Raw genomic sequence first — 72,089 nt, forward strand, 5'->3', positions numbered from 1 at the left:
TAATTGGAAGGTGCAACAAAGCAGCTACATCCTCTAAAGTAATAGTAAATTCTCCCCATCTGCATATGAACGTGTGAGTAAGAACACACCAACGGGCGAGCAAATCTACCATACCTGGTATATCATGATTGATGATCAAATCTCCAGCAGCTTGAATGGCTCGTGTCACCTGAGCACGATCCAACACGGTCCTCACACGGCTATGACCCAGCATGTGTCTTGCCCATCCAGAGAAATGCATCAGAGGTTTTCGTGAAATCTTAAACTCCACGTGAGAAGACGAAAAGTGTTTCCCTTGCAAACAAAACCGAATTAATGCTTGAGGAGATACCAACTTATTCTGAGTAGTGCTCCTGGGATTTATCAGCAACCGAAATGAGGAGCCTAAGGTACGCTTTTCAGGTCTATACAGATACACAAAGAATTTGTCCTCAGCAATTAGAATGTTCTTAGTCCTGGGTATCTCTGCTTTCTCCTTAGAAATCTCAGAATCATCATTTCTGGAGGAACCATCATCTCTGGAAGAAGCGTCTGTGGAAACATCCTCTCTAGAGGAAACATCATCTTCAGAAACGCTATGGGACTGAGTCATCTCTGCAAAGTTGTTGTGACATCCATACATGAATTTCATAAACACAATGGAATTAAAGCAATAAGACAATTATGATGCTCATATTGACGTCTACAAAAATGGTAATCCTCAATTCTTACCTATTTACGATTTCACGAACTTAGTGATATCAGCGTAAAACCCCAAAACTTGCTCGTTCTTTCAAACCTGCGAAATTGAGCATAAAACATATTATTCAAGAGTCAACACTGACTTTTCGAGAAACTATGAGTAATTCACATAACCCTCTATGTGAGCACTCGCTGATTTTTACGTGTACATACGCAATAAAATCACCGAATTCACACATATACGGTGAATTCACCAATTCATAAATTGTGTGTTTTCAAAACTCAATTTTTATCTAATAAGCATGAATAAGTCACGCACTTAAACAAAAAAAAATGTGAGTTAATAAACTCACGTGAATATAAAAAAAAAAACTTTTTGCCCAATCAAGCATTCACTTATGAAACGAGGGTCTTTTCTATTTTGTGAAGTCCAAATAAAATTTCGAGAGTTCTCAAACAAATTTTTATCATGAACTCCAGGCCTTTTCAAAAATTCCTTTAACTCTAAGGATTATTATTTATTACTTTACGAACAAACCTACGTTCTCAAAAGTATTTGAAAGGTTCATACTTTCAAAAACAAACTTGGGTTTTCATGAAACCTAGTAAACAAAACTTTTACTACTGCAACTAGACCATGTTTATTCAAAATTTTATGTGTCTCTTCCATATTAGGGATTTTTGCTCGTTCCTTCAACTAACGGACAAATGGGTATATACGCACGTTTTCTAAAAATCCTTCATAAATCCTACGCGTGCATGCAACCATGGGATTTTTGGTTTTGTGAACAACTCATGAATCATAAAACTTACAGCAAAAAAAAAAATCGCACGGACGTACCTGCCGGCGCCGGCCGGAATTCTACCGGACGGTGCTGCTGCTGAACTCGTGAGGGTGATGAAGAAAGCGAGTGTTGGTCGGTCAATAAAAAAAAATAGGGCTTCTTCCCTTTTATATCAAATTTATTTCAAAAACCTAATAAAACATGGGTTTCCTTTTTTGGGCTCGGGCCTGCAAATCCTAAACCGACTATAACTAAACTTCCAAACGCCCAAATCAGCAGTGCCTCATCTCTCCACGCTCAGATGACACTCCACCTCACTATCAGGATCCTCATCTGTGCATTTGCTCGTACATGACACCATTGGGGTAAATCGAGGATTCTGAAACTACCTTTGTAGACTGAGTTCAACCACTGATATCGTCGACTGAAAATCACCATTTAATGCATACTGCGGAACATGATTGTACCTCACTAAGCAGGGGACTTAATGTAGATGGTGGATTTTCAACAAAGGGCAAAACCGTAAAATCACGAGGCATGTTTTTGACACGTCTTTCAAGCATGCAACGATTCATACTTTACGAATCCATGACGAATATGTTTTCGAAAAGCCTCCACTAGCTGAGCGTTCGATTCCTGAAATTTCGTTGTGTCCTCTATGCAGAATAACGTTTTTGGGCGGTTCTCCGTAGATTGAGAACTTAACTCCTTCAGGACGTTGGTGATACTCACTGTTCCCTGACTGCAGGAGAGAGACCCACCTCCACATAGAAGAATAGTTGGGCGGCGGACGCCTTCAGGACGTCGGTGACACTCACCGTTCCCTGAGTATGTGGAGAGAGTGCATAGATTCAGGCGATTCTACGTAGATTGAGAACGCTAACGCCTTCAGGTCGTAAACAACGTCGTGACTCCCTGACTGTGCACCATTCAGAATGGATGTGACGCTTTAACTGGCTAATATCTTTTTTGAAATTGATTACTTCTGTCGTGACATTGACTACTGAATTCCAAGAATAATCTATCATTGCTCTTATTCCATGGTCGAACCCACGGCCTGATCCCATGGAATGGCAATAACATTGCTCCTATTCCATGGTCGAATCCACGCCTGATCCCATGGAATGTCAATAACTATTGCTCCGATTCCATGGTCGAATCCACGGCTTGATCTCATAGAATGGCAATAAAACACAACTGTGTTATCTCATTACTCCGATTTCATGATCGAATCCACTGATCTCATGAAATGGTAATGGATAATTTTAATTACTCCGATTCTATGGTCGAATCCACGATCCCATAGGGTGGTAATGCTCATTTTATTATTCTGAATTCGTAGTCGAATCCATAACTGATTCTATGAATTAATAATGAACAATTATTAATTTTTTATTAATCAGTTTCATGAACTATTCTCCACTGAATTTCATAAATTAGTAATAAATACTCACCAATCGGGCATTTGGACCATCACTGAGTAAGCCCCACAAAAATGGTGCGAGTGTACTCGACAATGATGCACGATTGAGCACCCGGATGCACGAACGAGCGTCCAAAAACATGAAATAATGAGGAATCCTACACACAAATAGGAGAGAGAAAATAATAATAAAATAATGGATAAGTGCCCACGGGCCGGGCCCACCGGCCGGCCGTGCCAGCCGTGGACGGTCCCATGCTTCCTCCATTATTTTTCCTTATTTTATTTTCATAAACTCATGAAGGTTTCTCCATCTTAGCAGAATTCCTTATTTTGTGCAAAACTTGTGAATTCTCCATGACATGGTGGATTCACCAAATAATATTATAAAATAAGGAAGGTGTGCGGGACCGGGAAACGTAGCCTGTCCATGCCCATGGCCGGTCCCACACCTCACAATGCTTTTTATAATTATTATTCCCAATCTCACGAAAACTCCTCTGTTTCAACAAAAACTCATGGATTCTCCATATCTTCAAGGATTCTCCATAACTTCAAATATTCACGAAAAAATAATATCATAAAATAGGGAAAGGTGTGCTGGACCGGGCAAAATGGCCGGCCGGCCATGCCCTAGCGTTGTTGGTTCCCCACCTTGCAATCCCTAATCTTTCATAATTATTATTTTTCCAAACTCGTGAAACTCCTGGGTTTGAGCAAAATTCATGATTTCTTCATATTTCCCCAAATATTGCTCGAATCACGAAAAACCAAAAGCCAACATGGTCACACGACTGGCTAGCCTCTCACGGAAATTTTAAATATTAAAACACTTTTATTTTAATATTTTCAAAATATTGATGAATTGAGCATACATACTCATTCCAAAAAAAATCGAGAATTCTCAGTCAAGATGAAACTCTTCCGAAAATTCACGATGTTGCTCGAACGCACATCAGAAAATACTGAAACTCTCAGTATGGAGACATGGACACCGTGGAAACACGTGCACGCATTCATGACCGTCCAGAGTCATTCCTAGGGCTTGCACAAATCCGGTCCCACATGTTTTCATAATTCTGACCTAATTTACTCAATTGCTCATACTGGGCCCAAACTTTCTCCAACCAACTGGGCATTCTCCAAATGACCAACAACTGGTCCCGTGACAACCAAGAGTCGGTCCCATGCCCCTTGGTCGGTCCCATCTTTCATACTTAGGTTTTACCACCTAATGATGAATCCATGAATATTTTCAGTAAATGGTGAAACCACCATTTAATCATCATTCTTTCACCAACTCTCAAACTGAGAACCCTGGTGCGTGCTCACTCGAGCGCTGGGCATCACATGGGCGTTCATCATCCCATGTGGTCGGTCCCTCTTCATTCATGAATAATTTTCAACAATTCGCCAATTGATGTAGGATTGATCGAAAATTAGGGTTTCGAATAAACGCTCTGTGAAACCATCATTCTGAGCAATTTCAAACACTAATAAATTTATGTTGATCTACCAATCAGCATAAAAATTAATTATACAATATTCGGTAAACTACCAATATTTTAATTAATATTTTATTGGGTCATGTCACCAGTAAATAATTCGCCGAATCAAGCAATACTTGCTCAATTGCTCGAATATTGATCAATATTCATCAACTCATCAGTAATTTGTCGAATTGAGCAATACTTTCTCAGTTGCACGACAGACTATCAAAAATCACTAATTTGGTGAATTGAGCAATGCTTGCTCAGTTGCTCATCAAATCCTCAATATTCAGTAATTCACAGAATTGAGTAATACTTGCTCAGTCGCTCGTCAATCATTCATCAGTGAATCAACAATACTGACATCCCTTCAGAGAACTACATGTTCGACCCGTGAATCGCTAAGCATTCATTATTCATGCTCGATTAAACGAAACTCAGACTCATCGTCAACAATTGAATAATCAAAAAATGTCTGCCCTGCAGACTCCACGACTTGTGAGACATCAATCACGTCAAAAATGGAGGGATATCACGTAGGGTTTTGGTCTGGCGGTCTACGGCACGTGGATTCATCCACAACGAGAAATGTGCGTAAATCGTGCATACGGTTGAAGGAGTTAGCAAAGTAGTGGGTGCACGATCAGAAGTCTCCACACTACATGGAACTGACTTTACCACGATCTCCCACTTTCCCACTCTTTCACTCAAGAAACCGTCACACTTACAGGGATCAAGGTGTTCACGACTCTGACAATATAAATAAGTCTCTGAAACCATGATCACAATCCTCGATCATCACTGATCCCACACAATTCTCAGCTTCCCTCCTACAGATCAACCCATCTCCCTCTTTGCGACCGAATTGACTCTAGAACGGCCATTGTCTTGGTTTAGGCCGGAGTCATACAGATTGATTTCCCGAATCTAAGCACCCCCTTTGCAGCGGTGCATCTGTGTGAGGATTAACATTTTTCCCGGCTGAGGAGTCTCGACAGCACACTCGATTCTCCACTTTCTCGAAAAAACCGGCGACCCGTTTTTCCCCATCCACACTCATGAATTTCTCACACGAAAATAAACTCAATTCTTCGAATTGAGATTGACAGGAAGAAGAAAGAAGAAGAACAAGAGAAGAAAAGAAAGAGAAGAAGAATAAGAAAGAAAGAGAGAAAATGAATTTCTCTTTGACACGTTGGTGATGATAAGGAAACCAAAATTATAAAGGCAGCCACTGAATTAAAAAGGGCAGCCAAACGGCAATCTTACAGATATCTTCTTCATCTTAATCGTATAACGCGTTCGAGTAGTCCATTTTATTTTTCGCATGACTTTTCGAGATCTATCTAATGATACTAGTTTCATGTCTAGTTCGTTTTTAAATTAGTTCCTAATAATTAACGTTCGTACTAAACTAATCGAGTCATTATCGACTAAATCAACACTTGATCAGTCTAATAGCGTTGACTAGCTTGAGGGTCTTTACATTCTCCCCACTTTATTTATTTTCGTCCTCGAAAATAAAACCATCCTTATGGCCTTCAAAAACTCCCCACCTTAAAGAATAATCTTATCTCTTATCTAAGCGCAAACAACAAGAAACAAAGCACAAACCTATATGGCTTTCTACTACTAAAATTTGTGGCTCTAGGTTCAACTACTCTGATTTAAATTCTATCAAATAAGGAAGGCTAAGTTTCCTACACTAACTTCTATCTTATGAAATACTTGTCTCTAATTACAAGGGAGATTCCTACAATTCTTTCTAATTGAATTTATAATTATCGGTCTCTAAAAGGTCTAAATTTTACTAAACGTCTATGATCGGCCACCTCTGAATGCAGTGGCCCTGTCAGAGTTGGCCAAACCCAACAATGCCTTCCTACGAACAGAGAAAACACAACCTTCACTATTCCCCAGTGCTGGATTAACTAAGTATTAATTTATTAAGATTAATTAGTTTTTAAACTTTATCGAATTGGTGTAAGTCTGATAAATTTACTTCGTAAATATATAAATAGTTTACTTAGTCATCTGAATACCAATAATAGTAATCCCAAGCCAATTTATACTATTTGATAAATTTAACCTTACTGTAATACCATATATAAAATTTCCAAATATTATCTATTATAATTTCCCACTAATTTAATTACTCGAATACTTTTATCAACTTGTTATTATTCTCATTATTCTTGAGTTGGTAGTCCAGTCGGTACACTAATCCTTGATCTTCTAAATATAACTCTACATTCACGTAAAGATTGAGATTTTATTTATTCATATTGAATCTGTATACTATATCTTGTTAAATATTGACGCTGGTAATTCAATATGATTTAAATTTGAGTATGCATAAAATTATACTATATCTTAATAGTCTTTTGATTCTGCTATTAATGTAAAGTATCATATCAATATACGAATTTATTTTCTTTTAATTCTACTATTAAACTAAACATCGAAATACTATTATTACTGCTTCATGTATATTTGTTTCGTTTTAAGGATTTACTGAATCATATATTAGACTAAAAATAATTTCGATATAAAATTTCTAACAAGTTGAATCTTTTTATTTTATACATTGTATCCTCACCTTCCTATGTCTGACGCCTAATAGGTATTATATTAACTATTTAGTTTAAACGCAAAGTATATATTTCTAATTTGTCATTAGTTTTAACTTTACAAAATTTAAAACTAATATTCTTATTAGCTTTGACGGTCGAACTACTATCCTAACTACTCTTACAAATATTATTGAGTCCCAAAAATATTATGAACATTTATGTAATTATAAACTGTTGATCCTACATACAAGTCAACGTACCCAACAAGTTTCTATGTGACTTTCAAGATTTATCAATAATACTAATCTCACTATTTTTCTAGTATTGGATTGTGTACGTGTTCATACCTTTTAGATTAGTTATTCTCAAATCCTTATTAACTAAAGCTGTTGGTGTACCCTACAATTTTTACTTCATTACAAAAACAAACAAACAACCAAACAAACAAATCAATCAATCAAACAAATCTTTTAATCATTTATAGCTTTTAGTGATTAAGATTTATATCACAACCCAACCCAGTTCCAAGCTAATCTATTTCACTAACTGGCACTGGCTATTCCTATATTTTCCCATGTAAGATCTAATAATGATCTCTGATAATAATTTCCATGATATTGTATATGTATGAAGGTATTTCTGTTATCTAAGCTAATACGTCGACAAACAACTTTACTTCAGGATACGAAAGTTTTTTCACATAACAGTTTTTAAATATGGCACAAGTTGATGAAAATTTGATCTCAAGAGACACTATTATAGTATTATTATGACTCTATATTCAATACCCAAAGTGACTCTATATTCAAAATCAACTGCAGCAATTGCAAAAGAAAATCACTCGATAACATAAACAAAAAATATTGAAGAAACAATACCTCTGTTTGACGTTTTCTTTTCTCTCCCAAAATCTCTAGGTTTTCTTTACATATAAAAAACTCTAGCAGTGATTTTCCCGGGTTTTTATAAAGTTCTCCAATGACTAAACCCTTTCTCTAAGTGGTGCATTTGTTTCCTTTTGGTTTTCCGGGTCTTCCTGCATGGTCGTGTCCCTCCAATTAATAGTTATCTTCTACCGATATTGTTTACCTTTCATAAAACCCGTTAGAGTTTTGTTAACTTATGCTAAGTTTAGTTTTTTCCACTTTTAGGCATACAACCCCGGCGTGGTTACAGTTAAGCGGAGCATGATTAGGTTAAGGTGAAGGTTAGAATATCTTTGTGGTGCCAGTGACGATACTATCTATATTAGTCTTTTTTCAGAATAATGATATCGTATATAATACTACTACAACTCTCTCCCTCAGTCCCCCTAGCTAGCTAGCCAGCGTAGATTGATGAGTGCCAAATATTGTATATATTTATCCCTTTTTGTTGGCATTTAACTCATCTTTTGCGCATTAATTCTACATTTTATCCCATATTCTGTATTTTCATTGTTTTCAAGAATAAATATTTTTTCTTACTTAATTTCGCATTTTTAGGTAATAAATAAAGTCTGGATGACTTGCGGAGCGGAAAAGAGCTGAAGAGTGGTGAAAAGCCGGAAGAAATTACGCAAGGAAGCCGCAAAGAATGGTGCGCACAAGTCCAAAAAGCTAGGAATGGGCTCAAGAAGGAAGAATTGTTCTTAAAGAAGATATGGGCTTGGCATACCCAAGGTCCAAAACCCTTACCCAAACCCATTTTCTATATCCATACCCGCCTCCATTCTCAGCCGTTAGATTGGATCCATCTCATCATCCAATGGTCGCTTCTTCATCGTGCATCAAAATCTGAAGTCCCTGCAAAACACCATAGTACCTAAATTCCAAGCCTTCAGATTAGATCACATTTAGATCCTACGGTCGCTTCTTTGCCTTCTCATCAAATCTCGATACTTCCGCTTAACACTACAGCACCTAACCTCGATCTTCGCCGTTAACTTTGTTGTATTTCACAATCCAACGGTTGAAGTGATTCATCTCTCATACCACCGTTAGATCTACCAACCATCTTCACATCCAACGCGTCTCCTCGCTAGACATCAAAGTTTGATGAACCCACTCAACACCTTAGCCATCGAACCCATCGACCTCAAGCCAAACACCCTCTTCTTCCCAAATCATTTTCTTTCTTTCTTCTTCTCCTCCACCCGACAGTTGCAGAGCTGCAACTGCAACACCATGTACGCCACCACCATCTCTTCCATCACCACCTCGAGCTTCACCATCATCCAGCTCCCTAGTATTTCCCTTTCTTGTTCTTAGCATCAACCCTAGGTGCTACAGATAAGAAAGAGAAAAGCTAGGGCATCAGTAGACGCAATTGGGAGCTGTGGAGCTGAGGAGGAGCAGAGGGAACATCAACAGGGCATGGGTCGAGCTTAATTCAGAAAATTGGTGAGAGAATTTGATTTTCCCCAAAATTTTAGGGTTTCGAATTAGGGTTTGTATTTTTTGTTGTAAACTATAAATAGGAACTGATGTGTAGAGAGAAAACTGTTCTTGGGTTATCCTAGTTCCCCCTAAGTGGGTTAATTTCACTGTTTAATTTTAATGTTAATGTCTACTGTTAGTACTTGTCCTGTTTAGTGATAGGTTAGTATCATGTTCTAATTTAGTTTCTGAGGCAGAGATGAAACCCCTGATGAATGAAATTCCCTTGTGTGTTTACTTTTCCTCAATGAAAGTTTAATGATAAGCATGCCTTAATTTCTGAATTTTGCCAATTTGCTTTCACCTTGTATGTCAAGCATCCTAGGTAGTTTGGTTAACTCTTTGTCAAAATTCAAAGCTCTGTGTAAACTGTTATAGCTCAATCTGTGATTACTTGTGCTTTAGACAGACAAGTAATGCTAGGGAATTGACATGTTAGCTGAAATTGAGTCATCACAGTGGTTAGTGATTGTTTCACACATTCAAAGTGGTTTGAGGCTAGAACCTCTATAGCCATTTGATGAAAAAGAGGATAAGTTTATCAAACTAGGGAATTAGATGCATCTAGGTGGTGGAATTGAAGCCTTAGTTTCTGTCACTCATCCACAACTGTCCATTGTTTCTTTTGTTGTATTGTTTTTGTTTACTATCTTTGCTTCTTTACTTCTTTACTGTTTTCATGATCAATTCACTCCATTTTGTTGTTTCCTTAACTTATGTTGCTCCTTCACTCACTGTTTAGTAGTGCTCAAAACACCACAAACAACTCTCACAGCCCACTGTTCACTTTCACAACCTCAGTCCATAACCCACAAATCATCTCATCCATTGTCCAAGATCCCACAGCTCATTATTTTTATGTCCATTAAGACCACTGCTACTTACAAACCCAACAAAGCCCAGTTAGCTAGCAAGATTAAGAAAAAAATAGCAAATTTGCCCACCTTGTCCCTGCGGATCGACCCGTATTTGCACCACACTACTTTCCGACACCGTGCACTTGCGGTTATTTCCGTGACTCTTTTAGAGAGCCACCATAGATATAGATAGATATACATGTAAGATGCATCAATATATAGTGGTGTATCCATATACACCCTCATGTTTGTATAACCATTTGATTTTGTGTTGCCATGAAGTAGCCATGACTGAAAAGTACGTCAAGCTTTGATATTAAGTAGCTACCCAAATTTACAACCAATATGTGTGATTGAGTATAATCGCTCACAACTTGTTTGTGTTCTTGGTATAACCATTCACGAAGGCCTGACTTATGTATTAGTATGATCTTTATTAGTGAAACCGATCTTAAGTAATCACCTGAGATGGTTGATCGGGTTTATGATTTTATGATTGACCAAATATGGGAAAGGGGAACCGATCCTAGTAAGAGGTGCAGTACATCACAAAGGGGAACCGATCCTTATATGAGGTGTAACAAGGTTTACAGCAGAAAGGGGAACCGATCCTATGAACATGTGCACCACGTTTTTAGGCAAAGGGGAACCGATCCTATGGACATGTGCAACAGATATAAGTTAGATACCATATATATGTGGGGAACCGATCCTAGTACCTAGTCAACCGAATTTTGGATAGCTAGTGTGACTATGCACAGTACTCACATGGAAAGTAGAACCAATACTTGTTTTGGTAGAACCGTTAAACCCATCATTGTGATTGAACGTTATTTGATCAATCGCATAGTTCTTGAAAGTCGGATGAACCAATTCTAAACTTGTTTGGAAGTGTGGAAATCGGTTTCAAGGTTGTAAATGTGAAAGAAAACTTACAAAGTAAATATGTCGACATACTTTGGACACGAGCAGCAAAATTTATTTCTTTAATTGTTCAAAGTTATTCCTTAATAGCCAAGGAAAGAAAATCTCAGGATGGAAACATAAATTAATAATCTTTTAATTAAGGTTATTAATTTCATTTTGCACGAAAATATAAGGATTAGTTATTAATTTCATTTTAACGTTAAGTAGCTATCCAGATTTACAAAGTTCAACTATTATGTCTTTTTTCTCTTTTCAGATAAAAAGTTTTTACTTATTGCAAAAGGAAAAAGAAAAAGGGCGACAAAAAAATTTTGAGCCCATAAAGCCCAACCCGGTAAACTAAGCTACTTACATCCCTAGTTACATTCTAAAACCTTTAAAGATCAAAATGCTGAATGATGTAGAAGAAAACCAATTTGGAATTGCAATCAACATCAAAATGCTGCCGAATTAAGTGCTGAACGATCCAAGTGCCACTCAATTGAAGATCAAGGTGCCGAAGTGAACAAGCAGCCAAATTTTCCTCCAATCTGCAAGGTGCCTCCTTCACTTAAATTTTATAATTCCACTGCAGGCCACGTTGTGATATGAAGTACTCCCATACCTGTTTGGAGAAGTAACAGTACGGCAACAGATGATCTACTTCTTTCTCTGAAGTAACACTACGGCAACAGATGACCTACTTCTTCCTCTAACACGTTGCACATACTACACCTGGTTGCACAAACTATTGAGTTAGTGTTTATGAAATTAGATGAACTAGATTTGGAGTACAATAATATCAATCGTGTAAAATTTGGACAAATGGAGATTACTGGGAATCTCCAGGTTAACTTTGCAATAATCATATTTCCAGAAGAAAAAATAACTGCAGTGATCATTTAACATACACGTTTTAAGTATTACTCACTCAAGATCAGGCGGAATTTGGTTCCACATGAGGCCAGTTTGCTTCTTAGTTGTCAAGCTAGAAATGATGATCATCCTTATTGTTGCCTTGGCCATGTATCACCCTAAGTTAAAACTGAGAAATGAAGAGAAAAAACAGCAGTCTTCAGATGTATCTCGGCCTTTCTTCCCCTGGCATTCAAAACTGAGAAATGAAGAGAAAAAAGAGGTATTCTAATAGCTCTAGTCCGACATATATATACAAAAATAAAAAGTAAAACAAGATGAGAAGTTGAAAATGTAGAGTTCAACTGATATGTCGACATCATGATTAGGTACAGCTAGTTATGTATAAGCAAACCATTGGATAAGGGTTGAGATGGATAGATTAATATCCGTCCCAACGGTCCCCCCAAAGTCCAAACATGATGGGGAGGGTAAGAAGACTATTGGGAAAATAAGTTACCTCCTCCTCTGGCTCTAATGTGTATGCTGACGTGCTACTAATGTGGTGAGACGGTCGAGTGACATTGATACTACCCAGATGTAACGTGACATAGATACTACCCTTGACGATACCTGAGATGCACATCACACGGCAACATAATCCAACGAAACCCACCAACATGTCCTTTCTGGAAACCTTCACCAGCATCCTAAAAGAAAAGAAAAGCCTCGGCAATGTCAAAATGTGAAAAGTGGTAAAAGAATTCATTATTGTGCCAATCAACATGCAAATATTCAGATTCTGTGTAAAAAGAGACTCACTTTTCCGGGAAGTTTCAATACTGTTGCAACCCAAATATATGCAAATATGCAATCCATCTTCCGGAAACTCTCTAGGAAGTTCATAACTCTGCTCTGCAGGTTAAAATGTATTAATCAGTTGAAAATTTTGCAGCTACAAAATACTAAAAAGCACATATTAATCAGTTATACTTTAGTATCCTCAGAGCCTTGCAGGATATCTGGGAAAAAGAAACTGATGATGCATGTTATGGTGTTGTAGCATGAATGCATCATACGTAAGTATTTTCCTTCAGTTGTGTGGAAAAGAGGGGGATTTGAGCTCATCCGCAATTTAATGTACAAAGCGTGACGTCACCCACCACTGAAAACACTCTTGTTAGACTTGGTATTTGAGTCTGAACCCTGGAGCAAGCCGTCCGGCTAGGATGTGGTCGGGCCACATCATTCAAGTATGTGGCCCATCTTTAAATAGTGACACATAGATTTTTTTTCTCCAAAACAGTTTCGTTACCTAACTTTTTGTCTTAACTTCCTACTTTTCCTCAAAATGGGAAACAATTACGGAGATTTAGAGGGGACATGTTTTTAATTTAAATACGTCTCAAAATATTAAGAGGGCCACATATAAAATATATGTGGCCCGACCACATCATAATCCGAGCATTGGCAACAAGGTTGAGATTTGAATTGGAACCAGCTCAGCTCCATCGCTGAATACCGAGGTTTTCCACCTAATTTGCCTGCTGCTTGATGCCTAGACATCTATATGAATTAGCTGGGAATCTCATTTCACGGGGAAAAAGTAAACTACACATGGACACAATTCAAAAATATGAAATCAGGTCACAAAAGATCCCTAAACAGTTCATGCGATCTATAATTTTAGAAGCAAGGTGGAACAGTGCAAGAGTGAATTAAATCATTGTACTCTACAGATAAGTGCAGGGAAGGAATAAGGTAAAGCCGAAACAATATGCTGACCGACAATCCAGAGACGAAGAGGAGAGTTGTCAAACATTGAGGAGTAGTTGCCATGGACTAGAGGTGGGACTCAGAGAGTTTTCCTAAGCGAAAGAAGGAAGACACTGTGGCAAACGTATCATACTTAAAGTTACAATTCTAAAGTAGAACAAGTAACATTGTAACTCAGCTCAGTTTCTTAGAAACTAATCAATGACAATCACTGTGATGTGTAAAAATGAAAGAGGAGAGTTCTGCGTGCTTGTTTAAATGAGTTGTTAGAATTGCACGGTGGAAGTATAATTTTTAACATGTAGACCTTATGGTCCATACTAATGAAAACCAATCATGCCGCCCTAATGAAACATTCTTGAATCAACGACATTACAAGCTGCCATTGAAATTGAAATAAACCAAAACAAAAGTAATGATTGGAACCTACACAGATTACAGAGACATAACAAAAAATGTTTAGTTTCTAACTAAATACCAGTGAATTTCTTTACCTGTCCGTTGTAGTTGAATATTCATGCTGAACAGAATCCACGGGCATTGCTGGAAGATGGACTACTGATAAACCAATAGTGGGATTAGTCGTGGGATTAGTCTTCAGAAGAAACGAACCCAATCAAGAACTTGCATCTGATCTGATCAAATGAAAGTAATGAAAGTCTCTCTATATATAATATGAATGAGAAAATAAAACAGCACAAAGGTTTGTGTACCAGCCAAATTTAGTAACCACTCATTAGCTCTAAAAGACCTGCGGAACCACATCCTGAATAGGAAATACAGACAAAATCCATAACAACTAGAGGAAAAAGAACAGATCTTGAATAGATGATGCCGCGATTGAACTCATCCATATACATACATCGTTTATAGTAAGTCTTCTTTCGAAGATTTTCACGAATTAATCTTAAGGAAACACCACATGCAACATATACAGTCACCGCCTTCAATTGTAAAAAGGTTACTGTATTCGACTTCACTGGTCAAGAAAAAAATAACCAAGAAAGTCTGACTTCGCATGGATTGGAAAAACAAGATAGTACGTACTCGAACTCCGGAAGCATTACTCCATGTTAAAAAGTTCTGGAAGTTCCGCCCGCAAGGTATCCTTCTGATCTTGCCAGATTTGAAGCTGTTATAGTAACCACTCATCTATGTAATGCAGGGTCATCCCAAAGTTCTGCGGTGCTTTAATCCAGAACCTTCAGTATTCTGCAAATGATGGGGAACATGAAAGATCAAAACTGGAGATCAAAAAGACCCTCAACCATGTATAGAAATAAAAGAAGCAGAGAAGTAGACGCGACCTTCCTGGTGTACTTTGCATCATATACAGGTAGTTGGCTCGTAGAATCTCATAACTATAGGCCAGGGATCTGTGACCACCTTGTGCGTTATGCAATTAGGACTTTCAGAATCCCAACTACAAAAAAAAATGAAAACCAGAAAACTGGTAGACAACAGAAAGGACCGAATCAACTAAGAATATTCAAGATCCACAAACAATAACCTCAAACTGATCTTTAGTCTTTTGAATGATGGCAAGTTGGACATACTTCTTGAAGATTTATTGAAACACATCCTTCAACTCTTAACAGAAAAAACCTGGAAAGCGGAGGATCAGTCTCACAAGAGGAATCTACCAGGACACTTGTGGGGAAAAAAAAACAACACACAATAAACATCTTCGGAGAAGCAGGTGGCATTGCCATTGTACCTTCTTGCTGTTCATACCCAGATTCATCCTTCTGTAACATATTCTCATTAAACAATTTATCCCAACAGCGAATCACCCACTTCTACTCTAAAGGAGACAAAAAACAGCTTACCATTTAGTAAGTCGGCTTAGCCTGCTAACCGTGAACATTTACAGATAGTAGCAGAAAATTAAAAACTATACTCCTATTACGGCATATAACTAAACTCCTGCAAATCTCTTTTGTATAGACAAAAATCCAGCTTACGATCAAGTATTTAGTCAACAAAATAGCAGTAGATTGCAGATTTTCAGAGGATGGTTTCCATCCATTACATGACTAGCAACAATGGAATTTGCTATTCCTACATTTCAGTCCTTGGAAGATTACAATGTTATATTTAATAGTTTCAATTATGAATCTAGTAGCAGCTTTTCTCTTCTTCTTCTTTCTTTCTTCTTCCTGATGTTTTCCATCTTTTTTATTATTTTTCGAAGCTTTCAGCTTCCCTGAAGCAAACTCAGCATCACCAGCACCAGATTTTCTCTTATTCTTCTTCTTCTCCTTGTTTCTCTCTCTGTCTTCTTCTCCTTCTTGATTTGCAGCATGTTCTTCAACATTATATTCCTCTTGTTCACTTTCACCATCATCATCATCATCTGTTCCTTGCTCGATAGAGTCATCCTCCACCCCAACTGTTTCACTACCTTCACCATCACTCCCCCATATCATCTTTGACCAGTCATAGCATTCCTTGAGATGGGCTTTTCCGAACTACAACACCTTCCCCGCCTTCTCTTCCTTTTCATTCTTTTTGTATCTGTCTTTTGAATGTCTGACTCTAGTCTGGATTTGTTTCAAACTATAGTCCTTACTAAAGGAAGGCTTCATAGATTCTTAAAAATCTACAGCACAAGGGTTTTTACCTCTTTTAACTCGGACCGCCATAGCTTTCAGCAGAAGAATCTCATCTCCATCAGTCCAAACTCTCCAAACTCTACCGCCATCCTTCTTTCGCAATCGAGGTGCCTTTCGAGAACCCATTGTACCGTAAGTAAGAAATTAACAAGTTTAAATTGAGAACTGGAGACGGAGAGGGATTTTCTGTTATAGGGTTTCTGAGATTGAGATGAACATTTCCTCTAAAAGAGAAGCCCCGTCAAAAAGCGGGGTGGACACTTGTCCAAAAGAAGACGGGGGAAACGATGACGTGTTGTTTCTAAACTAAAAAGACCGCCCTACGTTGACACTTGACATCCCAAATTATCGGGTAAAAAGATCCGGAGGCTGAGAAGGGAATGTTTGTGGGTACAAAAAGCGTGGGTCCTCTTCCCGTTTTTTCGGGACGTAAATCTTCCGTTTTTAAAACCTTACATTTTTTGGTTTGATAAACTAACCTAGTTTTGAATTAGGGCAAAAAAAGTGTCCCTGTTTTTTTGCACTTTTTTAAACTGCTCCGTTTTTCATAAATAACGTTTTCCATTCCATTAAATGTAAGGTGGCAGTTATCTTACCTGTTAAAAAGTCATTTTTGCCTCTGAACTATGTCGTGAAATATGAACCCTACCCATGAACCATGAACCCTAAACCCCTAACCCGGAACTATATCGTGAACCATGAACCCTGAACCATGAACAATGAAGCCTGAACTATGAACCCTAAACCCCTAACCCTGAACCCTGAACCCTGAACTATATCATGAACCATGAACTTTGAACCTTGAACCCTGAACCTTAAACCCCTAACCCTGAACCCCGAACCCTAAATCCATGAACCGAGCTCGACGAACCTGAAAAAATGAAGTAGAAGATAAATGTGACAAGTAAAGGGTAAATAAGTAAAAATGGATGGAAAAGTTAATAGTGGGGGCAGTTTTGAAAAGTTGAAAAAAACAGGGACAATTTATTAAACCGAAATTGAGAGTGGGGCAGTTGATAGTCAATATTCCCTACATTTTTCAAGGATGATGCTGACTTGCTTCAGAGTGCTTCTTGATTTAATTTAGGGAGTTACTTAAGGAGGATTGTGGTTTTATACATAGAGGTAGGGTTGCGGTTCTATAATCAGCCAAACATACACTCGTTAGAGAAGTGTGGACAGATTTAGACTCCTTGCTTTAGGATCAGGACAACTAGAGCTGCACAAGACCCACCCACATTACCCATACCCGTCCGTACCCGCTAAATCCGTGGATTTTTAGTCAAAACCCGTCTGTTATGGGTGCGGGGTTGGTTATGAAAGAAAATACCCGCTGTTTGTGGGTGCGAGGTTGGTTTTAGCTAATACCCGCCCATACCCGTCCGAAAAACCCGCAAAATATATGCCTTTAGATAAAACTAATCCTATCCGTCCCATCCATTATGAAACTCTAATACTAGTAGACCCTCATTCACTTTCAGACATTCGACACTCTTCTCTCTGTTCAGCCTCTCCCCTTCTTCCTCCTCAGTTCTTCTTCTTCACCTAAGATTCGCTACGAAGGACAACAATTATTTGTCTATTTCTTCATCAACGGTCCAACAACAACTAGCCTTGAAATTATTAGGAAGTTCAATTTGATTTTTTTACATGTAATGTTTTATTCTTGTCATTGGAATCCTTTATTTTAGTTTTGTCATCTTCTTAAAATTGGGTTGTTAGGTGATGTATATATTCCCCTTGGATAATGTGAATCTTAACACTTTCCTGTTCACTAATGAATTGTTTGGAGATTAATGGGAAGATGTTACTCTAACGAGAAGTTGTTTGGAGATTAACGGAAAAATGAATTGTCATTTTGTCATGTTCAACTGTGCTAGGTCTTGTATTACGATCTTTAGTGGTGAATGTGTAACCACATGGTCATTGTACTTACCAATCGTTGTTCACAGTCTTAATATCATCACTGATAATTTCGATTGATTCTCCAGCATTTGTATATCTAGTGTTTAAGCAGGTTTTTAAACCCATACCCGTCCAACCCGTAGCGGACGGATATTAAAACCCTTAATGACCTCAATCCACCACGCCATTTTGCAAGGTATCTCAAAGTCATATAGTTCGTATATAGGGGTACATTTCTAGAACGCCGAAGAAGAAACTAATCCATCGGGAGAGAAAAAAGTCCTAGCTGCAGGTGGTCACCCTAATATGACTGTTATCACCATCAACATTAATCAAATCCTCTTCCCTAGTTTTAGAAAGCGGTAGAATTGTGATTGATTTTATTTTGTAACGATGCTTTGTGTTTTTTCAAGGGCCTGAAGAATTGTATTGTTAATAAAGATGCTAGTAGTGGTTTTGGTAATTTTATTTTTCATAGATTAGACATTGCTATTCAAAGAGGTGTTGGAGCCCAGCTTGTTGCTAGGTTACCAACCGAAGGCTTTGTATAAGTTATGTATCTTTTCTACATTAATAATTATTATTGGAAATTGGAATATTTTTTTTTTGAAATTGAACCCTACCCATGAACCATGAACCCTAAACCCCTAACCCGAAACTATATCGTGAACCATGAACCTGAACCATGAACAATGAAGCCTGAACTATGAACCCTAAATCCCTAACCCTGAACCCTGAACTATATCATGAACCATGAACCCAGAACCATGAACTTTGAACCTTGAACCCTGAACCTTAAACCCTGAACCCCGAACCCTAAATCCATGAACCGAGCTCGACGGACCTGAAAAAATGAAGTAGAAGATAAATGTGACAAGTAAAGGGTAAATAAGTAAAAAATTGGATGGAAAACTAAATTAGATGGAAAAGTTAATAGTGGGGGCAGTTTTGAAAAGTTGAAAAAAAACAGGGGCAATTTATTAAACCGAAATTGAGAGTGGGGCAGTTGATAGTCAATATTCCCTACATTTTTCAAGGGCGATGCTGACTTGCTTCAGAGTGCTTCTTGATTTAATTTAGGGAGTTACTTAAGGAGGATTGTGGTTTTATACATGGAGGTAGGGTTGCGGTTCTATAATCAGCCAAATATACACTCGTTAGAGAAGTGTGGACAGATTTAGACTCCTTGCTATCAGGACAACTAGAGCTGCACAAGACCCACCCACGTTACCCATACCCGTCCGTACCCGCTAAATCCGTGGATTTTTAGTCAAAACCCGTCCGTTGTGGGTGCGGGGTTGGTTATGAAAGAAAATATCTGTTGTTTGTGGGTGCGAGGTTGGTTTTAGCTAATACCCGCCCATACCCGTCCGAAAAACCCGCAAAATATATACCTTTAGATAAAACTAATCCTATCTGTCCCATCCATTATGAAACTCTAATACTAGTAGACCCTCATTCACTTTCAGACATTCGACACTCTTCTCTATGTTCAGCCTCTCCCCTTCTTCCTCCTTAGTTCTTCTTCTTCACCTACGATTCGCTACGAAGGACAACAATTACTTGTATATTTCTTCATCAACGGTCCAACAACAACTAGCCTTGAAATTATTAGGAAGTTCAATTCGATGTTTTTACATGTAATGTTTTATTCTTGTCATTGGAATCCTTTCTTCTAGTTTTGTCATCTTCTTAAGATTAGGCTGTTAGGTGATGTATATATTCTCCTTGGATAATGTGAATCTTAACACTTTCATGTTCACTAATGAATTGTTTGGAGATTAATGGGAAGATGTTACTCTAACGAGAAGTTGTTTGGAGATTAACGGGAAAATGAATTGTCATTTTATCATGTTCAACTGTGCTAGGTCCTGTATTACGATCTTTAGTGGTGAAAGTGTAACCAGATGGTCATTGTACTTACCAATCATTGTTCACAGTCTTAATATCATCACTGATAATTTCGATTGATTCTCCATCATTTGTATATCTAGTGTTTAAGCAGGTTTAAACCCATATCCGTCCAACCCGTAACGGACGGATATTAAAACCCTTAATGACCTCAATCCACTAGGCCATTTTGCAAGGTATCTCAAAGTCATATAGTTCGCATATAGGGGTACATTTCTAGAACGCCGAAGAAGAAACTAATCCATGGGGGGAGAAAAAAGTCCTGGCTGCAGGTGGTCACCCTAATACGACTGTTATCACCATCAACATTAATCAAATCCTCTTCCCTAGTTTTAGAAAGCGGTAGAATTGTGATTGATTTTATTTTATAACGATACTTTGTGTTTTTTCATGGACCTGAAGAATTGTATTGTTAATAACGATGCTAGTAGTGGTTTTGGTGATTTTATTTTTCATAGATTAGACATTGCTATTCAAAGAGATGTTGGAGTCCAGCTTGTTCCTAGGTTACCAACCGAAGGCTTTGTATAAGTTATGTATCTTTTCTACATTAATAATTATTATTGGAAATTGGAATATTATTTTTTTGAAATTGAATCCATTGAAACTAACAAATTAGTTTCAAATTTGCTTTAGGCTGGGTTTGAAACAATTCCTGGAAAGTGTTTCCATGAAATTAGTATCATGTGGGGGAAGGCATGGAAAGTGTTTTCATGGCATTGAGTTTAAAATATACTTTAGGCCATGCCTTTTTTACAATTCCATGAATTTTCTGACCAAACCATGGAAAACAAGATATCTGCATGGAAAGTGGCTACTTCCATGGAATTAAATCCTATCAAACACAACCTTGGAGAAAAGCAAGTAAAATTAAATATGAAAATATGAAAATGAAAAATGAGATGTAGTTTTTATTTTTAATTTTGTACCCAGAGATACGTATACTTTCCAGGAATAATGACGATCAAAATGATTAGCCCTGAAAGTCCCAGCACCACACTCAGAATTAGGGCACTCCATCAACCTCAGAAAACTTTGTAAAACTGCAACTGCTTGTGCTTGATCTTCTTTGGTTTGGTGTAGGTCTTCTTCTTCCTTTCTTAGCACCACATATCACACGTAAAACTAAATGAAGAAGTGTTGATTCTTTCTGAATATTGTAACCAGCTAGAGGGTGACCTCTTCACACCATACCTAAAGAAGAAGAAAGGCGAATGCTACCACAGAAAAATTCTTGAGCTCAGGCACCCCAGAGGCACCCAACAGCTAAATGCATAACTGAGTGGGTACAGTAAATGAAACACTAAAGACAGACATTTGGAGATATTACCAGATATTGTGGCTCGCAAAACGTAAGTGAATTACAAACAATCTTACCCTGGTAAAATTAATATTGGCCCCATGCGGCAGTCAGGTTAGGACATTAAAAGTCACCTGCTGTTGACTCAGATATAGAGCCTTTTGAATTGGCGGCATTAGCTCTCAAGCCGCTGTTGACTCAGACATAGAGCCTTTTGAATTGGCAGCATGGCAAAAAGCTCTTAGTGGGCAACTGCAAACGTTCAGGAAATGATCATCACCTCCAACACAACACTCCCCTCAAAAAAAAGAAGCATGGGAAAACTCGGTACCCATTGGAAGTAAAAGCTAAATTTCAAATAATAACCTCCAAAAACAATAACAAATATTAAAGTGTTTCTAAGGACAAATATGCTTCAGCCCCTTAGATGTTCAAGTTCTGCGGTCATCTCCGCAATCATTACAGGTCTATGTGTAATCATCATCAGCATCACAGTCCCGAAACTAAATTTACCCAACCACTTTTCAAGAATCAAAAGACCAACCACAAAAGAGAGTTTCCAAAATGTTGAAGTTTACAAAAACTTTCTCAAAACAAAACAACTTGAAAATGAAAAGAAGAGAATAATTAGAGCAACAACATAATTTTGTGTCAACAGAACCATAATATGAAGCCAAATGATATGTAAAAACAAACATCATCATTAAAATGATCTGTAAAAACAAACATCATCACGGGATTCCAGTTCAAACTGAAACAGCATCTGACAGAAATTTCAAGAGCAATGTGAGCATAACTCACAAATCCTACCAAAAAATCAATATGGAAATGATGTGGAGAAAATGATTGTTGATAAGTCAATAGATTGCATGAAACTCAACTGCCCACCTTCACCAAAAATCAATTTTGCAGAGAATTCTTTCCGATGAAAGGCATTTGAAGCACAATTCGGATACACACATATCTCTGCATTTTAAAATACCTCCAAAACTATCAACAAAATAAAAGTACACACAACCTAATAAAACTCAACTGCACAACTTCAACAAAACTCAGTTTCACAGATAACTCCAATACACAAACATCTCTGCATAATAAATTCGTTAACTCTAAAATTATAATCAACAATACTAAATAAATAAATAATCTTCTCCTAATAGCAATTTGTCCAAATAGGACATTTGGGGCAAGATGCTTGATTTACCAAAAAGACCCAAGATTTTCCCACTGCAACAGAATTAATAGCCTAGATTTTACATTGAAAATGACGTGTTCACAGATATGAAGCAATAGCTAGCATTAATAGTGAACTACATATAATTATAATCTTCATAATGTTCGTCTTTCTACGAAGGATCCAAATGTAAAAGTTTACAAAAAACCTAGCACAAGAGGATAGAAACAGAATGACTAGAAAGATTTTGCACAACTTTTGAGCTTATCAGGTCTTTATGATAAATGTCACCTGTAAGCCTTCGAATGTGCTATCCGGGAAAACAAAACAGCTTGTAGATTTACATGAGAAAAAAGAAGGAACAGATTTTTCATGGAAAACTTAAATGTACTAAACTGTGTGCTTTTGCTTATCATAAACAAACACAAAAACTTTATGTAAAATAATCAAATAAGATAATTCTCACAAAAACAACAATCTAGAACGCAACAAGGCTTCAGTGTGTGTAACATTCAGATCATTGATAAAATCACATGGGCAACCTTTATCATCATTAGCCCTATTTAATCTGGATTACTTGTACTTGTGCATTTGTATAGAAAATATCAGAAAAAATCAAGTTGAAACAAAAAACTGAAACAAAAAACAAAAGTACTTATCATCATCAACACACTTGTAATTTTACCTCAATTGCTGGATTTGAAGATCAATTGGGATAAAATGAAGACAGTTGAGATTGATTAAATAGTACTATAGAAGGAAATGAATAGCAAAGAGAAGTGTCTCAGACATCCAAGGAAGGAAAAAAGCAGCATTAACTCTCAGGCGAAAGGCGAAAGCTCTTAGTAGTCGGCAACTGCGAATTTTCTTGAGAAACAAGCCTTAGATTTATCATCATAAACAACAAACCTGAATTTTGGACAAAAGAAAACATCATACAAAAAATTATGTGGTAAAATATATGTTTCCGACGAGAAAAATGGATGGATCAGAGTACTGGCTTGGAAAACCTCTTCTGTTGAGAAAGAGATTTAAACAAAACGCACATTATAATCTTGGTCGATCAGCTGGGGAAAGGATCATCACCTCCGTCATAACATTTCCCCCCCAAAAAAATAGATAGGGCATGACTAGAAACAAGTATAGATACAAGGCTAGGGACAAAAATATTTTGAAGTGAATAGAACAATAAAAAGAAAATCCCAAATGCAATAATTGAGCAGACAATTTAAAGATTAACTAGAGCAACAAAATAATTTTGCTTCAAGGGAAGCAGTCATGGAGAACTAATATCAACAATGACCAGATAATGAAGCCAAATGAGATGGAAAGAGAGAGTTGTTTAGTGAAGGGAACAGCAGCAGAATGCAAAACACCACTACAATGCAAAAGACCAAAAAAATAATATATTTTTATGTAAAAGATGTAATCAACTATTTCAAACTGGAAAAAGTATTATCTTTATTCCAGTACAGCTTATTACTAAGAACAATTGAAATATACATATCGCTTCATGGAACGAGTCAACCAGGAACCATAAACAATCCTGCTGACCAGATTAAGAAGCCTACAAAAATTACCTTATTCTATCTGGATTGTAATCCAACAACAGTAACAACATAAAACTACAATGAAACTTCCTTTACCAAAATGATTAAAATAACCTTACATGTAAGGTTTGCAGACCAATCAATTTATCTATCTTATTATAATGTATCAGCTCCATTGTTCAACAAAAGGGAGCCCATTCTTTACAATCCAGACGTAAAAAGAACAATTTGAGTCACTTCACTTCATATACAGAGAGTTACCAACAAAAAACAGAAAATATTACTTGGCCATACTTATCACTCTTTGAAATTCTTAGAAATATCCTTCACTTGTTCCGTGAGTTCTTGTTTCTTCTTTGCAGCTAGATTTTGTACAGTTTCAATTCTCTTTGATGTCCTAACAGCAAACCTCTGGAATGCAACACTGTTAAGACAAACAGTATAGTGGCATATCAGAATCCATTCTTACAAACACATCTTTGAAAAACAATTTTCACTATATAAACAATTTGTTTTGTTGTCTGCTCAGAATAATGAAATGTCTTCTCATAGATCTTGTTTCCAAAACCTCTGAAGTCTGACATGTGAAAATTTCATAAATCATCCTTGCAGAACTATTACAAAATTCTATTAACCAGACAAAGAAATGTAGTTACCCAACGTCCAAATGCAACATAGCAAGAAGCACCGGATAGCGAGGGCAACAAATTTTTATCGCTTCACCACAAAAATATGCCACTAGAATTGATTAACCTAGCTACAACAATGTTCATAGAACAGATGAAGCTAAAAACACAAAATCAAACAAATCAACTCAATATGCCTCAGCCCCTTAGTATAATTCATCTCCGCTATCATAACAAATTCTACTTGATCATCATCGGCAACCAATCAAAAATTTGATTAAAAGTAATACATCAAAAGATCTATTGTTTGAATATTTATGCTCTAAACGTTTTCTCAATCGCAACAATTGAGCGACCGAGATTAATAAAAGATATCTAGTGCAACAAATTAATATCGCTTCAAGGGAACGAGTCAATCAGGTACTGAAGAAATCCTGTCGACCAGATTAAAGAAGCCTATGACAAAACTAAAAAACGGAAATATGCGTTTAATCAGAGATTATACCTGTTTGCTAAGCCATTAACGACTAATTCATTAACAACATAAGACATAACTCTACCAATGAAATTTCCTCCTCCAGCCATGATTTTTGAGTTACAAATCGAAACCCCTAATTTGATATTAATATTAAGCTTTTCTGGAACTCTATGGGAAGTTTCGAGAAACCCTAATAAGAGAGAGAGAGATATGAGATTCAGGGGAACTTGGGTTGTGAATATATAGATAGGGGAGAGATGTGGTTTGACGGATGAGATTGTTTTCCTTGTTCAGAAAGACAAACCCTAAAATGAATGGCGAGTACTGTTATTACTAAACTACCCTCATTCACTTATTGGGCTTTGGCTTACTTTGGAATGTTGTTTCAGCCCAGTCATGATCGGTTACTTTGAAATTTTTGAGGGGCCATTATGTGTAGGGGTGAGCATGGGCCGGTATGGACCGGTCTTCGCCTCATCCGCATCCAATTCATTGCACTACGGATTTTAAATTTGGCATCCGCATCCAATCCATATCCAACGGATTTGGCATCCAATGGATGCACGAATGGACGGATTGGATGCGGATAATCCAATGGATTTGTTTTAGTTAAAATTTATAGTAAAGAAAATAAGCCGACACAAATGACTCCTTATAAAACCCACATATCCTATATATGTATACAAATATAAATATGTCATGTACAACACTCCAAGCAAAAATCTTAAAAATTCCTAAATGATCCATAGTATTTTCTAGAACTATCCCTTAATTTAACGGATATGGATGTCCAACGGATTTCAAGGTTGCATCCGACCTGATCCGTTGTCCGTTGGATTTCAAAATTTTCATCCGCATCCAACTCATTAACAAACGGTCCGGGAATCCATCCGTAAGTGAACGGTTTGTCCCGGTTAAATCCGTGAATTACGGTCCAAATGCTCACCCCTAATTATGTGTCTAGGCCATCCATCCTACAAAACCAAGGGGTGTCCGAATTTTAGTAGTGTCCCTTTTTACTATTTTATGGAAATTTCTCAGTTTTTCGCAATCGGTTTGTTTTTGGCAAATTTCCAAGTTCCAGTACGTATATGTGTATGTTTTACGGATTTTCTTAGCACCAGTGTCAGAATCATGGAAGATCGATAACTAAAAAGAAACCATCTTTCGTTCAAAAGTCATGGATCATAAATAAGAAGATAATTTGCAAGAGAAAGGAAGCAACCGAATAACAGTGTCAAAACTACCAATCTATGCATGAAATTTGTTAAAGATGTATGGTTAAGCGAGTTGGAGAATCGCAATCTCGTATTCCTTTTGTTCTCGATGGACACTGCTCTTGGGTTACTAGTTTCTTGAGCAACTAGTGAAACCTTAAAACAATTGTTAAGGTTTCTCAATTGTGAAAGTCTATGCAATCTAAATTCTACTCATCGGCATGTTGCGCAAAACAGGAGCTAGAACTAGAAGTCCTAAACTTTCTTTTGCTGGTGGTATCTTAAACCTTCATTCCAAGAGGTTGCTCGTGCAATTTACAAAGTGGAAGCCGAAACCGTGGATTCCATAAATAAGGTGTGTAAAGCTACAAATCCATGTATTTTTTCGTTTGTTTTATAATTTTTTTTTGTTTTGTCGTTTCTGACGATATAATAAATGTATATAACTTGGATAGAGTGAAGAAGTGTTGAAGAAGGTGAACTCATGGGCGAAAAAGGAAACTAATGGATTAATTCATTATCTCCTGCCTGATGACGTAGTCGATGAAAATACTGGTGAATAAACTTTATTTCGAAGGATCTTGGAACCGATATGAATTTCAACCTTCACTAACGAGATCTCAAAGTTGAAAAAGCGGGGTACAACAACCACACCCAACAATTCGTTTGGAAATCTGAATAAACAAACTCCAATATACTTTCAAGAGAACCAATTAGACAGTTATACTCAATCTAGAGAAAAGTATATCAAAGAGTTTTGTATCTCTCTTTCTCCATTCAATCTGCAATCAGCAAATAAGAATTTGCGAGCCCGACTGAATATAAGAGAATTAACTTGAACGGTATCAAAGACCAATGTTCAATGATCAACCAATTTCAATCAATAACCAAAGGTTGGATTCCCAATTGATCGATTCAGCGCACAACCTGTGATATTTCAACTATATAACAAAATATAACACAGACACCAGAAGTTTTGTTAACGAGGAAACCGCAAATACAAAAAAAAAAATATTAAGCCGCTACAGATACTAGCCTACTTACAAAGAACCTCGAACTGGACTGCAGTTGAACCCTAATCAATATCACACTGATTCAAGGTACATTTGCGCTCCTTATGTCTCTGATCCCAGCAGGATACTACACACTTGATTCCTTTAGTTGATCTCACCCACAACCAAAAGTTGCTACGACCCAAAGTCGAAGACTTGATAAACAAATATGTCTCACAGAAAAGTCTATAGAAATAGATAAATCTGTCTCCCACATAAATATCTACGAGTTTTGTTCCGTCTGTTGTTGTTGTTGCTATCAACTTTCAGCTACTGCTGCATAACCTAAAGCTTCTGTATTTCTCTGGGAACTTTCCGCGAACAGGTTATGGGCGTGAAAACTAGGGTGAGGAGATATATTTCAGTGGTTATTCGACCCTCTATTTATATATGTTTACTCCTCCAAATTCGAATCTGATAAACACCCAAGACTACTAAAACGACCTAAACCCTAATCTCGTATCAATCCACCACCGTTCATCTTGAAAATCGACGGCAAAAGCACTAGTCGGTGGTTGTTTTCCAGCTGCAACATCAATCCAAAACTTCCCTGACTGAATTGTCGCTCAAGTCTTCAATCCAACGATGACCCAAGTTCCTAAACCGTTTCAAACTCCAAAATAACCCATTACTGCATCAAACAATCACCGGCAGCAAGCTTATCTATCTTGAGCTGATTTTCCGGTCAAGCTACCCAAGTACCACGGTCAAAACCTAAACCGCGTACAACTCATACCAATGTCCCGTATTGTCTTCTTTCTCTTCGACTCGAACTGCAACTCCACCCGAACCATGGCTAACCGGAAACAAACCTTACTCGAGCATAGCAGCAGCACAAACTTCACCGCAGACATCATCAACAACCATTATCATGATCATTACTATCATATCCATCGTCGACTCACTGTTTTACTAAACCACTTCCATCAGCTTCTTATCACAACTCCAGCAAGCACGGGTACAATTCCACACCATGCATCAATCACCGAACTCCATTTCCTTCCATTAATGGATTTCTCCATCTTCATGACGACTCATATTCTACTGCCATTACTAGCCATCTCCTCCAGATTAATAACCAGCAACAGCATCACCATCCAGTTCTTCTCTGGCCATCCACCATTCATGGAAGCAACCTATCGATAATGGCATCAACTCAATCCTATCGATCCCATCAACTGACTACTATAATAATTAACAGAAGCCAACATCACCAAATCGATTTACCGACATCCCTTCCTTCTCCATCACGTTGTTGTTATTATTGAAACAACCTGCAGTATCTTCTTTCACTGCAACAACATGCCATCACCATCTCTGCCAACAACATACTTCGTCATATTTTCATCGAGCAACATTATCCATGCAGAAGAACATCACGCGGGTTTTTTCCATTTTGAATTTAAATAGGAAAATGGTAGCCTTGAGTAAATGAGCGTCTGCCTTTAACATCATCTGAATTGCAGCCTCCCCCTTTGTAAACTACCTGACTGTATTTAGCAGTTCCTTTGTAACATGGTTGCCCTTTAGCAGAGTGGATGACCCTTTAGCGAATGATGGGTGGCAATAGCATTCGTCGCTAAAATGACCATTTTGCCACTTTCTTTCAGATTCTTATTTTGCTCATAACTTCTTCATACGAGCTCAGGATGACTCTATTCTTTCGCCATTGGCTTCGTCTTTTCGTCCTCTTCAAGATGAAAAGTAGAAATCTTGTACTTGAATGAGTTCTATTTGGTCTTTGGCCCTTCTCCACTTGTAGATAGCTTCTTTTATTGCACAATTAAGTGCCAATGCACTTCTTTTGGATGATTCACCTAATAAAACACAAATAAGAGAAACACAGCGTGATATACAATGAAAAAGTGGGGGTACAACAACCACACCCAATATTTCGCTTAGCAATCTGTATGGACAAACTCCAATATACTTTTTAGAGAATCAACTAGACAGTCGGACTCAATCTAGATAACAAGTATATCAAAGAGTTTATATCTCAATCTCTCGATTTGATATATACTCAAGCAAATAGAAATCTGTGAGTCTTTATCAAATACTAGAGAGAAAACTTGGATGGTACCAAAGACCAATATCAACAACCAAAAGGTCGGATATTCTAATTGATTGAACAACGCACAACCTGTGATATTTCAATTATATAACAAAATATAATGCGGAAAAGAAATAACACAGACACCAGAATTTTGTTAACGAGGAAACCGCAAATGCAGAAAAACCTCAGGACTTGGTCCAAATTGAACACACAGTGTATTAAGCCGCTACAGAAACTAGCCTACTCTAAACTAACTTCGGTCTGGACTGTAGTTGAACCCCAATCAATCTCACACTGATCCAAGGTACAGTTATGCTCCTATGTCTCTGATCCCAGCAAGATGCTATGTACTTATTCCATTAGCTGATCTCACCCACAACTAAGAGTTGCTACGACCCAAAGTCGAAGTCTTTAATAAAAAAATCTGTATCACACAGAAAAGTCTACGATAATAGATAAATCCGTATCCCACGAATATACCAACGAGTTTTGTTCCGTCTTTTGATAAATCAAGGTGAACAGGAACCAATTGATAACCCGGACTTATATTCCCGAAGAACAGCCTAGTATTATCAATCACCTCACAATAATCTTAACCGACGCAGCGAAAAAAGATATTGCGGAATCACAAACGATGAGACGAAGATGTTTGTGATTACTTTTTATCTTGCCTATCGGAGATATCAATATCAAGCCAATCCTTATTGTACTCGTATGATAGAAACATCAAGGTTAAATCACACAACTACGAGAAAGTAGTATCGGTCTGGCTTCTCAATCCCAATGAAGTCTTTAAGTCGTTAACCTGTTTTAGAGAAGAAAACCCAAGGTTAAAGAGAATCGCCTCTAGCTTATGCAACTAGTATCACACGTATGTTGTGGGTATTAGGTTTCCCAGTTGCTAGAGTTCTCCCTTCTATAGTCTTTCAAATCAGGGTTTGTAATCAATGTTAGCTTGGTAACAAAGCATTCAATATTCACCGTTAGATGAAAACCTGATTAGATTCAAGCTCATATTTCTCAACCGTTAGATCGAAAATTTAGCTTGTTACACACAAATGAAATGTCCTATTTTGGGTTTATGCAACCGTTCCCAAACATGAACACTTGTTGGTTCAACAATAGTTAACCAAAGGGTTATCCATATGAGCAATTTCATATCAACCATATTCTTCTTCACCATAACTAGTTCAAATGACTCAAATGAACTAGTTAGAGAGTTGTTCAATTGCTTAGATCTTATGTAACTACACAAGACACAATCGAAACAAAAACGGCTTGATTCACTCGAATCGGTTCATGAACTTTATAGCCACGGTTTGCAAAAGCATTCTTTAGTTTATATAAACATGAGTTCAAGAACAACCGTTTTTAGATATAACCAACTCAAGTTCGCGGACTGGGTTCGCGGACTTAAGTACACGGAAAGAGTTCACAAACTCCAGCAGAAATTCTCGGGTCGAGAACTTCCGCCAGTCCGCGGATGATGGTTTATCAAAAGTGATTGTAGTAGTAGTGGTAAAACGGTTCTTTTCAGACTTGTGAAGGTAACAAAATTTCTAGATTTAAATAAAATTTAGGAAAATAGCAAACTGACGTAAAATTTTATGGAGAAATAGGGGTTGAGATTCCACCAATCAACAATACTTATGTGATCTAATATTTTTTTACTATGCAATTTAAATAATTGGGTTGATTCTAAATATTGCCTAAAGCAGATTTTCCAAAATATCAAATGTTAATCACAAGTATAATACATCAAGAGTCTAAAACTAAGCATGCATTATCAAGGGAAAACACAGTTGATTAATAAAAACCATTTAAATCATTTTTATCAATGCAATTAATCATATAAAAATATTGCATAAATTAATAAAATAGAGATTACCACATAATTATTGTGAGAATGGCTTCCTCTGTCACCCCTGGGATTGGGTTTAGCTCCTCATCTCAAAAACACACTCAAAAGATAAATTCATGGCTAAAATAGGTGTTTTTATTGATGATTATATGATGAAATAGGAATTAGCAACGCTGTAGTGGTGTTACAGCGCCACTGTTACAAAAGAGTATGGTAATTTAAGACTATTGTAAACGATAACTATCTACTGCTGTGAAACAACGACAGTGGTATGAAAATAAGTCTGCTGAAGAACGACTGACTCTGCGAGTCTGTTCTTCGTGTTCTTCAGAAGCTTTAATGGCAGCAGCAGCAGCAGCGTTGTCTCCTCTATAATTGCTTCTCCTAGGCTCTCATCGACTCTAAACTCTCTCCTAAAGGTTTCTAACCCTTCTATGACTTGAACCCTATCTTATATAGTCTTTTAATCCCCAAAAACCTCTACTGAATCCGACTTTTTCTTTTCTTTTTCTTCTCGGCGCTGTTGAGAGAATAATCACCTCTTCAGTGTTTGTACGCGTCTGTTAGCTATAAAATAGGTACCAAACTCTTCTTAAGACGTGAAAAAGACTAAATACATTAATTTCCAGCGTCAAACTCTCCCAAATATCTCTCACAAATCTTTGAAACTTGAACAGAAAGTACGTGTCCTGTTTGAACTTTGATTATTTCTCCCGGCCATTCCAGCCCAATTGGTTGGGTCCAATTGATTGTATCAGGCCTGTTTAGTCATGCAGAGTCCATACGTACCAAATACAGCAATTGAATCTCCTAAAATCACGTCCAAAATTCGATCTTCAAATCTGCCAGACGCTGCATGCATTTTCCCGCCATTTTTTTAATTCAAAACGTGAAGAAGGTGGGTGCCCTTATCCTGTGTTGTTCTCCCTTTAGCAGCTGCCTGGAAATAGGTCACCCCTTAGTAATTAGGTTACCCCTTATCCAAAATCAAGGGTCCGTATAGCAAGTGTCCTCTGGCATTTTCCGCACTTTTTTCGGGGTTCCTCCGGGGTATTTCTGGGATACTTCCGGTACACTTCTGAGGCGCTTCCGGTACGTTATCAACGGAGGTCCAATGCCACATTTTTAGCCAAATTCGCCGCAAGAGATTATTTTCCAAAAACACCTACAAATACATAAAATAACCAAATAAGTACAATATCGAGTACTAACAATATATACAAATGAGCTATATTAGACACATAAATGCTGCTCATCAAATACCCCCAAACTTATTATTTGCTAGTCCCGAGCAAATCAAATAGAAAATAAAATCCTAACTCACTGTCGCAGGCATCGTCGATTGCATTTAGCGTATGCAATAAGCCTTTAAACCCCTAGGTGGCCCTAGTGGCCGAGTTATAGTCTCGGGAGGGCTTACCAGAGATATACCCACAAAACCTTACTCCAGACCTTAGCTATCTACGCAAACCTTGGAAGGCACTAAAGAATCTCCTTGGTTGGCATACTTATTGACTACAGGAAGAAGTACCCTGATGCGAAATTCCAATTATTGTACACGAGTTTGCACTCAAGCATACTAAAATTCATATAAAGTGACAGAGCTCTACTCAGATAGTTGCACTATGGACATCATATTCGGAGTCAAAACTAATCACATGGATAGATCAAGAAGATGGATATAGAAAACATAGATGGTTTTGATGTTTACTAAGTGAACGACGTTTCCCATATCTGTCTGAAGGCCTCCGCCAAAATGAACCTATCCTAATGGATTGAGATACTAGTCTGACTAACATCAACACACTGGCATATACAAGGGTACCAGTGGTCGATAACCTAACTCTAGGTCAACACAACTGGCATATACAAGGGTACCAGTGGTCGACTTTATTGAATTTATTCCTTTTGGTCAAATGGTCTGGTCTCAATTTCTTTTCTTTTTCTTTTTTTTTTTTTTTTTTTTTTTTTTTTTTGGTAACTACCTTTTTTTTTCATCTTTTTTTTTTTTTTTTTTCATCTCTTTTTCTTTTTCAACTTTTTTTTTTTTTTCATGGTATCTCAATCACTCTAATTCACCCTAGCATTGGTAACAACTTGAATCGTGGGCCCCACCTATCACTTAGAGAAACATAGTTTAAAAACAAAATAAAATAAAAATAGAAGTGAAAAGGACTCAACGAGATATGGTGAAACTATCATGTTATTTCTAACACCTGAGCTCTGTGCTTTTATGAATAGACTCTTTAGATGTTTCCATCTAATCAGATTGGTTCCTCAAACTCCTACAATCAAAATGCTTCCATCCACTTAGATTAGTTAGTGCAATCCTCAATAGGCATAAATTTCTAGGCTCTGGAGTTTATTTATTGCAACTAAAAGCTAACAAAAAGTGTTTCTTCCCCACCCCCAAACTTAAATCTTACATTGTCCTCAATGTTCTAAGGATGAAAATAAAAGCATGAACAAGGAGAAACTATTACCACTGGAGGGAAAAGAAATAAGGAAGGATATTACCGTATCACATGAACGCGGGAGCCTCCCAGTAAATGCTAAATTTATAGTCATTAGCTAGACATCAAATACCTCAAAAAGAATTTTCACCTTCCAAAGTCGTATACCAATAGTCGAAATAATTGTGGGTCCATAAGACCAAATAGAACTGCCACAAATAGGAGACAAATGCTCAAGATCAGAAAAATGAGCAGATAGAGCACAACCTGATCTAAAGTTTCTCGCAAGACAACTGGATTTATCTGAGGTGCCCACTTGGGCTTCATATGAGTGTCTCGGCAAACAGATTCATCCGAAAAACGGGTCTCTAACATTGGATTTTCTCCTGGACATTATCAGGCGGATCAGGTTGTGGAGTCTGAATACACTCAAGCGATACCTCAGATGCACTAGGCTTGAGTCCCAAGTTAGGGACTTCTATTGGGGATAATTGACAATCTCTACCCCCAAACTTAGAATTTTGGGTGCCTCTACAATGACTAGTCACAATGTTCCTAATTTCTAGACCATCGGGTTCTTGAAAAAGGTCAATTGCTTTCTCTAAGTCATAATCAGGTGGTTCATCCTCAGCTTGCTTCATATCTTCTATGGTCCACTCTAAGGCTTCCTTATTTTCTTGAAGCACGGTCTCTGGACTACTTTCCTGATCACTATCCAAATCGGAGGCTATAATCACAGGGAAAGACTCGGGTGGGCCTAAAAATGTATAATTAGACTCCAACTCAGGAGGCTCTTTTAAATAAGGTATTAAGATAGACTCAGAAGCTAGTAATGGTTCGAACCTATCTTTCCATATATCAATATCTAACATAGGAACAGAATCCAACAGAGCATTTACTTGTTCAATGTTACTATCATCGTCGAAATCCAGGCTAAAATGGGATAAACAACTCTCCAATGTATTTTCCGGTACGATGTTTGGTAATGACTCCTGAACTAAGGTTCCTATCATGTTCACCTCTTCAATACATGTGCTATCTAGCTCAGAATGTAGCTTGTTTACATTAAAAATATTCAGCTCAATAGTCATATTACCAAAAGATAGATTCATAATACCATTTCGACAGTTTATGATCGCATTAGACGTAGCTAAGAATGGGCGACCTAAAATCACAGGTATTTGGTTCTCTGGGTCGGGGACAGGTTGGGTATCTAGGACCACGAAATCCACTGGATAAATAAACTTGTCGACCTCAATAAGAACATCCTCGATCACACCACGAGGGATTTTAACGGACCTATCAGCTAACTGGAGTGTTATCTGGGTAGGTTTCATCTCACCAAGTCCTAGCTTAAGGTACACATGGTATGGCAGTAAGTTCACACTGGCTCCTAAGTCAAGCAACGCTTTCTCAACACGGTACTTACCTATTGTACAAGAAATGGTAGGGGACCCTGGGTCTTTATACTTAGGAGTAGTGGTATTCTGAATAATAGAACTCACATGACTAGCTATGAAGGCTTTCTTCTGGACACTGAGCTTACGCTTTCGCGTACACAAGTCCTTAAGGAACTTGGCATAAGAGGGAATCTGCCTAATTGCATCTAATAATGGAAGGTTGATATTAACCTGCTTAAAAACCTCCAATATATCATTAAAGTTGGACTCCCTCTTAGTCGGAACTAGCAGCTGGGGAAACGGGGCTCTGGGAACAAAGTGAGGCTCAACAGGACCCTCATTGGTCTCTTTGGAGACTCTATCAGTCTCCTCATTTTCTGGCTCAGCAGGGTGAACTACAGCATGTTCACTATCAGGCATGGCGACCTTGTTGTCAACTTTCTTTCCACTTCTTAGGGTTGTGACAGCATTCACATGATTGTACGATTTCTCTCCTCTAGGGTTAGGATCAGTATGACTAGGGAACCTTCCATCTCTCTCTCACTTATAAACTTAGCTATTTGTCCTACTTGAAGTTCTAACTTGGCAAGACTCTGGGAAGTATTCTTCAATTCCTGCCTAGTTTCTTGTTGAAAGCTCATGTGGTTCTTTGATAGCATGTCATGGTTACTTACTAACATAGTGATAGCTTCCTCTAAAGTAGAGATCTTTTTCTCGGAAGTGTTCTGAAACTGGGTTTGACCTGAAGAGTTCTTAAAACCAAATCCTGGGGGAGGCTGAGAATTGCTAGACTGGCCTTGATTCTGGCCCTTAGACCAAGAGAAATTAGGATGGTTTCTCCAACCAGGGTTGTAGGTTTCTGAGTATGGGTCAAACTTCTGACGGTTCTCAAACCTAGAGTTGTTATAGACAGCATGGGCTTGCTCTTCACTAACCTGACCTTCCCAAAACGAATTATCGGGCTCTATTCCACAACTAGAGACTTGAGAGGCTCTATTAGGTTCAACAAGGGACCTATTTTTAGTCTGACCCATTTCTAAAGCTTCTAACCTTCTGGATAAAGCAGCAAACTTAGCATCTGACGTAAAACTAGTATCTACCATATTGGTGCTACTTCTATTGACCAAGAGTCTTTTAGGGGGTTCAACACAAGATTCCCACTGTTGGGATTTTTCAGCGATAGCTCCTAAGAAGTCAAAAGCATCATCAGCATTTTTACTAGTGAACTCACCAGCGCACATAGACTCAACCATGGCTTTGGTCGAATAGTCTAAACCATCATAAATAATCTGTACAAGTTTCATATTATCAAATCCATGGTGAGGACACTGAGATAGGAGATCATTGAATCGCTCTAAAAACCTATAAAGAGACTCTCCCTCTTGTTGCACACTAGCACTAATTTTCTGCCTAACAGCTGCAGTTTTATGCTTAGGGTAGAATTTCATATAGAAGGCAGCAATAAGTTCCTTCCATGTTTCAATGGATTCAGATGGTAGGTTGTTCAGCCAGGTCTTGGCTTTGTCTCTCAAAGAAAAGGGAAACATCTTAAGTTTCAAGACTTCATCGGTAAGGTCCTTTATCCTAATTGTCCCACAGATTTCCTCAAAGTCCCTAATATGAAAATAAGGGTTCTCATCATCTTTTCCTAAGAATATAGGGATCATTTGAAGAATACTAGGTTTTATCTCGAAATTAGCCGTAGTGGCTGGCAATTTAATGCATGAAGCTCGGTTGGTCCTAGTTGGGAACATGTAATCTTTCAAAGTTGCCATCGCTGGCACAACAGAAGTACTAGGGGTATTATCCTCACAAAGAGACAGATTCTCAAAACAGAAGTTTCCAAAAACAGGGCTCTCCAAAGAAAAGTCTTCGAGCTCCCTGCTTAAATCAGAAGAACTACTAGGTTTTTCGCTAATCAATCGACCTAGAGTATCTCTTTTCCAAGCCCTAACAAAATCGGGCATACACTAAAAAAAAATTCAAAAAGAAATAAAAATCCTAACAAGAAGGTTCTAGCAATCACACAGCAGGCTGACTCGACTTTACCACAACAAACCTAAAGATTTCTAGCAAACAACAAGCATGATGGCTCCACTTAGATTGTTTCTAGACCAGCTTCTAATCCTTCGAAATGGAATTCGTTACAATTTGAGCAAACCCCTCTGGAATCAATCCGAGTTAAAGCAAGTTGAATCGAGGCGAGGGAAGCTCAGTGGAGCTTTGATACCCAAAACCTCACCGATCCAATGCGGCGCAGTCACGCATTCAACTCGCAGAAACCGTCAAGAACTTCGAGGTGTGCTTAAAAGAGTAACCAATATTTTTCGAATGATTGTCCTGTTAAGCTCAATACCCTATAGGTCTCTTTCTAGTCCAAATTTTAGGCTTAGGTTCGCTTTAGGTTTCGTAACAAAATTTCTAGATTTAAATAAAATTCGCGTACTTGGATCACGCTACATTCCGGTTCTCTTGATCAACAAAGTTCGCAAACTTCGGTTCAAGGAATAAGGACTTATAAATATATGTGTTTCCACAACAATGCTTATATCCATCAATGTTTATATAATCTAAACTCTCATTTCAATCATTAAAACATTCTTAGAGGACGTTATATAGTCGTTATTCACAGACCATTTTCCGTCAGAGAAATTTTCAAAGTGATTGAAACATATCATGACATTCGTCACTAGGTAAAGATGAATTTGGCTAAAGCGAAAGCTAACCAACACATATTTCGAGAAATAGATAGGCGAGATAAACTCGGCTCGAAATAGTAAATGTGTATAAACAAAGTCTATATATCAAAACGAATTTTGTCTCAATAATAGGAGATAGAGTAAATAGACTTTTGAGTGATAGATAAGTTCAAGTCTCCACATACCTTTGAGTCGATGAAGTTTCACCAGTTCCTTGAGTAGTCCTTCGTCTTGTATGATGATTTCCATGGAGTTCTTGAGCTCAAATACACTTTTTATCCTAGTCTGAAACCTTTAGCTATAATAGGATAGAAATCAAGACTTATAGTTTTGATCACTAACATCGACAAACATGCTTGAGATAGCAACGCGTGCGAGTTCGACCGAGCAATGCTCTAACATACAATAATTTGCAAGAAAACCAACAAATACTAGCATGGAATTAATACCAAATATATGTGAAATATGCGCTTATCAGTTAGCCATATGAATACTCTAATATCAAACTTATTCATGTTAACCATAACTAGTTCAAATGACTCAAATGAAACTAGTTAAAGAGTTGTTCAATTGCTATATTCTCATAGAAGTACACAAGAACACAATGGAAGCAAAATCGGTTTGATTCACTTGAATCAATTCATGAACATTATAGTCACGATTTGCAAAGAATGCATTCCTCATTATGTAAATGTATTAGTTCATGTACAAGGCTTCCCGCGAGAATTCTCCACTACATCATTCACGAATCCGTGGATAGCAAGAAACTCATCCTTACAGAACATGTTGTACTTTCTTTCTGAGAGCAAGAAATGAAGGCTTTTTCCCGACGCAAGAACGCTGGCATCAAGAGCAGCTGGCAAAAATTCTTCCGGAGCAACTGGCTGACGAATAAATGGGACCCCTTGATTCCAGCAGGATAATACGCACTTGATTCCCTTAGCTGATCTCACTCACAACTAAGAGTTGCTACGACCCAAAGTCGAAGACTTTAATAAACAAATATGTATCATACAGAAAAATCTACGGTAATAGATAAATCCGTCTCTCACGAATATACCTACGAGATTTGTTCCGTCTTTTGATAAATCAAGGTGAACAGGAACCAAATAACCCGAACTTATATTCCCGAAGAACAACCTAGTATTATCGATCACCTCACAATAATCTTAATCGACGCATCAAAAAAAGATATTACGAATCAGAAACAATGAGAGGAAGTGTTTGTGATTACTTTTATATCTTGCCTATCGGAGATAGAAATCTCAAGCCAATTATTTCAATTGTAGTCGTACGATAGAAACAACAAGATCAGATCACACAACTACAAGAAAAGTATTATCGATATGGCTTCACAATCCCAATGAAGTCTTTAAGTCGTTAATTTGGTTTAGAGAAGAAAACCAAAGGTTAAAGGAGAATCGACTCTAGCTTATACAACTAGTATCACACGTAAGGTGTGGGGATTAGGTTTCCCAGTTGCTAGAGTTCTCCCTTATATAGTTGTTTATGGGTGAAAACTGTTTCTGCTGGTTTTAGTAAATTTGGGTGTGTGGATGAGAAACGAATCTAAACCCTAAACAAATACACTGCATGGGAGTGCTTTTTTATTCGAGATATCAATCTATACAATTCTGGGCTAAACCAAGAAATGGCCATTCCAGACTTGCTTCGGTCACAAAGTGAAGGAGATGGGGTTGATCTTAGGGAGGAAAGCGAAGAAGGTGTTGAGATTGTGAAGGTATTGGATGTTTATGACTTGTATCATAATGTTGAACAGGCTTGCACAATGTATGCTATCAGTTCTGGGTGTTTTCTGGATATTGATGACAATACTTGGTTATTTCCGTCTGTGTCTTTTTTCCGTGTTGTTTGGAATTAGGCGAAGGACCTATTTATACAAGTCATTGAGCGCAAACCCTTATCTCGTAGGAAGTGGAGGAAGTTGAGTGATAGAGTAGTGGGGTCGTGTAGGTGATTGCACGATCACGTCTTAGCCCACTTCCCTCATCATCTTAACTTTCCATGCCTCCTGACACGTTCTTATATATGGGCGTGTTGCACGCCGCACGCTGTAAACAGCCAGACCAATACCACAGGAAGTAGCATACGGTGCTAGGTTAAATAACTGAGTTATATAGGAAATCGATATTCATGAAATATCGTGTATACTTTATGCATGTAATGCATCGAATACAATCAACATGTATGAAGCATCGCTGTTTTAAAGCTTAACGGAGTAAGTCGCGGATTGAGCGTCTTAAAATAGCTGCATGCCCAACCATCTTCGAGTGATCGTTTGGAGGCTGCATGGGCGGGCCATCCGTTGGCCGATCACTCCTTGTGGTAGAGTGACAGACGGTGATCACCAAGGTGCCTCATTGGCCATTTATCAAGCTGGAAAAGTTGGACAGACGAGATGATCTGCGGCACACATTTGCGACCGTTGATGGATTTTAGGGTTTTAAAGAGGTGCGCAAGCATCACTCTTTAGCTTGACCGAAATCAAGCATGGACAAAGCTTTTGGCGGGACCGACCGGGCATGCGTGTAGACGGCTTGCCGGTGAACAAGTCCATGCCACTCTGTTTCGCGGAGCTGCGATCTAGGCCACTTAATTTTTCTGGCAAAGGTGAGTGGTCGTGATCGATTTGCAACAGAAATCCTTTACCGCAAAGGATTTTAGGGGGCCACGACATGCCATCTTTGGGCGCACATTTCGAGGCGCCTAGCCATGGTCTACCTTGGCCGACCGGTTAATGCGCCGGTGGGCCCACGGTGATCATGTTGATGCTCTCTGGACCTCCTCAGTCTATATCTATACCCTCCATCCGAGCTGGCGAAGATGGATGGTCATGATCAAACTGCAACATATATGTAATTCCGCAAACCCTAATTAGGGTTTTGGATCAGTCACGCGTGCGTAACTTTGGACAAACGGTTTGGTAGGCTATGCTTCTCCTTTGGAGGGGTCGATTGTGTGGGGCCCACGTTGGGCTGACGGTGAACGCATGTGCACCTCCCTGATGGTCCTAGGCGCGATCTAAGCCATCCAAACATGCTGGCGAAGTTGGATGGTTGTGATCGATCCACGACCCTTTAAGCATCACTCCAGCCTCATTTCGAGCAAGCGTTTTCTGCTCTATGGCTAGGCCGTGAGAGAGTCGATCGGGTACTGAGGAGTGGGCTCGCTAATGTGTGCATTAGCGCTTTACCGATCAATTGTGGGATGATCTAATCCGTCCAACCAGACTGGTGAAGTTGGACGGCCATGATGATTTTAAGACTGCTGTGAGCGGTCTTGCTCGTTTGAGCCTTCCCCAAATCAACGCGGCCATCCCTCTTTGGGGCCGGCGTTCGACAGGCGTTAGGGGTATAACATAGTGTTCGACCGGCTAGGGCATAGGTGGGCCCGCCGGTGAACATCACGGTGATTGCCTACTCCTTCTAGGGTTCGCTAGGCTTGTTAAATCATGCGTCCAACTTGCGTGGTCGTGATCGTTTCTGAGACTGATTCAGACAGTCCAGATTTCTCTTAAGGAATTTAAATACGTTCGATCGAGATGAAAACACATCGACTCGAAATTCTCTTTGTCAGAGAGTGATGTAGCTTGTATGGGTATTTCATGCATGTTTCGAAATTGGCACTTGGAGATTCATGTTACTCTGCTGAGAGTGAACACTCAGTCGTCATGTCATGCTAATAATGAGAGTTCGGCGAGGAACAACATAGGAAATACTAGGCAAATCATGCATTAATTGATAATGCTATAAATTCACAGAATATTTGGGATTGTTGCTACATGCACCTTTCCGGGTGAATTTTGTATATTTATCGAATTGATTCGAATAAATAAAGTGAATAGGTACTCATCACTTATCTAATGGCTTTATCCTTTGCAGGATGTCAGCGCGTTAAATTTGGTTTTACAATTTTAGCCCTGAACGAAAATTCACCATCAACATTAAGTCCTCTGCCTAGCACGCAATGGTTGCACTATTTTGGAGTAGGCATTAGATGGTGACAAATAAAGATAAAACTTATGAGACAAAGTTAGATGTTACCAGGAGAGATGGGTCGTCCTGACCTTGGAGCATGTCACGTTCAAGAGGCGTCCAGGTGAGCGTTCCCCTAGCATGATGTCGGTTGGACCCAGGTAGATTAGGCAGATAGTTGGTTGGATTCTCAAACTATTCATGACAATGTCGTAATCCCCGACTCTGATGAGGACGAACCCTATCATGAGTAATATCCTTAAAAGGCCGCTGAAGAAAATTCTGAAAAAGATGTTGAAGCAACTCCCAAAGAGAACGGTGACATAGCTTCCGGAAAGCGTGTTGAAGTGGCTTCTGAAGCGAACGTCGAGGCAACTCCTGTTGAAGCAGCTTCTGGAGCGAACGTCGACGCGGATCCCGGAGAGAGCGTTGTAGCAGCTTCTGAAGCAAACGTAGAGGCGGCTCCTGGAGAGAGCGTTGAAGCAGCTTCTGGAACGAACGCCGAGGCGGCTTCTGGAGAGAGCGTTAAACAGCTTATTTTTCTGGAGAGAGCATTGAAGCATCTTCTGAAGCAAACGTCGAAGCGGCTTCTGGAGAGAGCATTGAAGTAGCTTCTTCATATGGAAAGAGTGTTGAAGCATCTTCTGAGGCAAACATCGAAGCGGCTTCTGGAGAGAGCGTTGAAGAAGCTTCTTCTTCTGGAGAGAGCGTTGAAGCATCTTCTGAAGCAAACGTCGAAGCGGCTTCTGGAGAGAGCGTTGAAGCAGCTTCTTCTTCTGGATAGAGCGTTGAAGCATCTTCTGAAGCAAACTTCGAAGCGGCTTCTGGAGAGAGCGTTGAAGCAGCTTCTTCTTCTGGAGAGAGCGTTGAAGCATCTTCTGGAGGGCGGCTCCCGGAGAGAGCGTTGAAACGCTTCTTCTTCAGTTTAATTTTCCCTTGCGAATTACATGCTCCTTAATTGACCATCTATCTTGTGTTGAAGAAGTTCTTGACTGACGGCGAAGGAATTTCATGCTGAACCTCAGTCCCAAGCGTGATTTATATGGTTCTATATTGTATGGTCGGTGAGTTTACCATAATAAAAATATCGCCATATCTCCCCTGTGACTCTATTACTTCTCCGTGGGAAAATAAAATGTGCAGAAGTTAGGATTACCTCTATCCGTAGTGGTTGTTGCTATGGTGAATCTCGGGCACTGGTGGTCTTCATATAGTGGTAGAGCTTGTCTCGAGGGAGAAGATAATTATGGAACCGATAGATTCCTTGATGTTGCCTCATGGAATGAAAAAGAGAGAGACGGTCCCCTGCCCACGAGTATCCACTGAGCCTTCGACTTGTTGGACGTTATCACGATGGGTTCATGAGGCCGTCTTTACATCTGCGTTGCGTTTCATAGACGTCCAGGAATATCACTGGTCTTTGACAATACGTCTGCTCTCTTGAGTATATCATCGTCTTTGGACATCTTGGAATCATAATGATAGTGTGCTTGCATCTCTCTAAATTCACCATCTTTGAGATGGGAAGTGCTAAGCAGTCCCCAGTCACACTCCTCTGCCATTATCACCTTTGGATCGTGTCTTTGAGGAGTAAGGAAGTTCCTTCATGCGAATGACTTAACTAATAGGCTCTGCAAATATGATGAAGCTCTTTTCATGGAGAATCTGTATGTACCTCTTAAGTCCCAGGTGCAGTCTCCTTTGGTAACGCAACTACTTCTTCTACGGGAGACAAAATTCTGAAAGCGTCTCTCGTTGATGTTGCGGACATCGCTATCTTCTTGAGGCTGCTCCCTTGAGGTGTCGGCTTCAGTAGATCTGAAGATGTCCCGCGATCGCTTCGTTCGGGCTGACATAATAGGTGAACCCTTTATGATGATTTGGAGATGATAATATTCGCTGAATCTTCTGAAACGCTTCCTGTTGTAGTGTAGTCCAGACGAAACTTGCTCCTTTCTTCAGCAAGGGGGTGAATGAAGCAACGAGCTGGGCTAAACCAGGTATAAAACGTCGAATGTAGTTCACCTTGCACATGAAGATTTGGAGCTCCTTCGCAGTTCGCGGCGGCGGCATCGTGAGGATAGCTTGAGTCTTGGATGGGTCCGCTTTGATCCCCTCAGCAGTTACCTGGAATCCCAGAAATTTTCCTGAAGAAACGCCGAAAGCGCATTTCAAAGGATTCATTTCCAATTTGTATTCACGGCACCTTTCGAACACTTGCCGTAGGATTCCTGTGTGGTCCGCCCGAGCTTTTGATTTGACTACTATATCATCCATGTAGTCTTCAACTTTCTTATGCATCATGTCGTGGAAGATTGCCGTCATAGCACGTTGATATGTTGCAATGGCGTTCTTTAAACCAAATGGCATTACAGTATAGTAAAAATTTCCTAGAAGAGTTCGAAAAGCTGTCTTACTTGCGTCATGCTCATACATCATTATCTGATTGTAGCCTCTATATCCATCCATGAAGGAGAACATGACGTGCCCGCTGGTAGCATCTACTAACACGTTGATGTTGGGTAGAGGAAAAGCGTCTTTGGGGCAGCATTTATTCGAGTCCCTGAAAAACACGCAACACCTGATCTGTCCGTTTTTCTTTTCACCGGAACCACATTATCCAACCAGGTCGGATGATGAATGGGTTTAATGAAACCAGCAGCTAGCAACTTCAGTATTGATTTTCTCTCTACCTCGTGCCTGAATTGCCTCGGAGATTGTTTGACCGACTTGGATCCAGGTATGTGATCGCTATTGTATGCGTCAAAAATAATATTACTTTCTCACAACTTAAAATATATAATATAGCAAGGGTAAGAAAGGATCGTTCCCACAGAGAGGACTAAGTTGTCAAGTTTTTTCGGTTTCCTATAAATAACAATGGGGGTTTTCTGATTTTTATATACTAAAATAAAATAAAAGCAAAACAAATAAATAAAGGACACAATTCAAATATGTGAAAGGATTGGTCAAGGATATCATTTTTATCCACAAACATGCTTTCCAAAAATAACTAGAATTGATATTTAATCTCCACTTTATTAAGAGTCCTAAGATATCTTGATCGCAAGTATATCTCGCTAATCCCCTGATTTCATCACAACTACATTTAAAGATGCATATGTGAATTCTTCCTAGAAAGCAACCTAAAGTGTAAAAGCACAATTAAGTTTAACTCCCTGAAAACATTGAGTTCTATGGAATAAGACTAATCAAAGCAATCGAACGTGTAAAAGCACTAATTCGATTTAACAAAGGTTATGATCCACTTGTGACTACTAGGATGCATCACTACAAGCAATACTCACAATTATGCTACTTCCAATCAGGAATTATCACTTTTACGTATAATAACCCTAATTTAGCAGTAGAGATGAAAATTAATTCAACCGATTCGCGAGTCGACTAAACATGCATTCAAATCATATAACAATATTAATAGTAAATCATAAGCAACAAAGTATGGAGACAAAACTAATTCATTGCATAAAAACCATGGTTGGAATTCCAACTTATTCCTTAACCAAGATAAAATTATCTAAACATGTGAATGGAGTTCATAACAAGAAGGAAAATAAAACCCATCATGTTTCTAAACCCTAGAACACAAAAGTAGAGACAAAGATAAGATAGATCCCTCCTGGAGAGCATCTAGGTTTAGAAAGACTCCCCTGTTTTATACTTCCAAAACTACATCACCCGATCTCGGTAGTCGGCTGATGCCAATTCAAGTTACACGCTAGGCCTAGTCCAATTCACGACTCAGGCCCATTAATATTGTCTGCGCAGTTTCCTGCTCAACTTGTCAGTTCTACGGGACTGGCAAGCCTTATTCAAATGGGCAGAGTTCACTCCAAGTTGAGACTCAACAACATCACCTCACTCCATTCCTTGCAGCGGCAACAAATCTTAACAACGCAACACTTCTCTGTAACAACATCCAGTTCAAGTCATGCCTGCACTTCTCATACACACATTACTAGCACCTAAAACTCAACCAAACCGCCTGCAATATAGCCAGCTGAAAGCAAACCAACATCCTCCGCTGCAGTTCACAATCACCACTGCATTGCCACCAGCAGCATCCCAACTGCAATACACAGCTTCTTATAATCACCACAATCAACTCATTCTCCTCCATCACAAGAAACAAACCCACCTGCAGCTTAATCATCAACTGCAGCCACAGAATCACCTTGCATCTGTAAATCAGAAGTTCATCAACAACTTATTCGAAGCTTCAATCCCATTTTAATCTTGTCTTGAACATCAGAAACTATTGCAAGACCAACAAATTCTGAAGCTTATCTCTTATACTCTTGTCCATCCATACAGCCCTAATTCCTCTCTCAACAGCATCATCACGACCCAAATCTTCACCATCTTCTTTCTGAACTTCCATGGAAGATTTGTTCTTGACTGCAACAGATTCGATCTCAAATCGTCTATGTTATTCTCACAAACTCTAGGGAACAACTGCAAATCATCTATTTCTCTAAATCTCTCCCTTTTTATGAGCTTCACTTCCGCCATGGCTCTTTTCTTTCTTCTCTGAATTTGAGAAGTAAAGTAGATCGAGAAATGAATTCTCTCAACTTTAGGGTCGTGTAAGAGGGTGAACTGGACACAGGCACCCAATAAAACGATAAGGGTTGTCCAGTTATTGTATGGCTTGTCGGTTCCGAATAACCGACAGCCTAATTCATTGTTCAACTCAAGTGTCAGTTATGGAGAACTGACGCTTCATCCTCCCTCCTTCTTGCGCACTCTAGACGACTCCAGGTATAGCTCGCCTGTGAATTGATCTTTTCGTCTTTTACGCTCCAAATGGACGATTTCTCCTTCTTTTGCTCAGAATGACTCCATTGCACCTATAAAACTCAAAATCAAACATAAGATACATAATTCACATGAAAAGTATCAAAGCAAGCATAAATAATAGATAAAATATAAGGCGTTTACGACACCTATCAAATTCCCCGACACTTAGACTTTGCTAGTCCTCGAGCAAATCAAACAAAACTTATTCTAAAGGATACATACAACTCTGTGTCGTCGAGGCTACAGTCACACTTAGCACGTATAATAAGCCTTTAAACCCCTAGGTGTCCCTAGTGGACGATTTATAGTCTCTTGAAGGTTTACTAGAGATATACCCACAAAACCTACTTTACCAACTTACTAGTTCTCCGAAATGATAGCATCCAACGCGCTAAGAAGACATAGAAATTCTGCATACTAGCAATAAGAAGTTAGACACATAAATGAACACAATCCCATCCTTAAAAGTTGAGAGAGAAATTACCATCCCTTATCGAAGTGATCGAAATTCGGGTTCGAAGTGATCGAAATTCTCGACTCTGCCTCACAAGAAAGGGTTTTATGAAGTTGCTCTCAATAATAAATAGATTTTTATGGGTCACACATGTGTCCAGGTAGGAGTGAAGAGAGAATTCCTGCGACACGTTGAATGGTAGGAAGGAAAAACCCTCCGAATTGTTTTGAAAACCCACATCTTTTATTCATTTTGAAAACCCATTTTTCTGACGATCTCTAAGAAAGGAAATCAACCACTTAACGAAGGTGGGAATATGTTTACTTACCTCGTTATCCGTTCGATGTGCAGCTAGCACCACTCTCACAACATCCATAGAAATGTCTTCGGTCTTCAATCGGTGTCTTCATCTTCGTCTTCGGTCTCAACTGTCGATGATAACTCTTGAACTTCGTAGAATCTTGACAATGTGATTCTTTCCTCTAATTCCTTGTTGCTTGAAACTTCATTATGGATATTCCTTCTTTCCATTGGCTTTATTGAAAGAAGAAAACTAAAAACAAACAAAATATGATATAATACATTTTTCTTGTCTTTTTTTTGGGTTGAGACAAGAAAAATAAAACAAATACAAAATGATAACAAAATAATAACACAAATAATGAACCTAACAAAATTTCCTCTTGTCTCTTTTTTTTTCAATCTTTTTTTTTTCAATTTTTTTTCATGAGACAAGAGAAAGAAACAAAACTGAAAATAAAATGAGTATAAATGGCCATGGTGTAAGTATTTTACTGCATGATTCTTCACAACTTGTATCGTCTCAATATCATAAACTTCTCGAACTCTCTTCTTGATAATCTTTGCTCTTGTATAATAGTCTTCAACGTGTAAAAATTCTGCTCCTTGTCTTGTTTCTTTACTTAAATATGAAATCTGCTCATTTCTGTGCCGTTGCTTGTAAACCTTGAACGTTTTCAACTTTCCTATGAATTTGTGATGCTCCTCTTGTTGATGATGATGGTGTTTCTATGGATCTGTTGGTATAGAGAGAGATAAAGTGAATGCTGCTAACTGCGAACAAGATTACAAGTGGTATGTAAGTTAGCAATTCGATGTCACCATCATGATTGATAAAACAACACTCAAGAGATCAAAATAGTGCTTCTATTGGTGGGAGGTTGGGAAGCTCACCATTCTTACCGGAAGTAACGTACGGTGACACACACTCTAAAAGCACATATTTAGACAGGTACAAAAAATTGAAGGTCGGTGGCTCTCATGATGTAAGATGGGTAGTCTCCACTATAGGGGACCACAACTATAATACTGAATTCAGTCTGCACCTCATTTTCCACTGGGATGGTTAAATCCAACTTTAACTCTCATACAAGTAAGAAACCCGATCACGTTCTCTGTCATCTCTAAGTTCAGTCACTCTTATGAGAATCTCGATGTAATCTTAGCGACATGTATACTATGTGACTCTAAACTAACTACAAGTTGGAGTTTTTTTTTTATTCACTATTTTACACAAAAGTTGAAAATTTCATGAAAAATTTACAATGCAAATGCTTAACCACTCCCCCACACTTAAATTTACATTGTCCTCAATGTAAATTGAATCGTCCAAAGAAAGTCAAGGTGGGAAATCATATAATGATATGCGACAAGAAATCAGAAAAAGTAAATACAAGACAAGAAAAAGCTAAAAATGAAAAAAGAATATAAAAATAAAACAAGAATCGTATGGGTTGCCTCCCATTTAGCGTTTGGTTTAAAGTCGTCAGCCCGACTATATCCTTGCATGATTCATTCCCCATATACCAACAATCTGAAAATTTGGGTATCCTTCCACGTAACCTGTTTTGCAAACGCTAGCTTCACACAAATATCAGTTTCATAAAACATAAACGAATCTATTAACCGATAGAAGTTTCCCCCACACTTATTCTAGTCTACAGTTGGAAGTGTATAAAGAACATAAAAATCAGGAACTTCTATGGTTTCTTCTTTGCAAACATCCATAGTATGAGAATCAAATGCTTCTAATGGCGGAAATCGAGAAACAAAGTCATTCAACAATATTCTCGAAGCACATACATTCATACCAATAAGAGTTAAAAGAGAAGAAACAATATGCAAAAGGTTAGACAAGCCTTGCATAATCTCTTGTATTACATAATCCTCTTCATCCTTGAAAAACTCAAGTGAATTACTCATCTTTTTTATACCATGGTCCTCTATCAAACCTTGCAACCATTCTTCATCCGTTTCTACCTTAACTAAAGTCTCGGTATCATCATCTTCATTACAATTATTTGCAAGCTCAATTGGGTCTTCCACAATATTGGTCATATCGGTTTCATTCTCAACACACTCCTCTTCTTTGTAAGGCACATACTCTTTTGTGGCTCCAAATTTCACTATAAGGAACTTTTTTAGAAGACTCAAAAATGCATCATCCTCAAGCTTTACCATTTGAATAGGCTATTGATCATTATAAAGATCAATGCTTGAGCAATCTACACAAGTGTCAACATATTCCTCTTCGTCTACATTTTGACCCCAAAAAGATTTCGCTGTACACCTTTGGGAAATGTCACCATGAGTTAGTTCAAGCGATGTATCTTCATAATCATCATCACTTTCATAGTTAACATAAGATTGGTTCTCGCTGAATTTAGTGTTGTTAATCTCAATCTCATCCTTTTGAATATGTGAATGATCATTATTAAGATCAAGAGTTGAGGTAGATGAATAATTATCAACGAAAGACCCCAAAGGTTGGCCCTTTTCAATATTAGCATCAATCAAATATTCAACACAAACCATAGGCACATTAGAATAGTTATTGTTTTCAAAGCAAAGTTCTTCCTCATACATTTCTTCTTTGATTTGATCAATACCTCTTTGTAAGTTAGCAATACCCTCACGAAGTTCTTAGAGTTTCTCGTCTGTAGTCTCTTTAGGTTTTTGAAACTCTTGTTGTACAAAGTTGGAAAATTTGTCAAATAAGTTAGAGACTTGTTGTTCACGAGCATAAGAATCTTCCAATCCTTGTGGTTGATCACACACATACCCGCCATAAGGTTGTTGATACGTATGAGGACCACAATATTCCATAGGATATTGATCATAGCCAATAAATTGGTTTTCATTATACCCATGGAATGGTTGAAAGTTGTCATGTTGTTGAGATTGTTGGAAACCGTATCCATTGTTCCAATATGCTCCATCCATGAGAAATAAGTACCTGAAACACAATTCTCAAAACAAGGTTAAAAACCAGAAAATAAAACAACACTAAAAACAAGAAAATAAGAAACCAAAAACAAGTGACAACCGCTTCCTCCCCGGCAACGGCGCCAAAATTTGACCGCTGTCGTATGCGTCAAAAATAATATTACTTTCTCACAACTTAAAATATATAATATAGCAAGGGTAAGAAAGGATCGTTCCCACAGAGAGGACTAAGTTGTCAAGTTATTACGGTTTCCTATAAATAACAATGAGGGTTTTCTGATTTTTATATACTAAAATAAAATAAAAGCAAAACAAATAAATAAAGCACACAATTCAAATATGTGAAAGGATTGGTCAAGGATATCGTTTTCATCCACAAACATGCTTTCCAACAATAACTAGAATTGATATTTAATCTCCACTATATTAAGAGTCCTAAGATATCTTGATCGCAAGTATATCTCGCTAATCCCCTGATTTCATCACAACTACATTTAAAGATGCATATGTGAATTCTTCCTAGAAAGCAACCTAAAGTGTAAAAGCACAATTAAGTTTAACTCCCTAAAAACATTGAGTTCTATGGAATAAGACTAATCAAAGCAATCGAACGTGTAAAAGCACTAATCCGATTTAACAAAGGTTATGATCCACTTGTGACTACTGATGAGTGCCAAATAATGTATATATTTATCCCTTTTTGTTGGCATTTTAACTCATCTTTTATGCATTAATTCTACATTTTATCCCATATTCTGTATTTTCATTGTTTTCAAGAATAAATATTTTTCTTACTTAATTTTGCATTTTTAGGTAATAAATAAAGTCTGGATGAATTGCGGAGCGGAATAGAGCAGAAAAGTAGTGAAAAGCCGGGAGAAATCACGCAAGGAAGCCGCGAAGAATGGTGCGCACAACCTCATTTTCTACACACAAAAACGCCTCCGTTCTCAGCCATCAGATCAGTTCTCAGAAGCATCCGACGGTCGCTCCTTCATAGAGCATCAAAATCTGAAGTCTCTGCCAAGCACCACAGCGCTGAAATTCCAAGCCTTCAGATTAGATGGTAGTTGAATCCAACGGTTGCTCCCTTGCTGTTCATCGAAGTTTGATATCTCCGCCCTACACTACAGTACCTAACTCCATCAAGTACCGTTCGTTTCGTTGTATCTCCTCATCCGACGGTCGCTCATCGCCTGCCTCCGCATCACACCGTCCGATCTACCTACCAGCTCCACATCACACGGCTTAGTTCCTCGAACATCAAAAATCGATGCACTCGCCTCACACCCAAGTGCCGAACACCCTAGACCTCAAACAAACGCACCCTTCCCCTTTCTCATCGAACCCATCTCTCCATCACCCCCCCCCCCCTCTGCAGAACCACCTTCTTCACCTGCCGCACCACCATCATCGCCACCACTCCCTGACGCCACCAAACACCACCAACTCTCCACAACAACCACAATCCATCATATCCCTCAATACCCCCATCACCTATTAATCTATTTCAACAACTCCACCCATCCTCATCACTGTTAGGGTTGGATTTGGTGAAATAGGTTGATAGATGAAGCAATTGGCGCGTGGGAATGGAGCAAGAAGAGATTACAAGGTATGGGTCGACGCATGGGGGAGAAATTGTGCCATCAAATTAGGTAATTTGAAAAACCTAATTTCACTGTTTTGGGGGAAAATTGGGGGAAAACCCTAATTGGGTAATTGGGTATAAATTGGTTTATGTGGAGTGTAAAAAAGGACATTGTATATCTCTCTGGACTAGCCATAGAGAATTGAGCCAATTTTTTATGAACTTCAATTTCAGTTGCTATCTGTTGATGGTTAATGTTGCATGTGTTTTTAGAATTTATCTTGAATGTTAATTGTGTATGAATCATCTGTCTTAATGTATGTATGTTGCTATATCATGTTTAGCATGAGCTAAACAGCATCAGGACAAGGCTCAGCTGAAGCCTTGTGCACTGTCATGTGACTAGATAGGATAGTTCTCCTGTTGCTATGTTTTGATTGAGCAAATGGGAGATACCAATGCTCATAGAGCCTGTGATTGGTTGTATGTCAAAAGACAGCCAATGCTAGGGGCAAACTAGTGAGCAATTTAGTATTCTTCTATTTCTAGATGTATGCATAGGATCAAACACAACCTAGAAACATGTCATTTGATTAGGACACAAGGTGGATCCTAAGCCTTGGCTTAACCACCAATCCTTCTCAGTAACTTGCATTTTCAGTCCTGTGTGCTTTCAATTCAGTTAATTTTCTTGCTTTTTTTTCCTTGCACTTTGAAGCTTTTGTGCACTGAAGTCAGTGCACAATCCTCATCTTGCCCTTGGCTTCCAAGCCTTGGTTCTTTGCTGCTTTACCTAGCTGTTTCCTTTGCTTTACCTTGCATCCTTGGTTCATACCATTTACCTGCCCTTAGCTCACTACACACCTTAGCTAGGAAGACTTCTTGTATGCTCCTCTCCCTGTGGACAAACCCCTACTCACCCTTTTATTACAAATCTTGGCCTTGTATACTTGCAAGTGTTTTGTGTGCTTCTAATTTTCACAACAAGTTTTTGGCGCCGCTGCCGGGGAGCTGGCTGCCATATTTTTGAAGTTTTCAAAGTCTGTTGTTGCCTGAGCTGCTGCCAAGCTGCTGCTGCTGCTGTTGCTGCTGCCAAGCGCTCTGCTGCTGTGCTGTTGTTGCTGCCTAAGCTGCTTCTGCAAAGGGCTGTTGCTGCTGCCAAGCTTGCTGCTGCCTGCTGCCAAGCCTGCAACTGGGCTGCCAACTGAAGCTGTCAACTGGGCTTGTGCAACCTCTGCTGCTGGTCTGATCCAACCTTTGCTGCTGGCTTGAACCAACTGAGCTGGGCTCAGTAACCTCAATTTCTCTGGGCTTGCAACTCTTCTGCTGGGCTTTCGCTTGCTGCTGTGCTGCTGGGCTTGGACGTGAGCTGCTTAGGACGATCCTAAAGCCCAACTGGGCTGTGCAACTAAAAGGGGACTAAAAGCCTATTTTTGGGCTTCCCTCCAAAAACAAGTAAGCCTAACCCATGAGTTAACCCACTTGGGCCTCATTTAAATTCAAATTTGGGCTTGTAATAATTAATTTAATTATTTATTTGGGATTGTAATATTTTATTTTTATTTTCTTTTTCTTTTTTTTTTATATTGGGACTGTAATTTTTTTTTGTTTTTTTTTTTTTCTTTTATTTTTCTTTTTTCTTTTATGGGTTTGTTTTAATTATTATTATTGTTTTTATTTTCTTTTATGAGTTGTGATAATTTATGCTAGGTTTAGTTCAAAATTTTTTTCAAAGCCCAAAATTTTTAAACCAAAAACAAAACCCTTCTTTAAACCAAAACCCATTCAAAACCAAATCTTCATAACCCTTGTGGGCCAAATTGTTTCCGATTGCTCTGTCTGACCAACATGTTAGTTAAGGTACCTACTAGGACATGATTGTGACCTACAGAGACCAGACAAACAGACTTGTTAGAATTAACCCAGACGAACCTATCGAAATTCTAAGTTCTGAGGGAGACAGTCCAGATCAACCAGAAACAATGGGAGAACCCGTACCCTCAAGGATTATATGTACCCAACTAGAGCCAGTCAACCTTCTTGTATTTTGCTGCCCGAGGCTAATGGCCATTATGAGCTGAAATCAGCACAATACAGATGCTTCCTATTTTTAGAGGTGTTGAGAATGAAAACCCGTACCACCACGTGAGAGAATTCGAGGAAATTTGTGGAACTCTGCGTTTCACTCAAATGACCGACGAAACCCTGAAGTTAAGGCTTTTTCCTTTCTCCCTGAAAGATAAGGCAAAGGCCTGGCTCTATGCTTTACAGCCTCAATCCATCATGACATGGGATGACCTCATAAAGGAGTTTTTCAAAAAGTTTTTCCCGAACCACAAGACTGCGACAATTCGTCAAAGTCTGAATAGCTTTGTGCAATTAGAAGGTGAGACCTTAGCTAGATACCTGGAGAGATTCAATGAATTATTGCTCCAATGTCCCCATCATGGTTTTGAAAAATGGAGACTTGTGCAAATTTTGTATGAAGGTCTAGATGTGTCCACCCGAACAACGGTTGAGTCGATGTGTAATGGTCTATTCGTAGATAAAACTGCTGACGCGTCTTGGGACTTCTTGATTGAAGTAGCTGAAAAGACGCAACAGTGGGAATCCATCCGTGAAACCAGAAAGACTACATCCGAAGCAAAGGCTTTTAGGATTGAAGCGGATTTTGAGGGTAGAGCAAACATGGCATCAATAGTTAGGAGATTAGAAGAGTTAGAACTACATAAAAATTCAAAACCTTCCACCACTACTCTCCGAGAACATGTCGCTTCATCTGTTTGTGCTGCTTGTAACGACCCCAACCATCAATTCCAAAATTGTCCAGATTTGCTTGCAGTCCAGGAGTCTAGGCTTGAACAGGCACATGCCATGTTTCAAAAACCAGAGCATAACCCTTATTCACAGACCTACAATCCAGGATGGAGAAACCACCCTAACTTTTCATGGTCAAAAGGACCCACTCAAGGAGGACCATCTCAACCCAATCAGAGCTATCAAAACAATCAGGGATATCAGAACAATCAAGGTTATCAACACCCGAGAAACCCTCAACAACAATCAAACTCTCAACAACAATCATATCCTCAACACAATACCGACAAGAGATTATCCACCTAGAGGAAATGTTCCAGAGTTTGATGCAAAGTCAGAAAAATCTAGATCAAAAGATGGATCAAATATGTGAGAGAGAAAAGGGTAAACTTCCGAGCCAACCCCAACAAAATCCAAAGAGGATATTTCAAACAGGCACAACATCCTGCACTGAAACCTCACCTGATCAAATCCATGCCATTACCACCCTCCGAAGTGGTAAAGTCATCGAGAACAACGTGGCGAACCTAATGAGTCTGATACAAATTCCACGTGTCTCCACAACCCCAGAAAACCAAAGAATCTGAGCAAGTTGGAAAATCTGACAATTCTACTGCTGTGAATGTCCCTTTGCCAACTCATCTTCCTGTTGCCCATTTCCTCAAAGATTGATCTATCAACAGAAAAGTACCCATTACAATGAGATGTTAGATCTGTTCAAGAGAGTCAACATCAACATTCCTTTTCTTGAAGCAATCAAGCAAATCCCTGCTTATGCCAAATTCCTCAAAGACTTGTGTACTCAAAAGCGCAAGCTCAATGTGCAAAAACGTGCTTTCTTAGCTGAGCAGGTAGTTCCATCATTCTGAACAAAACTCCACCCAAGTTTAGGGATCCAGGATGTCCAACAATTTCTTGCACTATAGGAGAACACACGGTCAATAAAGCGTTATTAGACCTAGGTGCAAGTGTTAACCTACTGCCATATTCTGTTTATGAGCAGTTAGGTCTTGGGGAGTTGAAACCAACATCTATCACTCTACAACTGGCAGACCGATCTGTCAAGATTCCTCGTGGAGTGGTCGAAGATGTTTTGATCAAGGTTGACAAATTCTATTTTCCCGTAGACTTCATTGTCTTAGACACTCAACCTGTACAAAACCCAGACTGTCACATTCCTGTCATCTTAGGACGTCCTTTCTTGGCTACGTCCAACGCGATCATCAACTGTCGGAATGGAGTGTTAAAACTGTCTTTTGGTAACATGACGGTAGAATTGAATGTGTTCGATATTAGTCAACAACCTGTGAATCTTGATGATGATGTGCATGAAGTTAATATGATTGAAGGATTAATGCAAGATTCGTTGACTAACATTCTATCCGTCGACCCCTTTCAAGCATGTATGGAGAACTTTAACCCTGATTCCTATGATGATGCATACTGTAGTGACGTCCTATCTCTGCTCGAATCTGTACCTCAAATGGACGTCACTGAAAGGAAATATGAAGTGGAACACCCCTATCTCTGATTCCAAGCTTATTCCATCCATTGTTGAGCCACCCAAGCTTGAATTGAAAACATTGCCTAGTACGTTGAAGTACGCATTCCTAGGTTCTTCTGATACTTTACCTGTCATTATTTCATCATGTTTAGACACGGAACAGGAAAGTAAGCTTTTAGAAGTACTTAAGGAACACAAAGAGGCCTTAGGATGGACCATCTCAGATCTCAAAGGAATTAGTCCCACCATTTGCATGCACCACATTAACCTTGAAGAGAATGCCAAACCATCGAGGGAAATGCAAAGGAGACTTAATCCTAACATGAGAGATGTAGTCAAAGGAGAGATCCTGAAACTACTTGATGCGGGTATCATATACCCAATTCCCGATAGCAAATGGGTTAGTCCCATTCAAGTTGTGCCTAAGAAGTCAGGCATTACTGTTGTTCAGAACGACAAGAATGAATTAGTCCCTACTCGTACAACCACAGGATGGCGAGTATGCATCGACTACAGGAAGTTGAACACAGTAACAAGGAAGGATCACTTCCCGCTCCCTTTCATTGACCAAATGCTAGAACGTGTGTCTGGACACAGTCACTACTGTTTTCTAGATGGCTTTTCCGGTTATAACCAAATTCACATTGCTCCAAGATCAGGAAAAAACTACATTCACGTGTCCATTTGGGACGTTTGCTTATAGACGTATGCCCTTCGGGTTGTGTAATGCACCTGCTACTTTTCAGCGTTGCATGATGAGCATTTTTTCTGACATGATAGATAGTTTTCTCGAGATCTTTATGGATGATTTCTCTGTTTTTGGTTCCTCGTTTGACGAATGTTTGAAGCATCTTGCCCTCGTGATATCCAGATGTAAAGAAAAGAACCTTGTTCTAAATTGGGAAAAATGCCATTTTATGGTGAATTCAGGAATAGTTCTAGGACACATCATCTCAGAGAAAGGAATTGAAGTGGATAAAGCTAAAGTTGACCTCATTCAACATCTACCACAACCTTGCTCTGTGAAGGAGATCAGATCATTTCTAGGTCATGCTGGTTTTTACCGGCGATTCATCAAAGATTTCAGCAAAATCTCCAGACCTCTGTGCAGTCTTCTCTCCAAAGATGTTGCCTTCAATTTCGATGCTGCTTGTGAAGGCATGGGAGGAATTAAAAACCCTTCTCACCACCGCTCCTATAGTCCGACCACCCGATTGGAAGCTTCCGTTCGAACTTATGTGTGATGCCTCTGATTATGCTGTTGGTGCTGTTTTAGGACAGCGAGTTGATAGACTACCATATGTGATATACTATGCTAGCAAAACCCTTAATGATGCCCAACTCAATTATTCAACTACCGAGAAGGAATTGCTTGCCGTCGTTTTCGCATTAGACAAGTTTAGATCTTATCTGATAGGGTCTAAGATCATCATATACACAGACCATGCGGCTTTGAAGTATCTTCTTTCCAAGAAGGATGCTAAAGCTCGCCTTATTCGATGGATACTCTTATTACAGGAATTCGATCTCGAAATCCGTGATAAGAAAGGTTGTGAGAATGTGGTTGCTGATCATTTGTCTAGATTAACTTTAGAGTCTATTGATGATGAGCTGATTAGAGAATCATTCCCAGATGAACAGCTGATGTCTATCTCAGACCTTCCTTGGTTTGCTGATATTGTTAACTACCTCGCTACAGGTAGGATGCCCTCACGTTGGTCGAGACAAGACCGCTCTAAATTCCTGGCTGAAGTCAAACATTTCCTTTGGGATGACCCATATTTGTTTAAGTACTGTCCAGACCAAATCATTAGGAGATGTGTCCCCAACACTGAACAGAAAGATGTGATATCTTTCTGTCATGACCAAGCATGTGGAGGCCATTTCAGTGCCAAGAAAACTGCTGCAAAGATCTTGCAGTGTGGATTCTATTGGCCATCATTGTTCAAGGATTGCCATGATTATTGTGTTGCTTGTGAACGCTGTCAAAAGCTAGGAAGCATTTCGAGGAGAAACATGATGCCATTGAACCCCATTTTGATTGTGGAGATTTTTGATGTTTGGGGGATAGACTTCATGGGTCCATTTCCCATGTCTGACAGCAAGTTGTACATCCTAGTCGCAGTTGATTACGTTTCTAAGTGGGTAGAAGCCATAGCAACCAGAACAAATGACCACAAGGTGGTACTTTCATTTCTAAAGGAGAACATATTTTCACGTTTTGGTACCCCTAGAGCTATCATCAGTGACGGCGGTTCACATTTTCGTAACAAGTACTTTGAGTCTTTAGTACGCAAGTATGGCATAACTCACAAGGTTGCTACTCCGTACCACCCTCAGACTAGTGGACAAGTGGAAGTGTCTAATAGGGAAATTAAGCACATTCTGGAGAAGACGGTCAACCCGTCCAGGAAAGATTGGTCATTGAGATTGAATGATGCTTTGTGGGCCTATAGAACAGCTTATAAGACACCAATTGGCATGTCCCCCTATCGTCTAGTGTATGGAAAGCCGTGCCATCTACCTGTGGAATTAGAACATCGTGCCTACTGGGCAATCAAAGAGCTGAACTTTTCTCTGGACGAAGCTGGAATTCAACGGAAACTTCAACTCAACGAGTTGGAAGAATTGAGAAATGAGGCTTATGACAGTGCCAAGCTGTACAAGCAAAGATGAAGATATTTCATGACAAGCGTATTCTGCGCAAATCCTTCACTCCTGGTCAGAAAGTCTTGCTGTATGACTCCCGATTACATCTTTTTCCAGGAAAACTGCGTTCCAGATGGAAGGGTCCGTACCTAGTACGCACAGTTTTTCCTCATGGAGCTGTAGAGCTGGAGGATGTCTCCAACAAGAACGTTTTCAAAGTCAACGGGCAGAGATTAAAGCCATTCCTTGAGCCATTTCCACCCGACATTGAAACAACCACCTGGAGGACCCAGTCTATGTGGACTAAACTGGTCCACTCTTTCCCTAAATAACCAAACAGTTTTCCAAATGTTTCCCTAAAAACCAAAATTTTTCGTTTTCCCATCAAAACCAAATGTATCCCAACAAAACCAAATTTTTTCCAAAAAGTCCAATCCCATTAAAAACCAAATTTTCTTGTAGATAATGTGTTAGTTAAATTTCCTTTTGTGTATATTTTGTGCTCATCCATTGTGACTGCTAATATGATGGATTTTTGCCTTGAAATAACGGAGTTTTAATCGAGCTACCACCGTACAATCGGGTATTCTCTCTCCTTTTACTCTACTCAGCATGTTCCTCTTCATATATTGTTTTATAATTCTTTCCATTTTTGAAACATTGAGGACAATGTTTAGTTTAGGTTTGGGGGTATAGAGTAGATACCATGATAATTTCCATAATTGAAAACGAACTCCTTCTTTTTTTGAAAAAATTGAAAAATTCCAAAAAAATTGAAAAATCAAAATTCAAAAAAAAATTAAAAAATGAAAAATCATAAAAATGGAGCTCATTTACCTTGAAATGTTGACTCTTGTGCAAATATGTATTTTTATTAGGAGTCTTAGTCTAGATATTTAGGCACCCTGATTCTAGCACAATTCACATAGTGATAAGAAATTTGCACGCGCACGATCTACCAATACATGTATGGCCTCGATCTTCAAGGTGTTTGATAGGAAGTTACGATTGCCAATCACTTTAGAATACTGAACGAAACTTGACTAGCTTGTTCTTTGGTTGGTTGGGATAGAAGGTGGAGGTTACATTAAGAAAGACAACCATCGAATTTAACTGGGTGCATCAAAAAGGGCTACCTCTTGCAAAGTGTCATGTAATCTTTTGTTTCCTTTTGTTATGTATCAAAAGTGTTTCCTTATTCAAAAAAAAAAAAAAAAAAAACGATGTATATATTCAGAAAAAAAAAAATATCAGAAAAACAAAAAAATCAAGTATTTATCAATTCCATCATCTCTTGTTCCAAAAATAAAAAGAGAATAGTCAATGTAAATAAGAGTCATGTAAATAGTCATCTTTGTGTTTTTGTTGTAAGCAAGGAGGGTGTATGCCATTGATGTACAACGCGAGTAATTGTGAAATACCTCCAACTCATTCACAATTCTCGTAAAGTCCGGACAGCTAGCTAGATTTCGACCTCAGTTCTTAGCCTGAGAAACTATCTCTTGGTGATTAGTAGTCATGACTTCAGATCTTTCTTTACACATGTGTAGATACACTTTACACTCTTATCACATGTCCTTATTTGTTATCAGTGCTAGGATTGTGCCTTCGATAGCTAGATTGACATCTCCATTTTGCTGTGAGCTTAACTGTTTTGCACATGTCACGTTTGATGGAATCTGAGCTTATATTTTGACCTAGAACTTTGTAGGTACGTTCTAAGCAAACCTTCACGAGACTTCAACTCGTCCACTAGGGACACTTAGTGGTTTAAAAGGCTTAGTGCATACGCTAAATGCATTCGAGAGACCAGCGACAGTGGTATAGTTAGGATTTCCTTAGTTTTGTTTTACTTGAGGACAAGTAAAATTCAGGTTTGGGGGTATTTGATGAGTGCCAAATATTGTATATTTATCCCTTTTTGTTGGCATTTAACTCATCTTTTATGCATTAATTCTACATTTTATCCCATATTCTGTATTTTCATTTTTTCAAGAATAATATTTTTCTTACTTAATTTTGCATTTTTAGGTAATAAATAAAGTCTGGATGAATTGCGGAGCGGAATAGAGCAGAAAAGTAGTGAAAAGCCGGGAGAAATCACGCAAGGAAGCCGCGAAGAATGGTGCGCACAACCTCATTTTCTACACACAAAAACGCCTCCGTTCTCAGCCATCAGATCAGTTCTCAGAAGCATCCGACGGTCGCTCCTTCATAGAGCATCAAAATCTGAAGTCTCTGCCAAGCACCACAGCGCTGAAATTCCAAGCCTTCAGATTAGCTGGTAGTTGAATCCAACGGTTGCTCCCTTGCTGTTCATCGAAGTTTAATATCTCCGCCCTACACTACAGTACCTAACTCCATCAAGTACCGTTCGTTTCGTTGTATCTCCTCATCCGACGGTCGCTCATCGCCTGCCTCCGCATCACCGTCCGATCTACCTACCAGCTCCACATCACACGGCTTAGTCTCGTTGAACATCAAAAATCGATGCACTCGCCTCACACCCAAGTGCCGAACACCCTAGACCTCAAACAAACGCACCCTTCCCCTTTCTCCATCGAACCCATCTCCTCCATCACCCCCCCCCCCCCCCCCCCCCCCTCTGCAGAACCACCTTCTTCACCTGCCGCACCACCATCATCGCCACCACTCCCTGACGCCACCAAACACCACCAACTCTCCACAACAACCACAATCCATCATATCCCTCAATACCCCCATCACCTATTAATCTATTTCAACAACTCCACCATCCTCATCACTGTTAGGGTTGGATTTGGTGAACTAGGTTGATAGATGAAGCAATTGGCGCGTGGGAATGGAGCAAGAAGAGATTACAAGGTATGGGTCAACGCATGGGGGAGAAATTGTGCCATCAAATTAGGTAATTTGAAAAACCTAATTTCACTGTTTTGGGGGAAAATTGGGGGAAAACCCTAATTGGGTAATTGGGTATAAATTGGTGTTATGTGGAGTGTAAAAAAGGACATTGTATATCTCTCTGGACTAGCCAGTAGAGAATTGAGCCAATTTTTTATGAACTTCAATTTCAGTTGCTTATCTGTTGATGGTTAATGTTGCATGTGTTTTTAGAATTTTATCTTGAATGTTAATTGTGTATGAATCATCTGTCTTAATGTATGTATGTTGCTATATCATGTTTAGCATGAGCTAAACAGCATCAGGCCAAGGCTCAGCTGAAGCCTTGTGCACTGTCATGTGACTAGAAGCTAGGATAGTTCTCCTGTTGCTATGTTTTGATTGAGCAAATGGGAGATACCAATGCTCATAGAGCCTGTGATTGGTTGTACTGTCAAAAGACAGCCAATGCTAGGGGCAAACTAGTGAGCAATTTAGTATTCTTCTATTTCTAGATGTATGCATAGGATCAAACACAACCTAGAAACATGTCATTTGATTAGGACACAAGGTGGATCCTAAGCCTTGGCTTAACCACCAATCCCTTCTCAGTAACTTGCATTTTCAGTCCTGTGTGCTTTCAATTCAGTTAATTTTCTTGCTTTTTTTTCCCTTGCACTTTGAAGCTTTTTGTGCACTGAAGTCAGTGCACAATCCTCACCTTGCCCTTGGCTTCCAAGCCTTGGTTCTTTGCTGCTTTACCTAGCTGTTTCCTTTGCTTTACCTTGCATCATTGGTTCATACCATTTACCTGCCCTTAGCTCACTACACACCTTAGCTAGGAAGACTTCTTGTATGCTCCTCTCCCTGTGGACAAACCCCTACTCACCCTTTTATTACAAATCTTGGCCTTGTATACTTGCAAGTGTTTTGTGTGCTTCTAATTTTCACAACAACTACTAGGATGCATCACTACAAGCAATACTCACAATTATGCTACTTCCAATCAGGAATTATCACTTTTACGTATCATAACCCTAATTTAGCAGTAGAGATGAAAATTAATTCAACCGGTTCGCGAGTCGACTAAACATGCATTCAAATCATATAACAATATTAATAGTGAATCATAAGCAACAAAGTATGGAGATAAAACTAATTCATTGCATAAAAACCATGGTTGGAATTCCAACTTATTCCTTAACCAAGATAAAATTATCTAAACATGTGAATGGAGTTCATAACAAGAAGGAAAAGAAAACCCATCATGTTTCTAAACCCTAGAACACAAAAGTAGAGACAAAGATAAGATAGATCCCTTCTGGATAGCATCTAGGTTTAGAAAGACTCCTCTGTTTTATACTTCCAAAACTACATCACCCAATCTCGGTAGTCGGCTGATGCCAATTCAAGTTACACGCCAGGCCTAGTCCAATTCACGACTCAGGCCCATTAATATTGTGTGCGCAGTTTCCTGCTCAACTGGTCAGTTTTACGGGACCGACAAGCCTTATTCAAATGGACAGAGTTCACTCCAAGTTGAGACTCAACAACATCACCTCACTCCATTCCTTGCAACGGCAACAAATCCTACCAACGCAACACTTCTCTGTAACAACAGCCAGTTCAAGTCATGCCTGCACTTCTCATACACACATTACCAGCACCTACAACTCAACCAAACCGCCTGCAATATAGCCAGCTGAAATCAAACCAACATCCTCCGCTGCAGTTCACAATCACCACTGCATTGCCACCAGCAGCAGCCCAACTGCAATACACAGCTTCTTCTAATCACCACAATCAACTCATTCTCCTCCATCACAAGAAACAAACCCACCTGCAGCTTAATCATCAACTGCAGCCACAGAATCACCTTGCATCTGTAAATCAGAAGTTCATCAACAACTTATTCGAAGCTTCAATCCCATTTTAATCTTGTCTTGAACATCAGAAACTATTGCAAGACCAACAAATTCTGAAGCTTATCTCTTATACTCTTGTCCATCCATACAGCCCTAATTCCTCTCTCAACAGCATCATCACGACCCAAATCTTCACCATCTTCTTTCTGAACTTCCATGGCAGATTTGTTCTTGACTGCAACAGATTCGATCTCAAATCGTCTATGTTGTTCTCACAAACTCTAGGGAACAACTTCAAATCATCTATTTCTCTAAATCTCTCCCTTTTTCTGAGCTTCACTTCCGCCATGTCTCTTTTCTTTCTTCTCTGAATTTGAGAAGTAAAGTAGATCGAGAAATGAATTCTCTCAACTTTAGGGTCGTGTAAGAGCGTCCACAATGGACGACTAAACCCAAATATAGTGTCCAGTTGATAGGCGTAGTGGGACGGACCATCGATCAAAATTTGATCAAAGACTAAAATCCAGACCAAATTTGGTCTGCGACCAAGACCAAACCCAAATATAGTTGGGCGTTTATATAGTCCACGCCCCATAACCAGACGGACGTATACTCTACGCCCCACACCAGGCGTTAATATATTCTACGCCCCACACCAGGCGTTGGTATAATGTCCGCCCGTCTTTTTTTTTTTAATCTTTTGTGTGGGGCGGGCTTAATACCTCCGCCCCACTCTTTACAAAATTCAAATTCATGGGGCGGGCATAATACCTCCGCCCCACTTTTTTTCTTTTTCCTTTTTATTTTTTTTTTCTCCTTCGGGCGAACGTATACTCTACTCCCCACACCATGCGTTGATATATTCTACGCCCCACACCAGGCGTTGGTATAATGTCCGTCTGACCAAATTTAGTTTTTCCACCGTAGGGTCACACACCAGATTAAACCCAAAATTTGATCTTTTTTTTCCTCTTTGGTCTTTGGTTATACTCGCACCACTGCAGTTGCTCTAAGAGGGTGAACTGGACACAAGCACCCAATAAAACGATAAGGGTTGTCCATTTCTTGTATGGCTTGTCGGTTTCGAATAACCGACAGCCTAATTCATTGTTCAACTCAAGTGTCAGTTATGGAGAACTGACGCTTCATCCTCCCTCCTTCTTGCGCACTCTAGACGACTCCAGGTACAGCTCGCCTGTGAATTGATCTTTTCGTCTTTTACGCTCCAAATGGACGATTTCTCCTTCTTTTGCTCCGAATGACTCCATTGAACCTATAAAACTCAAAATCAAACATAAGATACATAATTCACATGAAAAGTATCAAAGCAAGCATTAATAATAGATAAAATATAAGGCGTTTACGACACCTATCAAATTCCTCGACACTTAGACTTTGCTAGTCCTCGAGCAAATCAAACAAAACTTATTCTAAAGGATACATACAACTCCGTGTCGCCGAGGCTACAGTCACACTTAGCACGTATAACAAGCCTTTAAACCCCTAAGTGTCCCTAGTGGACGAGTTATAGTCTCTTGAAGGTTTACTAGAGATATACCCACAAAACCTACTTTACCAGCTTACTAGTTCTCCTAAATGATAGCATCCAACGCGCTAAGAAGACATAGAAATTCTGCATACTAGCAATAAGAAGTTAGACACATAAATGAACACAATCTCATCCTTAAAAGTTGAGAGAGAAATTACCATCCCTTATCGAAAGAAATTCGGGTTCGAAGTGATCGAAAGTCTCGACTCTGCCTCACAAGAAAGGGTTTTATGAAGTTGATCTCAATAATAAATAGATTTTTATGGGTCACACATGTGTCCAGGTAGGAGTGAAGAGAGAATTCCTGCGACACGTTGAATGGTAGGAAGGCAAAACCCTCCGAATTGTTTTGAAAACCCACATCTTTTATTCATTTTGAAAACCCATTTTTCTGACGATCTCTAAGAAAGGAAATCAACCACTTAACGAAGGTGGGAATATGCTTACTTACCTCGTTATCCGTTTGATGTGCAGCTAGCACCACTCTCACAACATCCATAGAAACGTCTTCGGTCTTCAATCGGTGTCTTCATCTTCGTCTTCGGTCTCAACTGTCGATGATAACTCTTGAACTTCGTAGAATCTTGACAATGTGATTCTTTCCTCTAATTCCTTGTTTCTTGAAACTTCATTATGGATATTCCTTCTTTCCATTGGCTTTATTGAAAGAAGAAAACTAAAAACAAACAAAATATGATATAATATATTTTTCTTGTCTTTTTTTGGGGTTGATACAAGAAAAATAAAAAAAATACAAAATGAAAACAAAATAATAAGACAAATAATGAACCTAACAAAATTTCCTCTTGTCTCTTTTTTTTTCAATCTTTTTTTTTTTTAATTTTTTTTCATGAGACAAGAGAAAGAAACACAAACTGAAAATAAAATGAGTACAAATGGCCATGGTGTAAGTATTTTACTGCATGATTCTTCACAACTTGTATCGTCTCAATATCATAAACTTCTCGAACTCTCTTCTTGATAATCTTTGCTCTTGTATAATAGTCTTCAACGTGTAAAAATTCTGCTCCTTGTCTTGTTGCTTTACTTGAATCTGAAATCTGCTCATTTCTGTACCGTTGCTTGTAAACCTTGAACGATTTCAACTTTCTTATGAATTTGCGATGCTCCTCTTGTTGATGATGATGGTGTTTCTATGGATCTGTTGGTATAGAGAGAGATAAAGTGGATGGTGCTAACTGCGAACAAGATTACAAGTGGTATTTAAGTTAGCAATTCGATGTTACCATCATGATTGATAAAATAGCACTCAAGAGATCAAAATAGTGCTTCTATTGGTGGGAGGTTGGGCAGCTCACCATTCTTACCGGAAGTAACTTACGGTGACACACACTCTAAAAGCACATATTTAGACAGGTACAAAAAATTGAAGGTCGGTGCCTCTCATGATGTAAGATGGGTAGTCTCCACTATAGGGGACCACAACTCTAATACTGAATTCAGTCTGCATCTCATTTTCCACTGGGATGGTTAAATCCAACTTTAACTCTCATACAAGTAAGAAACCCGATCACATTCTCTGTCATCTCTAAGTTCAGTCACTCTTATGAGAATCTCGATGTAATCTTAGCGACATGTATACTATGTGACTCTAAACTAACTACAAGTTGGAGTTTTTTTTTATTCACTATTTTACACAAAAGTTGAAAATTTCATGAAAAATTTACAATGCAAATGCTTAACCACTCCCCCACACTTAAATTTACATTGTCCTCAATGTAAATTGAATCGTCCAAAGAAAGTCAAGGTGGGAAATCATATAATGATATGCGACAAGAAATCAGAAAAAGTAAATACAAGACAAAAAAAAGCGAAAAACGAAACAAGAATATAAAAATAAGACAAGAAATACCCATCGTATGGGTTGCCTCCCATTTAGAGTTTGGTTTAAAGTCGTCAGCCCGACTATATCCTTGCATGATTCATTCCCCATATACCAACAATCTGAAAATTTGGGTATCCTTCCACGTAACCTGTTTTGCAAACACTAGCTTCACACAATATCAGTTTCATAAAACATAAACGAAGCTATTAACCGATAAAAGTTTCCCCCACACTTATTCTAGTCTACACTTGGAAGTGTATAAAGAACATAAAAATCAGGAACTTCTATGATTTCTTCTTTGCAAACATCCATAGTATGAGAATCAAATGCTTCTAATGGAGGAAATCGAGACACAAAGTCATTCAACAATATTCTCGAAGCACATACATTCATACCAATAAGAGTTAAAGGAGAAGAAACAATATGCAAAAGGTTAGACAAGCCTTGCAAAATCTCTTGTATTACATAATCCTCTTCATCCTTGAAAAACTCAAGTGAATTACTCATCTTTTTTATACCATGGTCCTCTATCAAACCTTGCAACCATTCTTCATCCGTTTCTACCTTAACTAAAGTCTCGGCATCAACATCTTCATTACAATTATTTGCAATCTCAATTGGGTCTTCCACAATATTGGTCATATCGGTTTCATTCTCAACACACTCCTCTTCGTTGTAAGGCACGTACTCTTTTGTGGCTCCAAATTTCACTATAAGGAACTTTTTAGAAGACTCAAAAATGCATCATCCTCAAGCTCTACCATTTGAATAGGCTATTGATCATTATAAAGATCAATGTTTGAGCAATATACACAAGTGTCAACATATTCCTCTTCGTCTTCATTTTGATCCCAAAAAGATTCCGCTGTACACCTTTGGGAAATGTCACCATGAGTTGGTTCAAGCGATGTATCTTCATAATCATCATCACTTTCATAGTTACCATAAGATTGGTTCTCGCTGAATTTTAGTGTTTCTAATCTCAATCTCGTCCTTTTGAATAGGTGAATCATCATTATTAAGATCAAGAGTTGAGGTAGATACATAATTATCAACGAAAGACCCCAAAGGTTGGACCTTTTCAATATTAGCATCAATCAAATATTCATCACAAACCATAGGCACATTAGAATAGTTATTGTTTTCAAAGCAAAGTTCTTCCTCATACCTTTTTTCTTTGATTTGACCAATACCTCTTTGTAAGTTAGCAATACCGTCACGAAGTTCTTAGAGTTTCTCATCTGTAGTCTCTTTAGGTTTTTGAAACTCTTGTTGTACAAAGTTGGAAAATTTGTCAAATAAGTTAGAGACTTGTTGTTCACGAGCATAAGAATCTTCCAATCCTTGTGGTTGATCACACACATACCCGCCATAAGGTTGTTGATACGTATGAGGACCACAATATTCCATAGGATATTGATCATAGCAAATAAATTGGTTTTCATTATACCCATGGAATGGTTGAAAGTTGTCATGTTGTTGAGATTGTTGGAAACCGTATCCATTGTTCCAATATGCTCCATCCATGAGAAATAAGTACCTGAAACACAATTCTCAAAACAAGGTTAAAAATCAGAAAATAAAACAAAACTAAAAACAAGAAAATAAGAAACCAAAAACAAGTGACAACCGCTGCCTCCCTGGCAACGGTGCCAAAATTTGACCGCTGTCGTATGCGTCAAAATAATATTAATTTATCACAACTTAAAATATATAATATAGCAAGGGTAAGAAAGGATCGTTCCCACAGAGAGGACTAAGTCGTCAAGTTATTTCGGTTTCCTATAAATAACAATGAGGGTTTTCTGATTTTTATATACTAAAATAAAAGAAAAGCAAAACAAATAAATAAAGCACACAATTCAAATATGTGAAAGGATTGGTCAAGGATACCGTTTTTATCCACAAAAATGCTTTTCAACAATAACTAGAATTGATATTTAATCTCCACTTTATTAAGAGTCCTAAGATATCTTGATCGCAAGTATATCTCGCTAATCCCCTGATTTCATCACAACTACATTTAAAGATGCATATGTGAATTCTTCCTAGAAAGAAACCTAAAGTGTAAAAGCACAATTAAGTTTAACTCCCTAAAAGCATTGTGTTCTATGGAATAAGACCAATCAAAGCAATCTAACGTGTAAAAGCACTAATCCGATTTAACAAAGGTTGTGCCACTTGTGACTACTAGGATGCATCACTACAAGCAATACTCACAATTATGCTACTTCCAATCAGGAATTATCACTTTTACGTATAATAACCCTAATTTAGCAGTAGAGATGAAAATTAATTCAACCGATTCGCGAGTCGACTAAACATGCATTCAAATCATATAACAATATTAATAGTAAATCATAAGAAACAAAGTATGGAGACAAAACTAATTCATTGCATAAAAACCATGGTTGGAATTCCAACTTATTCCTTAACCAAGATAAAATTATCTAAACATGTGAATGGAGTTCATAACAAGAAGGAAAAGAAAACCCATCATGTTTCTAAACCCTAGAACACAAAAGTAGAGACAAAGATAAGATAGATCCCTCATGGAGAGCATCTAGGTTTAGTAAGACTCCTCTGTTTTATATTTCCAAAACTACATCACCCAATCTCGGTAGTCGGCTGATGCCAATTCAAGTTACACGCCAGGCCTAGTCCAATTCACGGCTCAGGCCCATTAATATTGTGTGCGCGGTTTCCTGCTCAACTGGTCATTTCTAGGGGACTGACAAGCCTTATTCAAATAGACAGAGTTCACTCCAAGTTGAGACTCAACAACATCACCTCACTCCATTCCTTGCAGCGGCAACAAATCCTACCAACGCAGCACTTCTTTGTAACAACAGCCAGTTCAAGTCATGCCTGCACTTCTCATACACACATTACCAGCACCTACAACTCAACCAATCCGCCTGCAATATATCCAGCTGAAAGCAAACCAACATTCTCAGCTGCGGTTCACAATCACCACTGCATTGCCACCAGCAGCATCTCAACTGCAATACACAGCTTCTTCTAATCACCACAATCAACTCATTCTCTTCCAGCACAAGAAACAAACCCACCTGCAGCTTAATCATCAACTACAACCATAGAATCACCTTGCATCTGTAAATCAGAAGTTCATCAACAACTTATTCGAATCTTCAATCCCATTTTAATCTTGTCTTGAATATTAGAAACTATTGAAAGACCAACAAATTCTGAAGCTTATCTATTATACTCTTCACCATCTCTGAAATCATCACCGCCATACAGCCCTAATTCCTCTCTCGAAAGCATCATCACGACCCAAATCTTCACCATCTTCTTTCTGAACTTCCATGGAAGATTTGTTCTTGACTGCAACAGATTCGATCTCAAATCTTCTATGTTCTTCTCACAAACTCTAGGGAACAACTGCAAATCATCTATTTCTCTAAATCTCTCCCTTTTTCTGAGCTTCACTACCGCCATGGCTCTTTTCTTTCTTCTCTGAATTTGAGATGTAAAGTAGATCGAAAAATGAATTCTCTCAACTTTAGGGTCGTGTAAGAGGGTGAACTGGACACAGGCACCCGGTAAAACGATAAGGGACGACCAGTTCTTGTATGGCTTGTCGGTTCCGAATAATCGACAACCTAATTAATTGTTCAACTCAAGTGTCAGTTATGGAGAACTGACGCTTCATCCTCCCTCCTTCTTGCGCGCTCTAGACGAATCCAGGTATAGCTCGCCTGTGAATTGATCTTTTGTCCTTTTATGCTCCAAATGGACGATTTCTCCTTCTTTTGCTCCGAATGACTCAATTGCACCTATAAAACTCAAAATCAAACATAAGATACATAATTCACATAAAAGTAGCAAAGAAAGCATAAATAATAGATAAAATATAAGGCGTTTACGATACCTATCAGTATGACTTGTAGATGATGGGTGACCAATTTTTCATCTAAACCAGGCATTTATTCATACGTCCAAGAGAATATATCCTGGTATTCTTCGAGAAGTTCCACGAGCTTCGTGCGTTCATCCGTACACAAGGTTGAGCTGATGGAGATAGACCTAAGAGATTCATCATTATCGATATTAACGATTTCGAGCTCATCAGTTGTGGAGTTGGTGCCATCTTGCAGCTGTCGTGGAGCATCTAGCACTTCTTCTTATGGCCCGTAGTTGTTGTAGTATTCCGCGGGGCATAGAGACTGTGTAACAGTATCCCCTGCTAATTACTAACAGCGGTGTCGGTACACGGTTTTCCCTTTCAGGTCACGGCTTTCCACAAAAGTTCGTTCTCTCTTCGTGTGAGCGTGGGGCGCGGCCTCACATGATGAAGAATAATTGGGACGTCTCATTAGCAAAGATGCATCATGGGGTTTAGCCTTCAAAGATGCGAGTCGGTTCTTCTCCTAGATTGACGCCCACGTGGGGAGTGAGATGCAATGAACTTTGTCTGATTTTCTCCGCGCGGAGCTTCTCTTGGTTCAAACAATTCCACTCCACATATTGGTGCGTAAGGATACAATGGTGCGGGAATACGAACGACTTCTTTATTCAGCATGTTCTTCAGGCATTGGTGATACGTCGAGGGGGCGATCCTATTGTCGTGAATCCATGGTCTCCCCGATATAATATGGTAGTCCGGCTCCTTTTCTATGACTTCGAATTTCACCTTTGATTGGACGGGCCCTGCAGATAGATTCAGATTGACATACCCGTACGTGTTGGTTTGGTTTCCTTCAAAGTCTATCATCGTGGTAAGCTGCCGCACGATCTTGCTTGGGAGAACCTTGCCGTCCTGAGTGTCTTGAGAGTAATCACATTTGAAGACGCTCCCGTGTCAATGAG

The 72,089-nt window shown here is 38.8% G+C and overlaps 1 long non-coding RNA gene and 6 other non-coding genes across 7 annotated transcripts; all 7 read right to left on the bottom strand.

The window, feature by feature from the left end:
- Positions 1-21,903: 21,903 nt before the first annotated feature.
- Positions 21,904-21,985, bottom strand: LOC113314524. Its single transcript, XR_003342457.1, has one exon. It is a non-coding gene; the product is annotated as a small nucleolar RNA SNORD25 (small nucleolar RNA).
- Positions 21,986-22,323: 338 nt separating this feature from the next.
- On the bottom strand, positions 22,324-22,467 carry LOC113314665. The gene has a single exon (XR_003342545.1). It is a non-coding gene; the product is annotated as a small nucleolar RNA snoR135 (small nucleolar RNA).
- A 981-nt stretch (positions 22,468-23,448) lies between these two features.
- On the bottom strand, positions 23,449-23,571 carry LOC113314485. Its single transcript, XR_003342426.1, has one exon. It is a non-coding gene; the product is annotated as a small nucleolar RNA SNORD14 (small nucleolar RNA).
- An 80-nt stretch (positions 23,572-23,651) lies between these two features.
- LOC113314616 lies at positions 23,652-23,760 on the bottom strand. The gene has a single exon (XR_003342495.1). It is a non-coding gene; the product is annotated as a small nucleolar RNA Z103 (small nucleolar RNA).
- A 299-nt stretch (positions 23,761-24,059) lies between these two features.
- LOC113311009 lies at positions 24,060-25,581 on the bottom strand. Its single transcript, XR_003341521.1, has 2 exons — positions 25,350-25,581; positions 24,060-24,642 (listed from the first exon to the last, which is right to left on the bottom strand). It is a non-coding gene; the product is annotated as an uncharacterized LOC113311009 (long non-coding RNA).
- On the bottom strand, positions 24,738-24,833 carry LOC113314625. The gene has a single exon (XR_003342505.1). It is a non-coding gene; the product is annotated as a small nucleolar RNA R64/Z200 family (small nucleolar RNA).
- Positions 24,863-25,008, bottom strand: LOC113314687. Its single transcript, XR_003342568.1, has one exon. It is a non-coding gene; the product is annotated as a small nucleolar RNA snoR136 (small nucleolar RNA).
- Positions 25,582-72,089: the final 46,508 nt, after the last annotated feature.

The sequence above is a fragment of the Papaver somniferum genome, chromosome 9 (genome assembly GCF_003573695.1).
Source record: "Papaver somniferum cultivar HN1 chromosome 9, ASM357369v1, whole genome shotgun sequence".
Taxonomy (NCBI): domain Eukaryota; kingdom Viridiplantae; phylum Streptophyta; class Magnoliopsida; order Ranunculales; family Papaveraceae; genus Papaver; species Papaver somniferum.